Consider the following 72089-nt stretch of genomic DNA (forward strand, 5'->3'; position numbering starts at 1 on the left):
GGAGATCAGACAGCAGCAAAGCAAAACTGGAACAAGAATAAACAAGAGACAAGCAGCAGCCAGGTATAAATGATGAACTGCACAGAACACAGATTGAGGCAGGTACATGAAGCGGTGAGACAGATGCTGTACTAATCAGGTAAGGAGATTAACTCCTACGGGCAAGGTATAAAGTTCAGGGGCAAAACAGCAGCAACTCTGGTGGAATTGAGGTACTGCAGCCACATACAAAATACAGGCAGAGTCCTAACAATTATCTTCGTTTTGACCGATTCAATATGTATTCTGTCATGGTTTCTATTGATTTTTACATTTAACACTTGCTTTTTGTATGTTTTTTTGTGTATGAGTAAGGATTAGCAATTAACCCTATTTCTGCAGCTGTGTTGTATGTATTAAGTGTGGTACAGTCCAGCGCAGGATTTGTTCCCTTTTGTCTTTTCATGGTGATTTTGTGTCAGTTTTGCCTGGTGTACTTATTTCCTCCGCTTCCTATGATTCCGAGGGTACTCAAGAAGCTGAAGAGGGAACAGGTGATGGCCATCCTGGTGGCTTCGGATTGGCTTCACCGAGCATGATACACTGATCTCGCGATGGCAATAGAACCTCTGTTCAGATTACCTCTCAGCCTTGACTTACTTGTACAAGGCCCTCTTTGATGTCACTCATTAAGTCGACTGGCTTTGATGGTATGGCTACTGAAACCATGATTCTTCAGGTTCTGTGTTTTTCTGCTTTTGTTGTGAAAGCCATGATTAAGGCCAGGAAGCCTTCCTCCATTGCCAACTACTATCGAGTCTGGAATACTTATGTTCTTTGGTATGAGGAGATCCGTTCCCACACCTTACGTTTGAGCCTGTTCAGGTTGCTCGCCCTCCTTCAGGCAGGCTTTGACAATTGCTTGCAATTTCTCTTCCTTGAAGCTTCAGGTCTCAGCGCTGTCAGTTTTCTTCCATCGCAAGTTGGCCACCTTGCTGGAGGTCTACACCTTTTTACAAGGAGCGCTTCATGTTCTACCCCCGTTTATACATCCGGTTGAGCAATGGGACTTGCATTTGGTTCTTAAAGCTTTGGTCAAAGAGCCATTTGAATCTTTAGAATCTGTGGGTCTTCGGAATCTTACCTAGAAGGTAGCTTTCCTACTAGCGGTGTCTTCGGCAGGCTGAGTGTCCGAGTTGGGGGCATTGTCTTGTGTGCCTGTCTATCTACTTTATCATCCTGCTTTGCACCAAGCCCTCCTTTGTTCCAAAATTTGTTTCTCATTTTCATTTGAACCAGAAGATTGTGGTAGCTGACTTCTCTTCAAGTTCATGGTCTTTGGATCCGTCCTTGTTACTGCTGGACGAGGTCCAGGCCCTTCGGTGTTATGTGGACCGTACTGCGGGACTTCGCAAAACTACAGATTTGTTTGTGCTGTATGACACGCACAAGCATGGTTGACTGGCCTCTAAGGCATATTTAGCTTGTTGTATCACTTCCACTATCAAATTGGCCTACGTGCGGTTGGCTAGGGCAGTGCCAGGGGGCTTGTCAGCTCATACGACTTGTGAGTGCTAAGTGTGCTTAGGCACAATGCCTCCAACAGGAGAAAAAGCACAAGGTTTATGGGGGTACATGCGTCATACTATGGTTAACTGGAAGACCTTGCCTTAAGGAAATAATTTCACCATTTGTTCCATATGTTTTCTTTATAAAATATTTTAGTGAAATAAAGAGTTCATTATTATTATTTATGTTATGGGGTGACACTTATGAATGTATCGCGTACGTGTGATATTCCCGCAAGCGGTAATTCTTGTTTTTTTTAAATATCTTTGCTTTTGGTGTGCAGCGGAATTTTGGGAAGGGCTTAGGTGTGCCGAGGGTGAGAGAGGTTGCAGAGCACTGTCATAAATGCCATGTAAGCACTATTTATTTTAACGGTTATTGTGGGCAGAAGTTACTGTTACAATGATCTCCTGATCATTCAGAGCCAACAATACACTGGACATATTGCTGACAATACATATGATGCTCAAACACTCATTTGTTGACTCTTAACCCAATCTACTATTAATACTTGTAAATATTTATAGCTGCCAAGAAGATGAATAACTGCACACTTATATAGTAAAAAGTGAATATTAATTTTTTTTTACAGCTGCACAGTAAATGTAACATACATCTAGTTATATGTTGTCTATTTAGATAGTTTAAAGTGCAGATATGTGTCGGTGGCAGGTACTCTTTAAAACAATTTGCACTATGAGTTTGAGTAAAACATTTTTGATCCTAAAAAAACCTTACTTTGATCTTAAGAGGCGGGGCTGCCAAGAAGGACCTCTGCCCTGAGACAGCTGCTTTCTGTCCGCCACTCCATCCAACTGCATGAGCAGCCTTCAAGGGGGCAGATGGTAATTAGGAAATTGTTCTTACCCCCACCCATAATCTGGCTCAGATGGGGCACACCATAAAGCCCACAGCCCCCAAGCGAGGTCCGGGCAATCTATTTTTCACCACCACTATCACCCTCTTGGCACCCCTGCTAAGAGGAAAGATGATTGGTGTTCATCATGTTTTGGTTTTATAGATATTGTATGGAGTATAACCTACAGGAGAGTCAACATTTCACAACAGAAGAAAATAGCAAAAACGTGTTTTATATTAACTTTAATGGAGGTTGTATTTAAATCAAATTCCAACATTATCAGTAACCAAAATGAATGTCGAGAAATGTTTCAACAAATAGAGCTACTGTTTTATGTTAGAGGTTGTCATTGAATTCTGAATTTATATTAATTTCACTGACTCTAAGTGATAAGAAGACAACACAACCTCTGCAAAGTATAAACTTAAACATGGTATATTACTGCACATTTAATACACAATTACAATGTATTTGCTGAATTTATCAGGTGGAAAATAAATAAAACAATGCATGTGGCATGTGCAAACATATGGACACTGTCTGTCAGTATTTAGGAACACCTGCTTTGGCAGAAATCACAGATTCTAAATGTTCATTTTAGCTACTTACGTATCTTTCTATTCTTGCTTTAAGAATGTTTCCCACTCTTCCTTGCAGAACTCTTCTAACTCAAAAACATTCTTAGGTCACATACTGCATGTTTGTGAGCTCCAGACAGAAATTCTGGGAACTGTGTAGACTATTCCAAAATCATCATTTATAATTCCAATATTTCATGATGTATTTAGATATATTTTGGATTGTTGGCTTGCTGAAATATCCAACAGCTTTACAGCTTTTATTTTTGACTTTGGAGCATTAGCTTAAAAGATTTGTTAATATTTAGTTGAATCCATTCTTCCAGCCACCTGGAAAATAATTCCTGTGCCTCTGGCTAACACACAAACCAAACAGCATAATATATCCATCCCTATTTTTAATGGATGACAAGGTGTTCTTTCATCAAATGTGTATATTATGGTTGTAACCAAAAAGTTCAGTTACTGTTTCACCAATACACTCCTCTTTGTTCCAAAGAGGATCTGGCTTATCTAATTATTATTGTGCATAGCTTAGGTTTTGAGTTTTGGATAAGTTTATAGGTTGCCTGCTGACAACTCTTCCATGCAGATCAGGAATGTTCCATGCTATGTGTGACCCATTTTAATATTGTAATAACTGTCAGCCAATAAAAACGTATCTGGATATATTGATCATCTCATATAAACTGTTTTCTTTCAAATTAAAACCTCTATATTATATGGAATAATATATCCCCTTCTGTAAAAGAAAAATGTTAGAAGTGATGTATCGATGCAAAACCATGAGTTTGCCAGCTGAGGTCACTCCTTGATGGCTTCTGATATCCTCATATTTGACAGTAGAGTATATTATAGATATATAGGATATATAGAAATTCAAGAGATACTATTGATAGAGAGATGGTACCTGTGTGTGTTTTATGTTAAAGCACTTTAAATAAAATGTTCAGTAAATACTAAACCAAATATTAAAGAGTGTTTCAGTTCAAATGAATCTCGGCTTTATCTTCTGGCAGAATCATGTTTCTCATCTGTCTATTAATATCCTTTTTGCTTTCGATGTTAATGGCTGCAACCAAGCAAACAGCGTTACCCTGGAAACAAGTTTGTCAATTGGTAAGTACTTTGTTTTTGAAGGATTATGGTTTATAAGAGGTGTACTAGCGACATCAAGCAGAAACAAGCGTTTTTTAGCCCATGTTCATCTCAGAATAAAGAGTGAGGGACAAGGTGTATTTGATGTGGATCTCCACTTCTTGCATTTCACAGTGCACCTCCTCCTCTTCTGGAGCTGCACTGTATCTTGTGTAGAATTGAAAGCAGCAATGGGACAGACAACTCAACATTTTTAACAGAACATGCATCTAAAAGAGCATATATGGTAAGGCAAAACTACTATATTATTATTATGTATATTATGTAAAATGTAGCAGTAATAGTCATTATTCTCTTACCCAGCAGGGAAGTATAAGCCCACACATAAGGCACGCAATGGTGCATCAGATAGACTGGTAGTGGGGAGAAAGAGCTGTTAAAAGTCAGATTTAGCAGCAGCAGCTATTTATATAGCGCCACTAATTCTGCAGCACTATACAGAGAACTCATCGATCCCTGCCCCATTGGAGCTTACAGTCTTAATTTCCTAACATACATAAACACAGACAGAGAGAGACTAGGGTCAATTTAATAGCAGCCAATTAACCTACTTGTATCAGTGTTCTCCTCGGCACCTATTTACCGGTTGCTCTACTCGGCTGGTTTTACCTGCCACCCGGCTCTTGGAGCCCAGCAGAGTCCTATCATAATAAAATAAACCATTGTTTCTCCTGTTATAACAGGTAGTATGTGAGCACTACAGCCAGCAGTGTGTGTTAGACCACTGACCACCAATTTGACCAGTCCTGGCAGGTGTGGGCAATAACCTCCAACCTCAGTATTAATGCAACGTTGTGGGTTTTTTGCATTTATAATAATAATACAGTTTATTGTGTGCAACCCAATTTGCAATATATATATTATATATATTGTTATACATATTGTTTATTTGGGAATTGCTAGAAAAATACTATATAAATGATATGGACTATTTAACCTTTAAAATGGCTGGACATGTTAGGAAAGAAGATCCGTGATGTGTATGCTGATCCTTTGCACTGTTTTCAGCCAATTATTGGGCCAGTCACATGATAAACGAGTGATTGGCCCAATATCACAGTAGTGTGTACCCTGGAACAATGAACGACCATCGTTCCAAAGCACAGATCATCGTTTCAGATGATTGGTCGTACTCTTTAAAAAATGTCTTTCAGTTATAAACAATGTCTGTCCAATTCTGGAGTGTATATGCACTCTGCAGAAATGGAATGATAATCTAGCTATTTACCTGACGTTTGACAGCTGGTGTCCGGGGTCCTGAGGCTGTCCATGCTTTGTGAGGCGCAGGTAGGGTTAATGCTGCCCTGTGCAGCACTTTTCAGAGGGGGGGTGATCTAAGCTTGACTTTACTGCAGCACAAAGGTTCAGTCTGTCAGCAGAGAGGGAAGAGGGAGTGGGGAGATACATGTGCAGGGAAACCTCTCGCTGAAATATTGCCTGTCAGCCTTGAAGGAGAGTTGCTAACAAGAAAGGTGCACTAAAGTTAAAACGTGATAACGTGAATGCAGAAGCTTCCCTCCTCCGTCCGTACCTTTCCTCCAAATCTCTCTCCCCTGTGCAGCCTGTTTTACAACCTGTCATTCAAGACAGGAATTGCTGTCACCATTCAGACGATTGTTATGACAGAGGAAGAGCAGACATCTGGAGGTAATCGTGAATATTGTGTACACATAAATCGGCAGGCTGATCGGGATTTATTATTTTTATGTTGTTGTAAAATCGCTCATCGTTTATTTTTGCTGTAGTGTGTACCTAGCTTAATTAACTGCTCAAGTAACCTCTGATGACATAATTTTGTGAAAAGTTTATAAATTAGCCTGTAGCCCCTTCATGAGTCTCTCTCTCTGCCAAGAAATCATGGGTTTGTAGATTCTATGGAAACTATGCCATGCACTGTACTACTTGCTGTAACTGAAATTATAAACAGTAAACTTCTTTTTGCTACAACCTCTGCAGTTGATATGGACAATATTCATTTATTCTGATAAATTAATTTAACAGAAGTAATATAAGATTTGTTATCAGGGGACAGTAGTCAAACTGGGGGTGTATACGGTGGTATGCCATATAGCCACTTCTCCTACTGCCTTCATTGTAATACTATGAAATTTCCACTTAGACGACTGTCAGGGGGTATAATAACATAAAAAATACAATGATGCTGGGAAAGAAAGACATGCAGTATAGGTCAGACCTAGAGTCATACAGTAAGTCCACTATAGTTTTTGACAGTAAGGTTTATAAACCCACAGAAAGCGAGTCAGATAGACAAAGACTACTAGTAACCTATATTCTATTGAGAATAATGTATTCCTTACTGTAAAATAAAAGGATGTCAGAATTCAGAGAGGAGCTCTGCTATCATAGAATTGCATGAGGCTGCTCGCCAACTGCTTTTACACAGGGCATGGAACGCCTTTCTGTGTATCATAATTCAGTACTAGTCCTCAGGCTGCCTTTCATTCTGTGGACTCTGACACCCAATTGAATTTCATGGAAAAAAACATGGCCATAAAAGTGGCCAAAAACACATATAATAATATAATTCAGATCACTAATGGTTCCTGGTTTCCTGCATCCAAAAAGTGCAACTTGCAAAACTTTTACTGGAAAAATAAACAGCAGTTGTTTTGGTGTTGAGAACTGTCAGAAAGGTTGTGGCATAATGAAAAGATGATTAAATAACGTTGTCTCTTTTCCAGTATTCTTCTTTTGAGTTTCTAAGGGTGGAGATTTGGTTGCTGGCAATGTGGCACACGGACCTTGCGCCAGGCACATTGCCTGCAATTACAGAAGAGAAGTGTCTCCCGAACATTCCAGGGACACTATGCTGCTAATTGAATCTCCCCCTATAGTTCATACACACTGGTATGATTTTATTTATACGCATAAACATATTGTACCATTCGAGTAAAGACTAAAGCACCCTTTCTTTTTTTCTTTTTTTGGGGGGCAATTCTGGAAAACCACAAAACATGAAATCTGGAACAGGAACTGAATGGCTATATCAGAACTGCAGATTAACTACAACAATGTCATATCAACATCTCCAATCAATCTGTGATTTTTACTACTTATTTAATAAAGTAAGATTGTTTGTAATTTTCTTAACTTCTAAAGTACATTTGTGATATACTGTTACAAGTGATAATTGTTACCTCTATATTTTTCTATCTGCCAATTTTTCTTATCATGACATTAACAAGGAGGTGTAAATATAAGTTTGAAAAAAAAATATTGCAATCTTCCCTGCTTTAAACAAGTGTAGTTTAAATGAGCAGTATATTGTGAAGCGTCCATAGATCGATGTTAATATGAACGAATGCAGCGTACACCTTTGTACTTCTGTATGCATAAATGTGTGTGTGTATGTATATATATATATATGTGTATATATATATATATATATATATATATATATATATATATATATATATATATATATAGTATTACTGTATATAATTATGTGGCCACATTGTGGACTGTTTCAATGGACTCATTATCTCATTATATTTTATTTTTACATTGGAGCTATATAAATATTTCATAAATTTGACATCATGTGTATTAAAGTGAACCTGTAACCTACACACTGAGGTGCCATCAATTTTGTAAGCTGAACAGACAAAGCTACCTATCGATTAATTAGAAATTAGCATCACTGAGGCAATATGTCATCAATATCACAGTAGAACTCCACCTAAATAGAGCCACTCCCACTAGTACACAACAATGAGATAAAGTCCACATCATAGAATACTCACTGTTATCTTGTTGCCACCTGTGGTTATTGTACAATTAGTTGCTGCCTTCACTGAAACCTGGTCTTCAACAAATGTGCTTTATGATGGCTCTGTCAATTTGCACCTGGAGGACTCAACTATTATGCTGCAGAACTGAGGTAACATTGGGGGAAGGTAACAGTGGGCGACCTTGGAGAAGGGATTTGAATGGGTGAAGTTCTTGTCTATGGGCTTGATGAGGACCTGTGGCAAAGTAGGATGTTTAAAGTAGATCTGCATTAGTCTTTGCTGCTATATGTCTCAAAGCAAATAAAAGAAAGCATCTAAAACTGGTCATAAACTTAAATGGCAGAAGTGTAAAATAAAATATTTAGGGCTATTTAAATATGAATATCTTATATCAACAGATATTCCCTCAACTAATTGCTAGACTAAAAACTAAAAAAGTGGATCTGCAGTAACCAGAAGGAGAAAAATTAAGTTCTGTCCATTCAAACTCAAATAATTCACCAACATAAGGAGTTTTATTTACCAAAGGGCCCTAATGCTGGTGAAACTGTGTGTTGAGCTATTTGCTATATGTTTCATATCACTGATTTTGATTATAAGTTTTACAGTTATATTGATTTATGTGTGCATATTGACATTCTTCACATATAAAATATTCATAGGTGGCACAAGTGGTCTTCCACACCAGCAGAGGTAATATTACGTTGTTTTAAAAGACTTCTGTGGACACCAGCTTAAATGAAATGTTTCACAAATTAGCACTTTTTCTTCTTGTAGTCCTTTAGATTATCTCTTCCTACTGAATGAAATCTTGTTTTTACATTTGCATGCACAGACATATTTTTGCAGCTATTCCTCACTCCGCCCTGAGCCACTCATATCCTTCCAACTCCTCCCATTATAAAAAAAGAAACATTTGCTAGCCTTGCAATTGATGCCATCTTACCACACTAACTCAAGTGCGTGTTTGTTAAAATAGTCTCAGCTATGCCAAAATAAGTGCAAGAAGAAGAAACATCTGTGAATTGAAAATTAGGTACTGAAATCATTGTTTTGGTTTGTTAATTCCAAGCCTCTGTCTAAATGTTTGGCTGCAGCAAACAATGTCGCTGTGTAGAAAGATAGTGTAATTATAATTACATGCCATTCCAGGCGTCTCATTGGCACCATGAGGTTCTGGATCGACTTTCTTTTAGAGATGTGTTGGATCAGATGCCTATGAAGGAGAGTGACACAAGCAACATGGTGTACGTTAGCCTTCTATGGAGAAGACATTGTCGTGCAGTGTTATCACAGATGCCACCACAGATCCCTGAAGAGTGGATGGAGCTTGCTAAACTCTCTTTTCTGTTTTCGGAAAATATAAAGAAACAAGGTATCCAGTTATCATCTAGGTATGTTTTTGGGTATATTGCATGATTTGTAAATGAGGCTTTATTTTACAATGAAATATGCCTCTTTGTAATGCCGCCTAGGGGTCTATTAACGATATGGCAAATTGCCGATGAAAATAGGAGAGCTTGTTATTGCATCACCTTGTACGGCAAAGGAATCGCTGGATGTACTTTCCACATACCTCTACATGGAGAAGTCTATTTAAAAATTATAGACTTATGGTAGGATACTGTTTCGGCAGAAAAATCATTACAAAAGTGCTTTTTTTCTCGGCATTAAGCATTTTTAATGCAGTGCGGTTTACAATGTTTAACTATTGCGCATTCACACAACTACGGATCGCCCTAGTGAAAGGAGTAAGTTAACTGTTACCACTCTGGCCAGCTGCCTCTGTGATATTTTTTGATAAATGTAGATGATAAGTGATTATTTTACTTATTATCACAGTGGGGGTGATCATAATAATTAGTCCTAATAGTTTCTCCAACAACAGCTAAGCTTAAAGCTCCCATTACAAGACCATACACATTGCAATTGGGTTGTGCCTAAGTCATAGCCCTTTTCTCACAATTTTAGATTTTCCCAGGCAATGAGAAAGATGCATAATATGTCTTACAGTGAAGTGCCTTGTGAGCTCATCTCCGGACAATATTATATTGATATGTGCTATGTGGGATGGCATTGGGGCAAAATATTGGTAAAAATTACAAGGATTAGCTTCACAAAGAGAGGAGTCAGAACTAATCGTATAGATCTTTAATGATGTCAGATAGCATTTAATTAACATTTTGGACTCTTCTATATCCAGTACTCCCTAAGAAGTGTATAAATTGGGAATAGTGGTCAAGGATCCCTATTTTAGCATGTATTATACACTTACATGGAGTTATTATTACATGGAGACGCTTTTAACATTGGACATGCACTTTTTTCTGGGCAAGATATGCTTTCCATACCGTGAATGAGCACCAACAGTCCATACGCAAATGTCTGTATCTAGATTTTAGCATGACTTGTGTCCCCTTATGCCTGGAGAAGTGGAATGGGGATGGGCAATGACAATCTGAATATAAATTATAGGCGTGTTCAAATAATTGCAACACAATTATATTTGGATACACCCCTAGCTTCTTAGGAATAATATCTATTGCAGGTACTGGAACGCTGGTACAAAGGTACATGGTGATGATGATGACCAACTGCAGTATTTGCTAGCTGCTTCTATTCTGACTCAATAACCAGGCTGTAAGTGTAAGGCTCCTGAGACAGTTCCTCTGTTTATGTCTGTATTGAACCAGTACTTACACCAAGAAATGTTGTCAGACAGTGTCAATTCAACCAAAGAGGCACGAATGATGAATCCAGATAAAAGGTTTATTTCTAGCTGATATTCTTGTAATTATGCACAATTAGTAGGTGAAAAGATGATAATTTGCCAGAACTCAATAGGAAACAGCTGAAGACTAAAATGGCAGATACACAATTAACTAGAGATCAAAAGGAAGGGCTAACGACATCAGAACCTAGCTACAGGGAATCAGGAGGGACAAATTTAACAAGATGCAAGGCAATGTTAACATGACAGTAACTAAACAGCATATGAAACACATATATATAGCGTAGGACATGACACTCCCCGTCTGAAATCTTTAGATTTCACAATTAATCAAGCATTATAATAATGTCCTTAGATGAAGTTCGGAATTGATCTTAGGACCTGTAATCTATAACAGTAGAAAAATGTTAGCTCAAAATCCAAGTTATAAACCTATCTTCGGATTGGGGAAGTCGTAACTTGCAAACACTTCCACCAACCCACAGTATAATCCAAATAATCAAGTGTCGATGGTATATCATAGCTGGAAGTTTGTGGTAGAATACTTCCCATCATGAGCTGAATCTGGTAGCCAAGTCCTTTTTTACGTGATATCTTTCTTTGGAAGAAGAAACACTAGTTCAGTGATTGGACGGAAGAAAATTCAAGCAGAACCTCCTTTGGTCACTTTAACTTCCACCTTACGAGTCTTTCCATCATCACTGGGGACAACCTTGGTGATAAGTCCCATTAGCCATTCATTGCGATGGGCCTCCTTATCCTTCAAAAGAACAAGGTCACTGATCTGGAGGTTGAGTTTTGACATCTGCCACTTGTGACGACTTTGAAGCATGTGTAAATACTCTTTCGTCCAGCGATGCCAGAACACATTGGACAGGTGTTGAACCTAGTTCCACTGACGCCTGTAAATGTCGCTGTGGTCTAAGATTTCAGAAGGAATTGAAGCAGCTCCAATCTTCTGGGTGTGCTGGAGTAAAAATGGTTGGAGAATCAGGGTCTGAGGATACTGTGACAAGTGGTGTTGCATTGATTATGGCAGATACTTGGAATGCAAATATGTCTTGTTTGATGTCCCAGAGCAAACCTAGGCTGTGTTGTATGAGAGGAACATCAGGACCAAGATTAAGATCCTTCGAGTTGGTGGCATGATCATCAGAGGGAAATGCTTCCATTACCTTCTGGCTATTGGATATAATCTTGTGGAGCCTGAGGTTTGCTACAGAAAGCATTTCTTGTGTTCTGGTGAGGAGATCAATTGCCTCTACTTGTGGGTAGAGATTTAAGTCCGTCATCAACATAGAAGTTCTTCTCAACAAAATGATGAGTGTCAGATCCATAGACCTTCTCACCTTCCTGGGCTGTTCTCCTGAGTCTATAGATTGTTACTGCAGGAGAAGGACTGTTGCCAAATACATGTACCTTCATCCGGTAATCTATGACTTCATTGTTAACGTTGTTGGCCTTGTGCCACAGGAACCTCAGGTAGTTCCGATTGTCTTCCCTGACTATGAAGCAATGGAACATTTGTTGGATGTCAGCTACTACTGCAACAGGTTCTTGTCTAAAGCGAATTAGCACTGGAATAAACAAACACTCTAATTTGGTTGGGTTTCCGCGGGTGATACACACCAAAGGACGGAAGGTACCAGCATTCTCTCCTTCCTTCACTGGTGGTGAAGGTTCTGTGTGATCTCTGTCAAATAGGTTTTGCATGAAATCCACAAAATGTTTTTCCATCTCTAGTTTCCTCTTTAGGGTTCGTTTTAAAGAGAAAAATCTAGCACCTGCTTGTTGTAGGTTGTTTGGTAGTTTCACTCTTGGAAAACGGAAGGGTAAAGGTGCTACCCAGCTGTTTGAATCGTCCTGAGTGAAATCTTTGTCTATTACCTTGAGAAATTCTCTATCTTCTCTTGCAGATGCTAACTTTTTGTCATCACTTGTTGAATTGAATACTGTCAATCCAAGACTGTCATTCCAAAACAGGACCAAATTCATGTTATCTTGACGGTCATGCTGCAATTTACTACTGCCCAGCTTCTTTTTCACCCAGTAAGGATGTGGACATGGCTGAAAACGAGTGCTGCAACCATTTGGCAAGATGTTTGTCTTAAATGAGGAAATCTTGGTAGGCTTCTTCATCTTGTCTAAACAGACATTGCCTATGATAACCCAGCCTAGATCAAGGCGTTGGGCAAACAGAGCATCGTTTGGTCCATTGATCTGCTGACGTACTTTATGTACCCTGAGGATGTCTCTACTGAGCAGAAGTAAGATCTCTGCATTTTTGTCAAGGGTTGGTATGTCATTGGATATAGGCCTTAGGTGAGTGTGATGAAGAGCGACCTCTGGTGTAGGAATCTCCTCTTTATTTGATGGTATCTGGTTACACTCAAAAAGTGTGGGTAAGGGTATCTCAAGATTGTCTTTGAGAGAAGCTACAACCAGTCCACTGGCTCTTCTTCCAGGGACCTCTGTAATTCCACTACAAGATTTAAGGGTAAGCATCTCCTTTTAAGTTTAACAGATCAAAGAGTTCTGGTCTTGCGAGTGAACGGTTGCTTTGGTCGTCCTATACACTTTTAGAGTCCTTTCTGGTTGTCTTTTGGGGTATACATTGACTAGACATATCTTTGGACAAGACTTGCCGGAATGATCCTCCCCACAGACCTTAGTGCTTGAAGAAGATACAGTAGTAGAACTTGCTGTTTGGTCTGCATTCTCCCCGCCATGCCTTGGTGTAGAAGGGAAATGTGCAGGCGGTGTAGGATTGAGTTGAAATGGGTGAAGTGCCTGCACGTGGTCCTCACAGCCGCACTCTATGCACTTAATAGCGGTTTTACAATCCTTAGCAAAATGATCAGTAGAAGCACAACATCTGAAACATACCCCAAATTTCTTTAGAAGTTCCTTGCATCCTTGGAATGGTTTCTTTCTGAAACCAATGCATTTCTTGAAGGGATGTGGCTTCTTATGAATGGGACACAGGCGATTGGGGCTTTCAATTCTTTCACCTTGGTTGCTCTTGTCAGGATCTAATGTTGGTGTGGGAAGGATTTCAGTCTTTTTCACTGACACTGGACCTCTGTAGTTCTTGTAGTTAGGGCGAGGACTGTCATACTTGGGAGCAGGTGAACCAGGGTGGCTTTGGTCATTTTTAGATTCTGCGATGTCCCTGACAAACTCACAGAAGTAGTAAAAGGGAAGAAAGGAGACTCGATTTTCCCTTTTGTATCTTGACCCAAGTGTAGTCCACTTTTCTTGGATACCATATGGCAGCTTGGAAACTATTGGGTTTACCCCATGAGCTGTGTCCAGGTAACTGAGGCCAGGTGTTAGGACCCCTCCAGCCAGTACATCAAAACCCGGAGTCTACTCTGAAGTCTGGTTTTCGCTGGAGCCCCTAGTGGTGGGGACAGACTTGGCCGCAGACAGCTGAGGGTCGTGAGTTGTGCACTGACTGGGGAGAACCCAGCGATAGCGTATAGGAGCAAATAGCAGAGTGAAATCCAGGCAAGGGTCGATGGCCGGCAGCAGAGTATCCAGTAAACAAGCCGAGGTCAGAGGTCACAGGCAAAACGATCAAGGGGCACAGGCAATGAAACGTAGTCGGGTATCAGGCAAAGGTCGGCAACAATAATCAAATCCAATGGTAACAGGGAACAAAGAATACAGCAGGCTAGTATGCAGCAAAGCAGGAACTATAACCGGCAGGGAGACTTTGCCCCTTCCTGCCTTAAATATAAGCATGGCCCAATGAGAGTGTAGCAACACAGGCGAGAAATAATCAGCTGGCCCCTTTCTTAATTTGCACACGCGCCCGGCTGTCCTGGATGCCGTAGCACGGCGCTACACACAAAGATCGTCCCAACCATTGCCTTGGCAACGGCCGGGACAATGCGGAAGTGACGGCCCGGTCGTCATGACGACGGCCGGGACGTGGGGAGAGAGGAGGTAGCGAGTCGCGGCGGTGCCCGGAGCCGCCGCGGCTCGTGACACCAGGTAAGTGAGTATCAGTTTTGGCCAGCTGGAGCTCAAAGAGTAGGTCACTGAGCTTTTGGAATTTCTCATTGTCCTTACCAGATATTTTTGGAAAATCTTGCAGCCGTTTGAACAGAGCATTCTCTATGGCTTCAGGTCTTCCAAATCTTCGTTCTAACCTTTCCTAAGCAGCAATGAGGCCTGCCACAGGATTACCAGTGTGGACCGATCTGAGTCTCTTGACACCTTCTGCAGATTGTGGGCCGAGCCACGTGATCAGCAGATCTAGTTCTTCAGCAGCAGTAATGCCAAGGTCACTAATTGTGGTTCTGAAGGCACATTTCCAACCTCTGTAGTTCTCAGGCTGGTCATCAAATCTAGTGAGGCCTGTCTTTATAAGTTCACGGCGAACCATGCATCTTGCAAAGTCTGACATGTCTGTTTTCTCAGACTTTGGGCAAGGCATTGCTGGCTGAGTAGTGCTGTTCATATTATTTGTGGTGTTCTGGGTAAGAGACACGGGGAGATACGGGGTAGCATAGTCATTCTGCCTATTAGCTGATTTAAAGTCTATAGGTCTCGCTGCATGTGCAACTGTGTGGTTGCCAGGGATCTGGTGACTTACTGGCATATTGGTTTGCGACCAGTTGTTTGTATATTGAGCTTGTTGAGCTGTTGGGCCCTGGTGCACTGTGGTATGTGAAAATGGGTCAGGCTGGCAAAGTGGTTATACATTGAACTGACCTTGGAGGTGGTGTGTTGCATATGGATCTGAGTCTTTTTGTTCCGGAAAGATGTGCGCACTGTTAGGAATGTTTGCAGCAATCAGGGATTCACTGTTTTTGCTTAGGATGTAGTCGCATGTGCGCTTAAGAGGATCCGCATCCACTTCACTTGAACTGATGCTGTCTCTTTCACTTCCACTGGCAGCTTGTTCCAAAACCTTTAACCGTACCATTGCTGCGGCAAGCTTACATTGTTTCTCTAAAGCTTCTATTTCCACCTTTTTGTGTGCTGCTCTGGCTTCCATTTCTGTTTTTTTGCGTGCTGCTCTGGCTTGCATTTCTGCCTTGTTTTGTACAAAGTCGGCTTGTATTTTGGTAGTCTCTGCTTCTGCACGTGCCTTTAAAAGTTGCCCGTTGAGCATGGAATATTTTGAACATCGTGACTTAGATGATCGTTTTGAACGTCGGGTGGACAAAGAAATGTTTGATGATGTTTCCAATAACTGTGCGATTCTTAACGCTGTTCTAGACTAAACTTCACATAATAAACTGTCTCGATCCAAATTGAGATGATTAAAGCTTTGCAATTCTTCCAAAGAATCCTGAGTATTTAGTTTCTTCAGAATGCTTACATATTCCTGGCTTTTCACTGTATAAAGTTCATATACTGAAAAAAGCTGTCCAAGGGCTCCCTCTAGTGGTGACACATCAGAAACAGGCTGAGAGATGGTGGACATATAACTTAGCAATTTTTGCCACAAGTTTAGGACATTGGAAGAAAGTTCATGCTTCCTACCTTAAAGATTTTCTTTAACCTTCCACGTAGGTTTAGCAGAGCGTTTAGACTGCAGGTTGAGGTCCATAACTTCTCCTTGTTCTGATTGTAGGTATTGTTCATCTTGAACGGGCTGCACAGTGTTTCCTTCAGCCATGATAGCACACAGGTAGAATGGATCTAAATAATACTGGAGTGAGTTTGTAGCTTGCTAGAAGAATCTATGCTGTTATGATCTGTGCTGTAGCTGCACACACTGATGATTTCTTCTTACACTGTAAGCAAGCTTGTTATTGTCTTTGTATCTGGAAGTTATTTATCCACATCTTTTCACTATTCTGACTCAATAACCAGGCTGTAAGTGTAAGGCTCTTGAGACAGTTCCACTTTTTATGTCTGTATTGAACCAGTACTTACACCAAGAAATGCTGTCAACTCAACCAAAGAGGCACGTATGAAGAATCCAGATGAAAGGTTTATTTCTAGCTGATATTCTTGTAATTATGCACAATTAGTGGGTGAAAAGATGATAATTTGCCAGAAACAACAGGAAACAACTGAAGACTAAAATGGCAGATACACAATGAACTAGAGATAAAAATAAGGAAGGGCTAATTATATCAGAACCTAGCTACAGGTAATCAGGAGGGACAAATTTAACAAGATGCAAGGCTTTGCAATATTAACATGACAGTAACTTAACAGCATATGAAACACATATATATATCGTGGGACATGACAGCTTCTTATTGGCTGTTTGTATACTGACCTCTCCTGTTGATAGTACTTCATTCCAGAGCCGTAACTAGGCAGGTGCGGGCGGTGACGTCGCCCAGGGCGCAAGGCCAAGGGGGCGCAGCAGCCACCCGCTACCTACCTTCAGCCTTTTACTTTCAGCCTAAACCCGCTACCTACCTTCAGCCGTTTACTTTCGCAGTGGAACGCATGTCAGTGGAACGCATGTGCGTTCCACTGGCATGCGTCAGTGGAAAGTTCGGCAAACTTGCGTTCCAAATGCCGAACTTCCTGTTAGGGAGAGAGAGAGACAGATATCCACTATCTCCCTAAAACAACCATAGTGGGTTCATGCTAATACAAACCAGATATCATTTCTATTAACCTTATTTGATTCCTTTTATTCTGCCAACGTTATTTTTTTCACCATGAAAAGCCATTGTACAAAGCAGGATGTAACCAAATTGCTTGCTTATACTAGCAGAGGTTTTTTGTTCTACCATTAGTTGTATAAAAAAATTTAATATTTCAAAATAACCATTTCTAATTGAATTCACAAGGATTTTCAAACAACAAAAAGAGAGATGAGGTTCTATAATATCCAAGTTTCTTTATATATTTAAAAAACATTAACATTAAAAAGACGGGGGGAAAAGACAGTGGAAGTTCCCTTCACTAGTCCAATAAAAACAGGAATAAGATAAGCTTGACAAATACTAAAGTATTTCAGTATTTGGCTCTGAGAAACTATTTGCAAAAAACAACTTTCTAAGGGATGTCAATGTCTCTACGTGTTCCAACGATCTTATCTCTCTAGCACTTTCTTTCTCTTTCATGCTGTTTCCGTCGGTCATTTCCGGTTGGAAGTGGGGGTTGCTTATAAGTTTTTTTCAGCATAGATCTATTGTTCTTGAAGTCCTCTTGATTTTCTTTAGCCTCTCCCCAAGGTTTAAGTTTACCTGTGTGTGGCAGATATCCAAGTGGCCGCATCAAGCTCGCCTGAAGATCAAACTTCAACTTTTTGTTGGTGCTTGGCGCTCCCACTGTTTGAGCAGTAAATTTGAAAGGAGTAGTAACTGATTGATTATTTACTTCTGCATTAGTCTCTCTGATGCTTTCCCTGCTTATTGGTAAGCATCTATCCACATTCTTGCAAGGTGAAAATGGCAGAAAAGGTGAGTATTTTCTGGCCGGTGTCTTTGTTAAAGAGCGCTTATGTTCATTATCTTTTGTTGCTTCAGAAAACCTGACATTCATTTTTGATGAAGAACAATCTGTTGGCTTAAAGCCAGAATTATCAACCAGGATACTCCTACTGGTAGCACTAGAATGCCTTTGACTTCCTGGTGTTTTTGCTGGAGGGAGATCACTTTTCTGCGGTGCAAGACTTAGTGGGGAGAATCTACTGTGCAAAGACTTCTTCACTTCCTAAATTGTACTGATCACTGCATCTATATGGTTTTGTTTTCTCTCCATGTACATATCTGTTGATTCCATCTTCTTAAAGTGTGCCTCATGCAGCTTTTTAAAATTTGGTGTTGATGCTTTTGATCCAGACTTGGACAACTGACTGGTGTACCTTGGAATTTTCCCACCTGGTGGCGCAACAATAGGGATTTGGCTCTTTGTAGTTATTTCTGTAGTTGCTGATGTCTTATCAGGAATTTCAATTTCTGTCCTCTGTTGTTTCCTTTGCCTGCTTGCAGATCTGGCCTTGGCACTTTCTTGTGCATCTTTGACATTACTGGTTTCCTGAACATGCTCCTTTTCAGAATTCTGAATTTCATTATCGGTCTCTACATTGTTGGAAGTTAACTTCTCTTTAGTACTGGACTCTTTTTGTATAGCTGATGCTGTCTCTTTCACTTCCACTGGCAGCTTGTTCCAAAACCTTTAACCGTACCATTGTTGCCGCATGCTCACATTGTTTCTCTAAAGCTTCTATTTCCACCTTTTCGCGTGCTGCTCTGGCTTCCATTTCTGCCTTTTCGCGTGCTGCTCTGGCTTCCATTTCTGCCTTGTTTTGTACAAAGTTGGCTTGTATTTTGGTAGTCTCTCCTTCTGCACGTGCCTTTAAAAGTTGCCCGTTGAGCATGGAATATTTTGAACATCGTGACTTAGATGATCGTTTTGAACGTCGGGTGGACAAAGAAATGTTTGATGATGTTTCCAATAACTGTGCGATTCTTAACGCTGTTCTAGACTAAACTTCACATAATAAACTGTCTCGATCCAAATTGAGATGATTAAAGCTTTGCAATTCCTCCAAAGAATCCTGAGTATTTAGTTTCTTCAGAATGCTTACATATTCCTGGCTTTTCACTGTATAAAGTTCATATACTGAAAAAAGCTGTCCAAGGACTCCCTCTAGTGGTGACACATCAGAAACAGGCTGAGAGATGGTGGACATATAACTTAGCAATTTTTGCCACAAGTTTAGGACATTGGAAGAAAGTTCATGCTTCCTACCTTAAAGATTTTCTTTAACCTTCCACGTAGGTTTAGCAGAGCGTTTAGACTGCAGGTTGAGGTCCATAACTTCTCCTTGTTCTGATTGTAGGTATTGTTCATCTTGAACGGGCTGCACAGTGTTTCCTTCAGCCATGATAGCACACAGGTAGAATGGATCTAAATAATACTGGAGTGAGTTTGTAGCTTGCTAGAAGAATCTATGCTGTAATGATCTGTGCTGTAGCTGCACACACTGATGATTTCTTCTTACACTGTAAGCAAGCTTGTTATTGTCTTTGTATCTGGAAGTTATTTATCCACATCTTTTCACTATTCTGACTCAATAACCAGGCTGTAAGTGTAAGGCTCTTGAGGCAGTTCCACTTTTTATGTCTGTAGTGAACCAGTACTTACACCAAGAAATGCTGTCAACTAAACCAAAGAGGCACGTATGAAGAATCCAGATAAAAGGTTTATTTCTAGCTGATATTCTTATAATTATGCACAATTAGTGGGTGAAAAGATGATAATTTGCCAGAAACAACAGGAAACAACTGAAGACTAAAATGGCAGATACACAATGAACTAGAGATAAAAATAAGGAAGGGCTAATGACATCAGAACCTAGCTACAGGTAATCAGGAGGAACAAATTTAACAAGATGCAAGGCTTTGCAATATTAACATGACAGTAGCTTAACAGCATATGAAACACATATATATATATATATCGTGGGACATGACAGCTTCTGATTGGCTGTTTGTATACTGACCTCTCCTGTTGATAGTACTTCATTCCAGAGCCGTAACTAGGCAGGTGCTACCTACCTTCAGCCTTTTACTTTCAGCCTAAAACCGCTAACTACTATCAGCCTTTTTCTTTCAGCCTAAACCCGCTAACTACCTTCAGCCTTTTACTTTCGCAGTGGAACGCATGTCAGTGGAGCGCATGTGCGTTCCACTGGCATGCGTCAGTGGAAAGTTCGACAAACTTGCGTTCCAAATGCCGAACTTCCTGTTAGTGGATATCTGTCTCTCTCTCTCCCTCTCTCCCTAAAACAACCTTAGTGGGTTTATGCTAATACAAACCAGATATCATTTTTATTAACCTTATTTGATTCCTTTTATTCTGCCAACGTTATTTTTTCCACCATGAAAAGCCATTGTACAAAGCAGGATGTAACCAAATTGCTTGCTTATACTAGCAGAGGTTTTTTGTTCTACCATTAACTGCATAAAAAAAATTTAATATTTCAAAATAACCATTTCTAATTCAATTCAATTCACAAGGATTCTCAAACAACAAAAGAGAGATGAGGTTCTATATTATCCAAGTTTCTTTATATATTTAAAAAACATTAACATTAAAAAGACGGGGGGAAGAGACAGTGGAAGTTCCCTTCAATAGTCCAATAAAAACATGAATAAGATAAGCTTGACAAATACTAAAGTATTTCAGTATTTGGCTCTGAGAAACTATTTGCAAAAAACAACTTTCTAAGGGATGTCAATGCCTCTACGTGTTCCAACGATCTTATCTCTCTAGCACTTTCTCTCTCTTTCATGCTGTTTCCGTTGGTCATCTCTGGTTGGAAGTGGCGATTGCTTATAAGTTTTCTTCAGCATAGATCCATTGTTCTTGAAGTCCTCTTGATTTTCTTTAGCCTCTCTCCAAGGTTTAAGTTTACCTGTGTGTGGCAGATATCCAAGTGGCCGCATCAAGCTCGCCTAAAGATCAAACTTCAACTTTTTGTTGGTGCTTGGCGTTTCCACTGTTTGAGCAGTAAATTTGAAAGGAGTAGTAACTGATTGATTATTTGCTTCTGCATTAGTCTCTCTGATGCTTTTCCTGCTTGTTGGTAAGCATCTATCCACATTCTTGCAAGGTGAAAATGGCAAAAAGGGTGAGTATTTTCTGGCCGGTGTCTTTGTTAAAGAGCGCTTATGTTCATTATCTTTTGTTGCTTCAGAAAACCTGACATTCATTTTTGATGAAGAACAAGCTTTTGGCTTAAAGCCAGAATTATCAACCAGGATACTCCTACTGGTAGCACTAGAATGCCTTTAACTTCCTGGTGTTTTTGCTGGAAGGAGATCACTTTTCTGCGGTGCAAGACTTAGTGGAGAGAATCTACTGTGCAACGATTTCTTCACTTCTTGAATTGTACTGATCAATGCATCTATATGGTTTTGTTTTCTCTCCATGTACATATCTGTTGATTCCATCTTCTTGAAGTGTGCCTCATGCAGCTTTTTAAAATTTGGTGTTTATGCTTTTGATCCAGAATTGGACAACTGACTGGTGTACCTTGGAATTTTCCCACCTGGTGGCGCAACGATAGGGATTTGGCTCTTTGTAGTTATTTCTGTAGTTGTTGATGTCTTATCAGGAATTCCAATTTCTGTCCTCTGTTGTTTCCTTTGCCTGCTTGCAGATCTGGCCTTGGCACTTTCTTGTGCATCTTTGACATTACTGGTTTCCTGAACATGCTCCTTTTCAGAATTCAGAATTTCATTATCGGTCTCTACATTGTTGGAAGTTAACTTCTCTTTAGTACTGGACTCTTTTTGTATATTTCTACCCCTGCCACGTCGGTGAGTAACGGAACATAAAGAGATTTCTTTCTTCTCCTGTCTGCTCTGTAATTCATCTTTATCAATGGGGATACATCGTTCGACTGCTCTGTCTTGGCAGTTGGATAAAAATGTTTTTTCAAAGCCTTAAGTAGTTGATCAGCCTTAAGATTAGCCTTATATCCAGTTTCGTAGCTCCGAATACTTTAGAGCTTTAGAACATTATTGGAAATCCTCTGAGACCGCTCCTTTGTTTACCAAGTTAAGTACATTTTAAGCAAATTATTTTGGCTTTTTCAAAATTTCTCTCAGCAAACAAAATTATCTGCTATAATCAGCCACAGTCAGTCTGCTACTTAGACACAGGCTCACAAAAATATAGAATTTGACGTCAGATAAGAACTGCTTGGCCCATCTAGTCTGTCCAGTTTTTAACCTATGGTAACCTCAAACCTTATTTCATCCTTTATTCTTTGTAAGGATATCCTTATGTCTATCCCAAGCATGTCCAAATTGCTCTACTTTATTAGCCTCAACCACCTCTGATGGGAGGCAATTCCACTTATCCACAACCCTTTCTGTGAATTAGTTTTTCCTCCAATTTGCTCTGAACCTACTTCTCTACAGTTTCAGTGCATGTCCTCGTGTTCTATTATTTCTCTTTCTTAGAAGAATATTTCCCTCCTATACCTTGTTAAAACCCTTGACATATTTGAAAGTTTCTATAATGTGCCCCCGTTCCCTTCTCTGCTCCAAGCTTTCCATATTAAGATATTTTAGTCTTTCCGGGTAAGACTAAGAAGCTTGCTTTTTAAGAAGAGAGAGCGAGAAGAAAGCCATGAGAGAAAGAAATGAAGCAAGGAGTAGAGAAGAAAGACTAGATTATAGTAGGGTAGGGAAGAGAGGAAGAAGGAGAAAGGAAATGTTAATGGGAGGAGGACGGATTGAAGGAGGTGTTATGTCAAGTGAAAGAGGAATAAGCCTGAAAGAACGAGAGCCATGGGTTTGACACCTTGGTGAACGATCTTGATGACCTATTAATGATGCTAGTCATGTATTCCAAACGCTGTGCTTGCCATACTCTATTAATAATAGCCTGGAGTGATGGTGGAGACTGCTGCCACCAGTCTGCTGCGATTTGGCAGGTAGCTGCTGACAAAATATGTCTAGCCAGCTTATTCTGGAGTTGAGTCGCCGTGGGCGCCCCCAAAGGAAGGAGAAAAAAATTAGGTTCTAACGGTATAGTTATATGGAGTACTGATTGGATCAGCTGTTTAACCTCGGCCCAAAAATTCATCAATCTGGGACATGTCCACCATATGTGGATAAAGTTACCTTCGTGGGAGCATCCCCGCCAACAGCGATCAGAAGAGTCTGGAAGGATTTTATGAATCCGGGAGGAAACATAGTACCATCGTTACAACACCTTGTAAACATTCTCCTTTATTGTTACACAGATTAAACTGGAGGCAGCATTTTCATAGATCTCTGACCATTCTTCGGGCAAAAGAGCTTCGCCAAAATCACGCTCCCAGGCTAGTTCATGTAAATCTCTAAGGTCTGAAGTAGGCGGGGCAAGTTCGTAGTACAATGTGGAAATAAGACCTTTCGTAGAAGACTGGCGAAGACAGAGATTTTCAAATGTGGTGAGGGGGTGGAAAGAGAGGCGAGTTTTAGCTATGTGGTGAAAATGATGGAACTGGAGGAATTGATAGAAAAGTTTAGAGGGAATAGCCATTCGAGATTGAATATCAGCAAATGAGGGGAGATCATGTAAGAAACGGACCCCTCGTGAGGTCCATGGGGAGAACACTTTGGGGGAAAGGCCCGAGGCGATGTCAGAGTAGTTAAATAAAAGGTATAAGTGGAGAGGGATGAAGGGAGAGGCCAAATTTCTGAGAGGATGAGTCCCAAACCTCCAGGGAGTGTGAGATGACTGGATGAAGTAAGACACATTTTGGGCGATGAGCCATAGTAAGGTGGATAGAGATAGCATACTCAGACTTTCGGCCTCAATTTCGACCCAGACCCTAGAGGGTGCTGAACTACACCAGAGAACGCATTGAGCAAGCTGGGCGTAAAGGTAACAGCGTCGGAAATCAGGTATTCCCAGTCCCCCTCCCCGCGGGGACCTCTGTAGTAGCTTACAACGGACTCTGTGGCGCTTACCAGACCAAATAAATTTAGACACGTGGAAATGGAGGAACTTGTAAACATAGAGGGGACACGGATGGGGAGGGTTTGAAAAAGATAAAGGAGCCTAGGGAGTATATTCATCTTGACCGCATTAATACGGCCTATCCAAGAAATGTATAGTTGCGACCATGAATTAAGGTCCGACTTATCTTGAGCAAGAATGCAAGGAAAATTAGTCTGAAAAAGTTGGTGAAGATGTTTAGACAGGAATACCCCAAGGTACTTAATTTTTGGAAGACGCCAGTTGAATGGGAAGGAACCTTCAAGTAACACTTTGTCAGCAGGGGAAACGTAAAAGTCCAGGACTTCTGTCTCATCAGTGTTGACCTTGTATCCCGAGAAGTGGCCATAGAGATCAAGTTTGTCCAATAGCGGAGGAACAGAAGAAATCGGGTTTGCAATAGTCAACAGGACATCGTCTGCATATAATTCTATCTTATGAGAAGATCTACCCACCAGAATACCTGTTATCTCCTAGATTGTGGCTGCTAATGGCTCAATGATGAGGGCAAAAATTAATGGAAAGAGGGGGCAGCCCTGTCGCGTGCCATTGGCAATAGTAAAGGGTGCCGATGCCAGACCATTTGCGGAAATTGTGGCTGACGGGGAGCAGTACAGGGATGAGATACCAGTAATAAATTTACCAGACAAACCCATCGCTCCCAGCACCCCACCCATAAACGACCAGGAAATACGGTCAAACGCTTTCTCAGCATCGCGTGACATAAGTAGTGAGGAGAGCTTACCACTGTGGATAGTATGGATCAGATCAATTGTTCTCCTAGTATTGTCAGGGGCTTGGCGCCCTGGAATAAACCCCACCTGGTCGGGATGGACGAGGAAGGGGAGGAGGGGGTTCAGTCTGGAGGCCAAAATTTTTGCATATATTTTAAGGTCAACATTAAGTAGGGCTATTGGCCTGTAACTAGAGCAAAGGGAGGGGTTCTTTCCTGGCTTCGGTATAACTGAAATTGGCTCTAGTAGTAGCAGTGTCGAATCTGGCCCCCCTAAGATCTCATTGAAAAAAGATGTCAGGTGGGGGCCCAAAACCGCAGCAAACTTCTTATAATATTGTGGAGTAAAACCGTCAGGGCCTGGGGCTGAAGAGGTTTTCAGGGATTTAATGGCCGCCAATACCTCAGTCAAAGTAATGTCCGTATTCAGGGACTCTAGCTGGAGCGGAGTAATCCTGGGGAGAGGGGTGGTGGCTAAGCATTCATCTAATGTAGGCATTGGGGAGATGGCGGGGATAGGTTATAAAGAGAGGAGTAAAATTCCCGAAAAGTCTGAACTATCGCCGTGGGGTCATATGTGACAGCGCCCGTTTGTGAGCAATAGATTTTATCGATGTGAACTAGGGCCATCTTCTTACGGAGCTTTCTGGCTAAAACAGTCTGCTTTATCAGATTTATTGTAGTACCTTTGCTGGAGTTTTTGCATTGTTATAGCAGCCCTACAGGAAAGGAGGGTGTTAAGTTGGCCTTTCAGTGAGGTAATTTGAGTGACTAGGGCAGGGTCATGAAGGGACTGAAAGCGGAAAGAAGAGAGGCTATTTTATGTTCTAAACATGAATCCTCTTCTGTAGTTTTTCTTCTGGAGGCCGCAGTCAAGCTAATCGGATGACCTCGTATAGTGGCTTTATGTGCCTCCCAGATAATACCTGGGGAACATCTGTATTAGAGTTATCCTGAAATTAATTGGAGATTGAGTTCTTAAGATCTAAAAGGGTTGACTGATTGAGCAGGAGGGAGTCATCTAGGCGCCACTTGCCCAGAGGTGATGTTTTCAGAAGGTCTAGAGTGAGGAACACCTCCGGGTGATCAGTCCAGGAGAGTGGGGTAATGCCCGCCTGAGTCACATAAGGAGTAAGAGTGTGGGATACGTGTAACATATCTATGCAAGAGTAAAGATGGTGAGGGGCAGAGTAATGGGTATAATCCCTAGCATCGGAGTTGCAGAATCTCCAGGAATCATACATGCGGTGATGGGTAAGCAATGTGACTAGGGAGGTCGATTCTAAAGAAATAGGAGGGCCCCGCCGGGAGGAGTAAGGTGAAGATTTGTCCAGGGTGGGATCAAGAATCACATTAAAGTCGCCACCCACTATCACATGGACCCACGCCAGCCGCTCAATGCATTTAAAGAGTCTAGTAAAAAAAGGCTTCTGCTTAGGGGCATAGACCGAAACCAGAGTTACAGGGGCAGATCGAAGGGTACCTCCCACTAATATAAAATGACCCTGTGGGTTTACGTAAATATTGGAGTGCAAGAAGGGGACCTTGCTGTGGATCAAAATAGCCACTCCCCGCTTTTTGCAGTCCGCCGAGGCGAAGAAAGTCTGAGAAAACTGCTTACCCTGTAGCTGAGAGTGGACTCCAGTGAAGTGCGTCTCCTGAAGAAAGACAATGCAAAAATAATTATTAAGATGATCTGCTATTACCTTGTCTCCCTCAACAAGACTCTCACTCTCTGGGGTATATTTACTAAACTGTCTGTTTGAAAAGATGGAGATGCTGTGTCACAGTTGGCTTACAGGAAATTGATCCCTAGGCTCTGCTGAACATGGCTAAGCCCACCCACGGGCGCGGAGTCTAACAGACAGGTGGTTTTCACCAGGAACCCCCGCAAGGAGGTATGGTCTTAGCTGCACCAAGTCTGCAGGTCGCGGTCCCGTGAGTGAGTGTACAGCAGAACGATGTGGGGGAGCCAGGTGAAGTGGATGAAGACGATGGAGTCCACAGATGAGTGATATAAATACAGGCACAACAATAATATAGGCTGAAGGTCAGCAGCCAATGAGTCACTAGGAGAATAGGTGCTCTGTGATATACAACAAGAGTACAGAGGCTGTCACTATGAAGTACTCTGGAGATGGTAATGGAAGTACTGGAGCAGCAATAGTTCAACACAGCCAGAGGCTGAAGGCTGACTGGAGTGGTGGAGGTAACTTGTAGTAACAGCTGATGAGTCCCAGATGAAATAGCAGATCTGAACGGTAGTGATGAGAGAACTGAAGCTGTCACAATAGAGTACACTGGAGATGGTAATAGAGGTACTGGAACAGCGATAGTTCAACACGGCTGCAGAGTGAGAGCAAACTGGAGTTATGGAGGTAACTTGTAGTAACAGCTGATGAATCACAGAGAGTAGCGGCTCTGAGCGGTAGCGATGAGAGAACTGAAGCTGTCACAATGAAGTACACTGGAGATGGTAATAGAGGTACTGGAGCAGCAATAGTTCAACACGGCCAGAGACTGAAAGCAGACTGGAGTAGCGGAGGTAACTCGTGGAAGCAGCTGATGAGTCACAGGTATAGTAGCGGCTCTGTGTGGTAGCGATGAGAGAAGTGAAGCTGTCACGATAACGTACACTGGAGATGGTAAAAGAGGTACTGGAACAGCGATGGTACAGCACAGGCCACGAACTGAGAGCAGACTGGAACACAGGCAAACCTCGAGGAGAACAGGAACCAGAACCACAGGCTGCAGGAAGTGAGCTTGAAAAACAGGCATCAGACAGGTGAATCCAGGAGGTTTAAATAGTGCTCCAGAAGTGCTTAGCCAATGAAAAAGAGGGAGGAGGTCCTGAAGTGCAATAGGCTTGCACCTGCACAGATCTGAATATAGCTGAATGAATGAACTGAAGAATGTCTGATGCTGGGATATGGCATGAATGGAATGCAGGTAACGAGACAGGTACTATCTGCGGGACCGGAGCATTACAGACAGGTTCATTCACAAAATGCTTTTTCTCGAAACCTGTGAGAGGGACCTGAGTGGTACTCCCAGTCCAATCGCATGGTCAAAGGTCTTCAATATCACTCATGCATGTTCACTGAACACCTTGATATTTGAAACACAATACAAAATATTATCACTATTTCACCAACTATTTCCTCACATTGTTAGAAATTCAACATTGATCAGCATTCCATATTTTGTGGAGTCCCAAGATTACCCTTTATGAAATTAGATTATACACCTTTCCAAGGCTATATACTAGGTGACCCTGGCTTCTGGCTCCTGACATTCTTGAATGTCCCCATCATAGCTTACAAAAATATCACTCCTTAAACATCTCAATAATGTGGCGAAGGCACTGATCCTGGTCTACTGGAGGTCACCCTCTCCACCATCAGTGGTAGATGTATCGATTCATACATGTCTATGGATGACATTACTCTCTCTGTGACCGATAAATTCCAAGGGGTTCAAAGGTGTTCAATGATTTAAAACGGCAATTTGATTAAAGGCAAAACCTGCACACTCCTTCAGGACAAACCAGCCCTGTGCTGAAAGCACTAAGGCTATTCTTGAATCCTTGGGCAGTGGATGTGAGCTAATTATTAAACTTGTATAGTATCATATTTGCATGGTGCACTACTAGTCCCAGCATGCACTGGCTACCTTAAAGTGTGTGGGTTTGCTGACATTTGTAGTACTACAATTGCCAGCATACGCATGGCTGACAGGGAATGCTGACACTTGTACAGCTACAAGTGTAAGAATGCCCTGGCATACAGGGCCCGCTTTGACCTGTAGTGCACCTTGATTTTTTTTTTAAAAAAACAGACACTGTGCATAAAATTCTAACTGCTTTATTTTTACGCTGCAATTAAGAGCTGAGCTAGGGCATGCCTATTCCCAATATTACATTTATCCGCACTTTTTAAAATTTGCCCCCTGCAGTGCAACGTGGTATTGCCAAGGTACCAATGTGCCCTTTTTTTGCTCTTAACTCTAAATGAGGCCCTTTGTGTATATATGAATTACATCCACATTGATTTGTTTGTTTTATAATATTTCTTATTTTTGTATATTTGATGTATTGCTGGTACCTTCATTGTTACTGTGTGTTTTAGTGCAGTGTATTTATATATGACGTGGGACAGAGAGGTGGGTCAGCCTCTCATAAAACACCTGTATTGTCAAAAAAAAACACTTCTGCTTGTCTTCTGTCCATGCTCTGTGGTGTGAAATAAAACATGTTTTACCTTATATTGTCTGAGTGTGATGCCTCCTAATATGTAGTTTTCTTACTTTTAATAGATATATGTATTTCTACGACTCTTTATGCTGAGGAACGCATTGGTGCTTGTCATGTTTTGTTCTATAGCTATTGCTTGATTGCCTATTACACATGCTAATATTTTCATGGTAGTTCTCTATAGAAAACTAAAAATTACATTTTGTAAAGTATTTTATGTTGCCCTTATAAGCTAAGCTTGCATGCATAGAATAAATTATGTTAAAATGTTTTCCTGTACATTTATAATAAATGAAACTACTATTCAAAATTAAGAACAATGTTGCCAGTTGTCAAATTGTTATAAATTAATGAAGCATTGTTTCCACCTTTGCTTAAATATAATCTATGATTTCAGTGATGTTATAGCTATAAAAATGCTATCAACTCTTTACAGATGCCTCCTATTGTGGAATATTCTGACAAGCCATTCTGGACATGTTAATAGAAGTGACTTACAGCAAGTTATGTCTTGGAAACAAAATGTTACCCCTGCCTCTCCATTTCCTGGGTTAAATGTATCAGCTGAAATAGAGAATCATTTGCCTGAATCTTCATTAGATGTGAATCCATACCACTTCTCAACGGGGAGAAATAAAGCTCTATGTGAACTTAAAAATGTACAACATGCAAAGCTACAAACAGGGAAACTACTACCCGCCAAAGCTGAGTATTTCAATAGTGATACAACTGGCCATTCTATGTACGGTTTTATGAACCCATGGTTGAGCTTGCCGTTGACCAACTTTTCTAATAGACAACCTGTCAACATGGGGAGTAACGCAAGAGAGGATTTTTTTCATAAACCAGCTAAAAATGAATCTGACCACATATTTGCTTCAACAAATGTACATGCCAGTGTAGCGCTCAATTGTAGATCCAAAGGTGTTCAGGTCCCTGGTGCTAGGGCTGTAGCAACCCATAACTGTGAAGTTCTTACTGATGACCACCAGTTATTCAAAATATTTAAATCGAAGAAAAAATATAATCCAGAAAGAGATGTCACTGGTTATGCCATATCCAAAAATGAAGATGAAATGAATCCCAACACAAGCACTGTTTTTGATAATTGTAACTTTGAGCTCTTCAGAGGTCTAATGGATTATAGTCGGTGAGTCATCCTAGAAGTGAAAACATTTCAATAGAAGGGAATAAATGGAGGTTTATTATGCTTCTTTTAAGGTTTGCCTGATATGTCATAAGACCTACTTAATGTGAACAAATTGTGGGAATAGATGAATGCATGATGGAAAGATTTCAGCAAAGGACTCCAGGGGGTAAATGTATCAAGCTGAGAGTTTTTCGGCAGGTTTGAAAAGTGGAGATGTTGCCTATAGCAACCAATCAGATTCTATCTATCATTTTGTAGAATGTACTAAATAAATGATAGCTAGAATCTGATTGATTTTTCAAACCCGCCAGAAAACTCTCAGCTTGATACATTTACCCCCAGATATTAAGAGCCTGTCCTGGTGGAGCCAGGACAGGCAGCCGGCAGCATACTCTGCCTGACTGTCTCTGCCGACACGGACCTGCACACAGTGTGCGCCCACAGGCAGCCCACTACCACTACTGATAGAAGTGGAATAGGGGGTGGGGACTAAATCGCCTTTAACTTCCCCCTAAAAATTACAAATCTAGATCCGCCCCTGAGGTAGAGTGACTATTGTTGGGCCTCCTACAATATCCACAGTGCACCCACTATTATGTTAGCATTTGCCCCGTACTAATTGTACCTGAAGTATCAACCACCATATTAAATATGATGTGATCATTCTTATCAAGATATTGTCATATAGCGTCACCACAAACATGCCTCCCTGCACTTCTAGCTCAGTTTATTGAATCAGAGCCTGTGTAGCAGTGCTACCTTCCCCCAAACCTGTCTTATTCTAGAAAATCCTAGGAAGCAATATAAGTAATCCAGCCTTAACCAGTACCCATTTAAGTTGTTCATACGTCTACCTTCACCCATATGGTTATCATAATTACATTATAACAATATACTTGCCAACTTCTTCTAGTTGGCGGTCCGGGAGTTGCCGGGGGGAGGTGGGCATGCGGGGTGCAGAGATCCGAAAATCGCGTCATTTTGGACCCGCCCCCCGTGACGTAATGATGCCATTTTACAGCGGGGGCCAAATGTCGCGATTCCCGGAGTATCGCGGCAATTTGGAACTAATTCAGATGCGGGAGACTGCCATACACTCCCGGGAGTCCAGGAGACCCACCAGGAATCCGGGAGTCTCCCAGACATTCCGGGAAAGTTAGCAAGTATGTATAACAAACACATACTAGTTTTATTCATACAGTTATGCGTCACTTCTAACAACCATAAGATAGCATGTAATATAGATATCAGATATGCACTCTGGCCCGAGGATAGTTTAAAAAGAAGTGTAAAATAGATTATGATGTGGGGGCAGAGCTGGATTAAGGTTCTGGGGGGCCCGGGGCACTTAAGACAGGGGCCCCCCTATTGTGTAATATGGTCTTCATTTTAGGCAAATAAACAGGCAATGCTATGTGCACTACTGTTAGTTGCATGCAGCTCTGCCATCACAGCATAGCAGTGTGAAGTAGGACTTACCTCCCAACTGTCCTTGCAGTCAGACCAAATCCTGACTAAGTGAGACAGTCACCCACATTCTGGGCTGTCCCACTATATTGAGGACAGTTGGAAGATGGTCCTGCTCTCTCCTACCTTCTCTTGTCACTTTTCACCACCTGTGACTGCTGGTGTCTTAAGCTCAGTTGCTGCTTGTGTAGATTCTGGGATGTTGGGGCCCTATTTTGAAACAAAAAGGTACATAAACTTTAGGAGTCCCCAAACAGTCCTGTTAATAAATCAATAGCACCACCTTTAATAATTAGGCCTCCCTCCCTGCAACCAGCCCTAAATTTTAAATTAAATAAAATTAATACTATTCACATTTAATAATAGAACTATTTTCCCCAAGCAGACATTAAATTAATAGTGCACTCATTTAATAAATAAACTTATTTCCCTCCCCAACAAACAGCCTGGCAATAAATTAAATAGCATTTACGTTTAATATAACCATTTCCCACAACTATCACCGGCGTTAAATAATTCATATTTACAATTACAATTAATAAAAAGCCCTTCTTCCCAAAATCAGTCCCATATTCAATTAATAGCCCCAAACCACCTCATCTTAAATTAATAGGACTCAATATTAAATTAAATTGCCCCACCATCACCCCACAAATAAAATAGCACTCATTAAATAATTAGCCCCCACCTGCACTCCACCATTAAATAGCCTACCTCCCACACTATATTAAGAACCCCCTTCCCTTACATATATTAACATACTGCCCCCACACACACTATATTTATATAATGGCCCCCCACTCTCACATACTATAGTTTATATGCGGACCCTCCCACACACACACACAATATATACACTGCCCACACACACACAATATATACACTGCCCACCACCACACACAATATATACACTGCCCACACATACACACACATAATATATACACTGCCCACACACGCACACATAATATATACACTGCACACACAAACACAAAATATATACACTGCCCACACACACACACAATATATATATATGTATATATATATATATATATACACATACAAAATAAATAAATATATATATATATATATCTATACACACACACACACAAACATAATATATACACTGCCCACACACACAAAATATATACACTGCCCACACACAATATATACACTGCCCACACACACACACATACAATATATATATATATATAATATAAATGCTTAGTGGCGTGTGTTAGTCTGTCTGTGTGTGTGTGCGTGTGTGGGAAAAATAAAACCAAGCTGCAGCGCCACCTGCAGGGCGGAGTTATACACTGACCTACTAAATTCTTAGTGTGTGTGTAAAAAAAAATCAGAAAGGGCTGAAATTTGGTATACTAAGATGTTTTTAATTTGTTAATTTAATTTGTTAATTGTTAAAAGTGTTTATAAAGATTTAAAAAAATATATATATATATTTCTTGAAGGAGAAGTGACAGTTGGGAGTGGTTGGTGGTTGCCGGGGGTAACAGTGGGGAGTGGTTGCCGGGGGTGACAGAGTGAGAGGAGTGTGATACTCAGGACCGCTGAGAGAGATCCCTGTGTCTGGATAGACATCTGGATAGATGTGGCGATGAAAATGAAGGATGAGGTGATGGAGAAGAATGATGAGGTGGTGACATGTGGACAAAACCACATTAAAAAAGGGCGCTTACATCGGGAAGTAACGCTCTTCCCCTGAGGAGGCCTGGGCTATGGCCCAAATGCATGACAAGAACCTTTTTAACACCTTAAGTAGCTTGATTTGACTAGAATGCATGAGTATCATGCACGGGTTAACTTGTATAATATAAAAGCCTAGCGGCGTGTGTTAGTCTGTGTGTGAAAAAAAAAAAACAAGCTGCAGCGCCACCTGCTGGGCGGAGTTATACACTGACCTACTAAATTCTTAGCATTATCTAATATATAAAAGTAAAAGCTTAGCGGCGTATGTTAGTGTGTGTGTGTGTGGAAAAAACTATTTTCTCAGAAAGGGCTCATCCAATTGACCTGAAATTTGGTATACTGACATTATTTGACAAAAAAATTAGAATAGTGAAGTCAGTTAACTTTCATCATTCCCCCTGTGGGAGGGGTAGTAAAGGCTAAATTTACGAGTTGAGGGCTCAAACTCATTTTCGTGAGGGTAATTTTACCTCATGAACACACATGTGTAGCTGTGTGTGTTAGTGTGTGTGTGTAAAAAACTATTTTCTCAGAAAGGGCTCATCCAATTGACCTGAAATTTGGTATACTGACATTATTTGACAAAAAAAATAGAATAGTGAAGTCAGTTAACTTCCATCATCCCCCCTTCCCCCCGTGCGAGGGGTAGTAAAGGCTAAATTTACGAGTTGAGGGGTCAAACTCATTTTCGTGAGGTAATTTTACCTCATGAACACACATTAAAAAGGGAGCTTGCGTCGGGAAGTAACGCTCTTCCCCTGAGGAGGCCTGGGCTAGGCCCAAATGCATGACAAGAACCTTTTTAAGACCTTAAGTAGCTTGATTTGACTAGAATGCATGAGTATCATGCACGGGTTAACTTGTATGTATATATATATATATATATATATATATATATATATATATACACACACTACCCACCCACACACAATATATATACTGCCCAACCACACACATAATATATACACTGCACACACACACACACACATAATATGTACACTGCACACACACACTATATTTATATAATGTACTCATTCTCACAAACACTTGCCCCCCCCAGATCTTAACTTACCTTATGCCTGACAGGCAGGGCACCTCTTCTCTGCTCCTCCTCACTCTGTCATCTACACGGCAGCTACGGAAGCCCTGAAGACTCAAAAAAAAAAGCAAAAGCTTTATTTGTGCTGTTAGTGCCGACAGAGCACTTACATTCGGAACCCTGTGCTGCCCCCTGTATTCCGACATTTGGGGGCAGCAAAAAGAGCCACACCTGGCCCGGAGGGCCCCCTGAGAGAAGGGGGCCCGGGGCACTTGCCCCCTGTGCCCCCCCCCCTTAATCCGGCCCTGTGTGGGGGAGGTGGCATATTGTATTCAATTTCTCTGTGTCAAAGTTCACCAGTTCTTAGGTGAACACTGTGCAATTTAAGCATACTGTAGAATTGCAAACTCTGAGCATTTTACAAAAAAACACTACCAGAGAATAAGTTACTAATAAGTTCTATAAACACAAGAGGCGATTAAGTATTTATTGATTGATGTGGTCATGGAACTGATTAATGACTTTTAATATTCTTTTTCTATACCCTACATAAGAAAAGTTTTAAAACTCAGAATTTTTTTATATGCAACTATTGCTTATATTTCATTAGGACAACTGACTGGGTCTTGAAAGAACAAGAAACACTCTGCACTATTGAGGACCAGCTTTTAAGAACAGAAGCAATACTCAAGGTTTGGCATCCTCTAGACTTGCTTTCTATGGGGTATATTTACTAAACTGCAGGTTTGAAAAAGTGGAGATGTTGCCTATAGCAACCAGATTCTAGTTATCATTTATTTAGTACATTCTACAAAATGACAGATATAATATGATTGGTTGCTATAGCGCTATGTGTTAAATTATTCTTCACCATTGAATGTATGGGTATGAGCATGGGTTTGTGTGTCAAGATGGCATAATTACAGGAAGAGCAGAAAGGTGCACTTTATGGACAAGGGCAGATAAGAGGCATTCCATGATAAATGCAATCATACTGGTTCTGAAAGATTTTATTTTGCTGGACAACACATTATTATGAGCTTTATGGGGTGGAAGCTGTACAGTTAGTTTAATTAATTTGTGGGTGAAATATCCCTATTCGGTAACTCAAACTAAAATATATGGTAAGCTTAATTAAATAAATAAATAAAAGAGAAAACAACAAAATGCATATTGTTCATATATTTAATGTTGGTCATTCAGTAAAAAGAAAGCTCCACTGGTTTATTTACGTCTTCAGTGAGTTTCTCTAAGCTTTCTCCAGGAAGAAGGTATATGATTAAGCACGTCACCTATTAATGTGCTGAATTACATCTTATATGAAGAATAAAGGAAAATGTAATCGCAATTGAAAAATAATTTGTGTTGTGGGTAATTTATCCCTGACCAGTACTCACATATATTTATAATTACCTAACACAGATAGAAATGACTGTTGCTCTGAAGATGTACTATTAATGAAATGCATTACTTTCCTCATTGGGTGAATAGCCCTGCAGTCTTGCACTCTGATTTGTCCTAGGTTGTGAATGGGTTAATACAACAGTTACAAATATAACCAAAATGCTCTTATGTTATAAAGGAGGCAGAAAGTGCACAAAGAGAAGAGCAGGAATTTGAGGACTTGCTGCAGGATGGACAGAAGCCAGCTGAAGACCATGATGAAAATATGTGCCAAGAAAATGCTCCTATCAGCCTGGTTGTTAATGTCTCATTTATACTGACATATCTTCCTGTATAGCTGTGATCTCAGTATCAAACTACATACTTCATAGTTTTGAAATATGAAGTATACTCTGTGGCTATGAGTTCTAAAATACCAGCAGCAGTCTGTTAATAGTTACCTAATCATGCTGCATTACTGGATTAAACATGACCATCAAACAGATATCACTGACACACACCTTACTGTGCCGAATTTTACTGCCTAAGTAAACTTCAAATGATATAGGTGTCCTAGTTTTTATTCCAAAATGATAGAAGCCTGAGGTAAGGTATAATATTTCAGTAATAAATGTGGTAGGGCCGCAAAGGTGTGTATCTTCCAAAGGGAGAAACTGGGTTGATTGGGGATTTCTTTGATTAGTATGAGTTAGGCATGTAAATGTGCCTATTGATGCACCCACATGATAAAAATGAGATTTCATTTAGTGGGACATGAATATTTAAATGAAAACCTACTATATCATGTGTAAGCATAGTTCTGAGATTACTACGGAACCTTGCTGCTAATGGAATCGTCCCAAAGGAGTGGAGACCATCCATTTAGAAGATGTTTCCTGTTTAACAGAAGGGTGGTGTGGGGGCACAGGGCAATTCTCCTACCACCCATGCCAAAATTACTTATTTTTTTAGATCTCCCTGGATGTAGTGGATGTAACTGTATTTTTCATGGCAAGCCCTTTGCAAGTTCCATGTGCAATTTATAAGTGAGACTACATTTCTAGGCACATTTAGACCAATGTTATAAAAGTATTCAAACACACAAAAGTGCCACATGTAATAAAGACATTTCTGATGTTCCCTCATTCTTATGAGTAAATGAGGCACAATGGAGCAGTATTTCAAGATTAAATGGAAGGTCATATTAGGATGGACTCTGAAGTGACATTTTACTCTTACTATCATCTGCATTTTCCAGACAAACATGTATTTGTAGGTGCAGTTCCAAAATCCAGAATGAATCCTTGTTGTGAGGCACAAATAGAAATGTACTGCACCCCCGCTTATTCGGGGATTTTTAAATGAAGGTAACGAGATTTACATAAATATTTATTTCTACTTTTTTTGCATCTTTTTTTAGGGCTCTTATGTGGAATACAAGCATAATGATACTGGAGAAAACAAGACTTGTAAGAGATACAAGAACTTGGATTCACCTGCATCAGATTACTGTGGAAACAATGACATTCCAGATTCACGAATAAAAAAACAAAAGTACTCCATTAATTTATTCAGAGAATTAGAAGAAATGTATGCAATTGAAGAGTGTATATTTGAAGAGAACAAGAAGATTGAGGAATTCCGTGAAGTGGTGCAGTCTGCGGCTGTTGAAGAACAGGCAAATCTCTTTAACCAGTGCAAGGACAAACTTTTATTTTGGACTTTATTAGATAGAGAAAGAAACCATGTTGACAACCTGGAGAAAAGCTTGGCTAGAGAGGAAGCTACAAAGCAGAAACATTTAAGAAAAAAGATAGACATGGCTAAGATTAAAAAATATTGTCAAGATGTGATTAAAGAAAATATAAAGTTGCTTTCAGAGTATCACTGTCAACATTGTAAAGATGCAAAGTCTGAATCCCCTAAAAATACACTTACAAAGGAAGTTGGGAGTTTGTCACTTAATAACCATACGCAATTGCTCCCAGCTCAAAACCATGCTGTAATGGGGGAGGCAGGCACAGTTGTCATGCCTGAGAAAGACAGTGTGACTCTTGAATGACCAATCACATTGCTCAAGAGGCTGTGAAGCCCAGGGGACTGCTCCAGTAAACGCATCACATATAGGGCTAAACTTATGTGAAGAGAAAAAAACAATATAGATAGTAGGAGATACAGAAAGTAAAAGATACATAGAAGGGGAGGTCATGAACATAGAGTCACATGTTTAGTGAGTCATAGACTTTGCAGCTGTCATTGAGGACCAGTGGTGATAGGTGATGCAACCTGTCAGATGTGTAGTGGTGTCACATACAACCAGTTTATATGGAATGTGTGTATGGGGGAGAATAAACTGTCAACAGCAGTAGCACTATTACTACAGCACTTTATATTCACAGTCTCTTAACAGTGGCTTCAAATGTAATGAATAGATGAAAGTGGAAGCAGTTGCAAATAAACCTACGTTTTCCAAATGGATGTCTTTTTTGTTATCAGATCACCAAATCCAAACACAGAGTTCCAGGGACGACCCATGTCCTTCAATGTGTGTGGCACAGCCCTGCATATAATCTAATATAACATATACAATATATACTCTCTTAACACTAGACAGTTTTGGGTAGTTTTGTGGCATTGCTCATCTGTCTATTTCAAACCACTTAGCGCTTTAGTACCATCCCTTTCACTAAAATAAACTTTTTCGGTTTTTTTCTAAAATGCTGCATGGTTTATCTTCTTTCATGGTTTAAAATAATAATTGAGAGATTATAGAAACCCCTTATTACATGTGACAATTTTGTGTCTCTGTATATGAAGCTTTTTATCACATTGCTTTGAGTGCACCTAGAAATGCACTTCTCAGACAGAACTAGACAGATTAGCTGATCTTTTTTTCCCCAATGTGATATTGCACCCGCTCATCAACTTGTCTTGTCTGCATCCTGGACTCATGTCCCTGCTGTCCTCCAATAGGAACACCTTCGTATGCATCTACCCTTTTGTGTCCACCATCAATGCTTCATTCTGGGTGTTGCCCTATTCCAGGGCCGCCATCAGAAATCGTGGGGCCCAGTACAATGAAGCAGGCAGGGCCCCCCCCCATAACCCTGCCCGATGACCCCCTCCCCTCATGAACCAGGGCCATCTTTCCAACTGGGCACTATGGACAGATGCCTGGGGGCCCAGGGGGAAAGGGGGCCCAAGGCAATGAAAAAAAAAATCCTGTAGAAAAAACCCCCTAAAAAAAACACTTACCTTTTGTGGTCACAATCCAGCTCCCTCCCTGGTCCTCTCTCTTCCATGAAGGGGGTCAGACTTAGGCGATTGAAAGGTAAGTTAAGGGGGGCCCTAATATATATGTATCTATAATATAAAAGCCTAGCAGCGTGTGTTAGTCTGTGTGTGGAAAAAAAAACAACAAGCTGTAGCGCCACCTGCTGGGCGGAGTTATACACTGACCTACTAAATTCTTAGCATTATCTAATATATAAAAGTAAAAGCCTAGCGGCGTGTGTTAGTGTGTGTGTGTGTGTGTGTAAAAAACTATTTTCTCAGAAAGGACTCATCCAATTGACCTGAAATTTGGTATACTGACATTATTTGTCAAAAAAATTAGAATAGTGAAGTCAGTTAACTTCCATCATCCCCCCCTTCCCTCCGTGGGAGGGGTAGTAAAGGCTAAATTTACGAGTTGAGGGCTCAAACTCATTTTCGTGAGGTAATTTTACCTCATGAACACACATTAAAAAGGGCGCTTGCGTCGGGAAGTAACGCTCTTCCCCTGAGGAGGCCTGGGCTAGGCCCAAATGCATGACAAGAACCTTTTTAAGACCTTAAGTAGCTTGACTTGACTAGAATGCATGAGTATCATGCACGGGTTAACTTGTGTATATATATATATATATATATATATATATATATATATATATACATACACACACACACACATCTAATCACTTTTTTTTTTACATAAAATATATAATATATATATATATATATATATATATATATATATTATATTTTATGTAAAAGTGATTAAATTTGTTTATATATATCACTTTTTACACACACACACATTTTTTATATATATATATATATATATATATATATATATATATATATATATATATGACATATCGCGAGGCCGGCGGAAGTGATGTCTGCTGAGTTGTGGACGGAAGCCAGAGGATGGCGCCTACAAATGTAATTCTACTATGTTGTCTGGACTATAAAAGGAAGCAATGTATTATGGCTGATTACTACCTTTTGATAAAGTCTTTTTGACGAAACGCGTTAAGGTGAAGGAGGTGTCTGCTATTTCTCTGGATCGCTGTTTGGAATCTGTCCCCTGTCTTAAGAATTTTGCTCGGGGGTACTAGCACCGGAGAAACTGTTCAGATAAGCCTTTTATCAATTTGTTTGATGTACGGGAAATTCTTTACTTTTGGATATGTAATAAACTTTTAAATACTGCTATTTGGGCATATTACACTATATTGCTGTATTTCCTCGAGTTTTAGTGTGGATCTGCTATATCTACTGAGAAGGATCTGGAGACTAATTACAACAGATAAGCCTGATTTACTTGTTTTTTGGTACGCGGCCACTTTAGCACATGAATATATGTTATTAATATTATGGTATCACACTATGTGTGGCGCTTCTCCATATATATATATATATATATATATATATATATATATATATATATATATATATGTATTAGGAGGTATTAGGGGAGAGGGAGGGAGAGAGACACTTCAGACCTTAACTCCCGCAGTTCCACCAACAGGAAGTTCGGCATTTGGAACTTCCTGTTGATGGAACGCATATGCGTTCCACCAACAGGAAGTACGGCATTTGGGACTTCCTGTTGATGGAACATATATGCGTTCCACCAACAGGAGGTTCGGCATTTGGAACTTCCTGTTGATGGATGTGTTCCACTGCGGGAGTTAAGGCTGAAGGAAGTCATTCAGCCCTGACATCTTCGCTGCTGTCTTTAGTCTGGCTGTCACAGTGACAGCCAGGCTGAAGATAGCAGGCCCCCTGATAAGAGAGTGCCGCCGGACCCCTGGTGGGCCCGGTACACGGGTACCCCCCTGATTGCTGCCCTGCCCTATTTCCTTGGTGGGCTCTACAGGCTAGCATCTAGCCTCTTCTCTTTCAGCCTTTTATACCAGTCAGCTGGCTTCCTGTCACCTCTGTCACTTTTCTGCTCTGTCCTCCTTGCTCACACAGTCTCACTGGCTTTGCCTTGAATTACAGCTCTGACTAGCTTGCCACCTGCCTACATAACCAAAGCGAAGACCAGTCTTAAGCTGGGTACAAACTATACAATATTTCTCCTGATGCCATATCCTTAACGATTTTACCAACGATTAAAAAAAAATCCCAATCCGCATGCTGATTCATGTGTACACACTAAACATGTTTTACATGATTTACTTACAAATCTGTGCCTTTCATCTGTCATAACCATTAGCTGAAAAGATCGCGACTCTGGGCACTCCATGGAGATCTATGGACACTGCCGGTTGTGAGCGCATACACACTGCAGAACGACATCATTTAATCATTGAACAACATTTTTAGTCTGGTTTAAAAATCAAATAAACAATACAATGTGCTTTGGAACAATAATCAACGCAGCATGCACACTAATGCGATATTGGGCTGAACGGTCGTTTATCGTTTGATTGGCCCGATAATCGTCTGAAAACAATGTAGTGTGTACCCAGCCTAAAGCTTTCTCTAAATTTCCTTGTCTTCCTTAAATATTTCCCAGTTCTTCCTGACATTTCTATAAGTTTCTAATTGTCTACAAAAGTGTAAAGTAATTTAACCATCAAGCACTCACAAAAACTGTATCTCTCATAGCATATAAACATACACATGAACATAAAAGTTACATTAATACCACTTTCAGATTGCCGTCCCTGCAATCCGGATTTTTCAAGCTGGGTTTTTGCCGTGTCAAATAACATCCCAGCTCAAAGACCCAGTTCACACTGCACCTTGGACCCAGGAATTTCCCTGGTTGACCCCGTTCATACAGGACACGGGTCTGCCCTGGCAACATCATCCTCTTGTGATGATGATTTTTTTTTTTACTTTTCAATGGTGTTTGGAGAGACCTACGTTGAAAAACCCGGGTTGCACCATTCACACTGCAAGCGACCCATGACTGACATGGGAATAACCCTGCAAAATTCCCGGGTCTAATTCCTGGGTCATCAGACCCAGGATTTTGCACTGGCACCCTTTCACACTGAACCTCGACCCAGGTCATCGGAGCTCGACCCTGGAAAAACCCATGTTTTTTAGGCAGTGTGAATAGGGTATAAGAAAATAATTTGAAGAATGGCTTGGTACTTGACACTGTGATTATTACCGGTCCAGTCAGCCAGACAGACAAGATAAGCTCAATAAAATATGGATTTCTCTTTGTCTTCTCTTATTATTTAGCCTGATTTTACCACTGGACTTTTCCAGGGCTGTGTGAGAGTAGCAATCACCCAGGATGCAAAGCTCAAGGAGGGGAGAACATGCAAATTAATATTTTCCATTAATTTGGTTACAGTTAAGGGGTGTGCGTTTTCTTTCTTGCACCCATGTGTCTAGTTATGGCTCTGTTTCCACCTTAATAGAGGCACACAGCCACAGCAGAAACATATCTGCCAAAGAAAGCAATTTGTAGGTTTTACTTTCACATTTTCAAATCGCATTCACTTTAGGTCAAAGTAATTAGTTGTGGTGGAGACACCTATAACTTCAGTTATTTCATTAAGCTACAGACAATTATTGCAGACCCCACCTCAAAAGGACCCCTTATATCCGGTACAAAATGCCTCCTGAGCTTCCCCCTTCATTTATTATTGCAGCCGCCTGGGCTGGAATGGTTAATTCATTAAAAAACAAAACAAACAAACATAATTCAATTAATTCACCAATCAATCCAGCACTGGTAGCTGGAATAAGAAGTTATGCGGTAATGTCGGAGCAGAGCGTTTTATATCGGTTGGAAATAATGCTGTCAATGAAAAATAAATGTGAAACGCAAGAGAAGACAGACGTCTCGGGTTGTCAGGTAAACCATTAAATCACTGGTCTCCAATTAGTACCATTACCCTCCTCACCTCCCATCCAGCCGCAGCACCTGGATTTAGGTGCGGACCTGTGCTCACCAGTGACGTCACCCCCTCCTCTCCACCTATATCAGACAGACAGCGCAGGTTGTGCTAGACTCCAGGGGAAAATAGCTGTGTTGTGTATGACCGGTGAGCTGGCGCTATCTGGTTTGGTAACTAATTTATATATGATTTTATTCACGAATCTATATTAGCTATCGTATCTCTGATATTAGAATTATTTATGAGTTTAAACACGATTATCTTATTATTGCACATGGTCGTATAATCTCTCACATTGTATAGGAAACTATGGAACATCTAACAAAACTCGTGGAAACTTTGGGAAAGCGGATCGGGTGTTCATCAAATCAGCTCTTAAAGGTATAGTGTACTGTAATGGCTTGATTATTTGTACTTTGCCCTCATGTACATTTGTCTGTCAATTAGTAAGCATGCACTAATGGTTTACCAGCTTATTAGGTCCGATCGTATCCATTGTTTGCCTAGCCTACATATGTCTTTGTTCTAAATGCATGGATTGTCTATATCACTTGTTTGATTAGACTGTCATGCATACTGTGACATGGTTTGATGTCTGTAGTTATATATTATAATCTGTGTTTTATTTAAGCGCACAAATGGGTGGGAAGCAAAAACTGCCTATACCTAACTTAAGCTGTATTGTCATTTTACATGTTGGGCGGTCTGAACACCTTTTTGTTAAGTGCAAGACATTTTCTGCAAGTTGCCAACACAAAGTTAAAAAAAAATGGCAGAAACATGATATGATCTTTTATATTAAAATGCAGTTTTTATCATTGGAGGACATGCTGTATTATAAACCTGAGGAGCAGCAACTTGAGCTACTGTTGACATTGGATGTTGTGAAGGGTGTAGAGGAATTACTATGGTGGGATTCCTATAACATAGCTGGGACTGGTAGTGTGTGTGTATAATAGAGACTATTCCCACACCTTCATGTTTGTAATAGCAGACTAAGGCTGGTTTTGCATGGGTGAACACCAGTGATGAAGCATGTGGTAACTAGCACTTTTGATTGGGTGTGGGGTTATCTGTAGTTTGTTGTGTCCAGAAGACCGTACCACCCCTTACTGGAGGTGCAGGTGGGTATGAGGGTCACTGCACTCTGTAGATCCTATACCATTTTTACATTAATTTACAAGAAAACCCTGGCTTCCCTGAGTGGTGTGAGAAGGAAGGGGGGTGAGGAAATGGTCATGAAGTGGAGACCTCTGCCCCCAATCAGCAATATGGGGCCATAACTTGGAGCCACCTACTAGCTCTCTGTAACAATTTGTTAGAGGATACAAACTAGTCAGAAAATGGCATTTAATGATTCTTTCAGACTTCTCTCTCCCATGCTAATAGTCAAATGGTCACCAGCACATAAACATGACAAAATAACCTTGCTTTGTAACAGAAATTATTGCATGGTCTACTTTCTCATCCTTGTGCTGCAGAAATCAAAATGCTTTGTCCCCTTTTTGATCAAAGGACCTCTAATAGATATTTAAAGTCACCCCTGCTTCCTGATCCAAGCAATGGCAAATGGGGGGGGAAAAATAATCACCCACTTCAAAATATTCCAGGATATTATTGATATCTTTGTCTTCATAAAAGCTAAATCTCTTGCAAGCAGTTCTGAATTTTGTATTTGGTAGATAAGAAACAGACTATACAACTAGGTCTATAGTTAAAGACGGTTTTGGAGTGCTAGTTTGGTTTTATTACAAGTGGGCCCTACTGGCGTAGATGGCACTCCTGCAATGGATTGTTCCATAAAAAGCCTAAAGATTTAGTTGCGAAAAGCTCACTGATCAAACCAACTCTTTTTTTTTTTTTTTTTTTTTTTTAAATTGTCTTCACACAATATATGTGTTTTAAGATGGTCTGCAAGATGCATTGAATTCATTTAGTGTACCTGGAAACACTTCTTGATGATTCTGTTCTTTTTTTTTTCATAAATGCACTGACTGGTTAAAATAGAGACTAGTTGTCATATTGGTCCAATATTTGACCCCTGAAACCTGCACTAGTTAAATGGCTGCTGGGGAAACCTTAACTGAATAATGCGAATGGGCCTGGACATGAGCATTAGCAGCCTTCATCGAAGTTTTGTCTTGCTGGACAATTTAAATGTGAAGAAAATGTAACGGTAAAGGATAAGATCAACCTAAAGCTATTAAAAATTGGAGGTCCTATTGTCACCAATGCTGGCAATTTGCTACAACCAATGGTTTCTCGCTAACAATTATGCAAACAGTGCAGTTTTTAATGATGTCTGTGTTAAAAAGTAATTGCTCTACTCTGTATTTGGACTTGATTATCAATGTCTGGCGGAGCAGCACTAGAGCATTGGTGGAATGAAATCTCACTATAGGGGGTTCCTGGCGTGAAACCCTACAGTTCTGCAAGTTAGAGATTTGGGGATAAGTTTATCAAGCTGCGGGTTTGAAAAAGTGGAGATGTTGCCCATAGCAATGAGTTTCTTTTATTTTCACTTAGTTCATTCTACAAAATGACAGGTAGAATTAGGTAGCTATAGGCAGCATCTCCACTTCAAACCCACACAAAGGCACAATGGCAGAAAGTGTGAAAATGAAAAGAAAGGGATTCTGGGCTTAGTGGTTCCATTATCTCAACTATAAATGGCAAGATGGGTAACATAATGCCAAAGGTATAGTAAGCAAACTAAACAAAGGAGATACATTCAGAAGGCTTTCCTGTACCTCAAGTTGCCCATGTAGCCCTCGGCTGTTTTATTTTTATTAAAAGTGCATCCAGAATGTGGCTGTCAATAACCTCTTATTTTGGGAATGCCAGACATCTGTACAAAAATATAACATTGTTTACGAAGACTGTTTATTTTGTGAGACCATTGCACAAAGAACAATTCCCTTCTCCTTGATATTTTTTTTACAATCTTCATAACTGACAGTGCTGCGTACCAGCCCTCAATTGTTTCCAGAGTTCTACAGTTGTGCTCCCTGACAAATATGCAGTTAAATAATTACTTGGCATGAGGTTTAATGCTTTTTTTTTTTTTTTTTTACTTTATTCAGGCACTATCAATAGAACATCGCACCCACTGTAGACCATGTTTGTTACAATAATTACTAACTGACACCCCCATTTTAGCCATTGGTAATGCGACTGGATTGGGAAGGTATCTGTGTTTGTGAGGGGGGGGGGGGGAGGGTTGCTTTTGCTTATATATTTTTTTATTTTTTTGTTTAGTATACTTGATAATCCAGTATTACTTGGTCTGATACAAAGTCTTCTGCAATAGTAAATTAACTGCTCCTGAGTTTGCAACTTAACTGTGCTGATTTCACTAATTCATAAATGTTCTCATTATCTTTAACCATGATAACCATAGTAGTTAATTGTGTGGTACTTAGAGGAAGGGTCCTATTGAATCCTCTGGGCAACTTTAAAACTGAGCAGGAATTCTCTGTAGACCAGAGTGAAACCTGCAGGCTAAAGTGTAAATGTATATTGCTTTAAAATTGTTATATGGTGGCAAAAACCCTATGTGTATTAGTGATCAGCAAAATGGTCATTGAAGCTTTCAGACAGTAAGTGTGCACTGAATATGAAACTTATAAATAGTTCTTACAAAAGTAGGTTAGTAACACTATCTTGTCATAGACCATGACTCGCGTATGTTTTCAGTGATGTAAAACTGAGTTCTTGACTGACATCTGTGGCCAGAACCGTAACTTGTGGTCACAGACACTGATATGTGGTCTTATTTTCACTTAGTGTGTCCTGCTGAACACCGCTATTGAGCTCTTCAGTTACATCGATGCCCCCACCTATTCTGGTTCAGTATATCAATATCATGATTGGGTGAGTTTTAGTTGTGCTGGAGGGAACCTTTAGAATTGTGTAAGAATCTGATCTGGCTTATTTAATGGCATATAGCTAACAAACTGTAGAACTGTTTTATTAGTGATGTTAGGTTTTCAGTGTTGTACAAGGTGCTACACCCCCACTAGTAATGTGATTAATCCAGAGGTTTAATAATGTAAGAAATGATTACACATTTACAAATCTTACACAAAGATTGTGTTTTTCCCAGGTAGCAATAGCCAAATCAAAACTACATCTGCCATTTATCACCACTGTAATAGAAACCAGAACTGGACCTGGTATATTTTCACCCTTTTTATATAATACTTCATGAACAGTAATAGTGCTCCTATTATTCTCTATAGAGCCCTTGTGTGTATCTGGTGGCACATTTTTTAACTTGCGCCCCAGGCTGGCAGATGCTAATAAATCCCACTTTTGTGGGAATTCTATGCATAAATATTGAATTGTCTTACGCTGTGTATGTGTTACAAGAGAAAAAAAAAACCCTCTGCCTTCAGAGGTACTGTCTTCAGTCATGTGACATTGAAAACCACTTTGTTAGAAGCTGGTCATGACTATACCCAGAAAGCAGGGGGATCTTTATGACAGTGAGAGACTTTAGTCTATCCATATGTGGAGTGTAAAATGCTGCTTCATGTTTTCATTTTAGAATATGGAAGATTTTGATCATTTGTACACTGCACTTCCTGATACAGGACAACTTTTAAAGTGCCCTGAAGAATTGGTTGCATGCTTTCCTTCAGATGGGTATGTCTAAACAAAAAGTACTTGTGTTGTGGTTGTTACTTAATTTCTCTGTACTGGTAATTGTCTTGCAGTTTGCATATCTCTTGAAACATGTGACAATATTTATGTACCTAGTGGTCATTAGGATTGCACTGTAATTGTTCATTCTGCCGCCAAAATATAACCCCCCCCCCCCCCCCCCCCCCCAACCTCAATACATGTGGTCCAAAACATTTCTGGGTCATCTGTGGGCAATTAATCAATGACAAGCCACCAAGTGTTGCATGCATAATGCTGGTCTTACAAGATTTGTGTCCAACCTGTCTAGAGAAACTTCTTGTCTATTAGACAATAGAACACTCTGTGGTATACTACTAATCGGCCTATGATGTAATCCTCATTCCATGGTGAAGTCCTTTTTTTTTTTTTTTTTTATTTTTATTTAAATTCAAATTACTTAAGTAAACTCTAGGCAGAACCAAATGACCTGTATCTTGACTTAATCCTGCTAATAAAACTTTCCTGATGGAAGATGTATGGTCTGCCGTAGCTGATACTGTTATGGGGTTGATGTTTGCAATTGATCATTAGATGCATAGCAGTCTTGCATAGAGTATACATGCACAGGACTATAGTTTATATAAAAGTAATAATGTATGGATGACAATACTATTGTAAGCAATTAATATGGATAACCTTAAAAAAAAAAAAAAATAGTTACTCCAGCTCAATTACTGCAACCAGAAAGGTAGAAATCTAAAGATAAAGAAACAAATGGAGCTTGAGCGCTCATAGTGTAATATTGCCAGGTACCATATAATATAAAATTCTCAAATCGAAACTGTGCCCAATTAATAAATAGGGCTTATCTGTATAAAATCCCCACTTATCCCTCTTCAGTCTGCTTGAGTGATATTACTTAAACTCAATCCAATGTGGAAAGGAGAATAAAGCTAAGGAAAAACAATAACAAGCAGCCACATGTGTGGAATAGTTTAAAAAAAAAATTATTACACCCATGGATAAAAAAACCTTACAATAAAATAAGGTAATATCCCTTATCTGGTCCATAAATAGATGCTGAAGACAGTCTCCCTATGGAACACCACAACTGGTCTGGCCCAGCAGTGACATCAGAAGTTCAACAAGTATTCAGTCTATACACTGAATAGATAGTGTACTAGAGACCACCCTACAGAGGTGTGTGGTCTCTCACACTATGCACAATTTTTTAGATGAACTAATAAATTATAAACCACCTTGTCCTGACACCTAAATTGAACCACCAGTGTGTGGCTACAAAACAGCTCTCAATGATGACCTTGTCACCATCCTCCTATCAAATAGAATAATCACTCCAAAAATGATCATATCAAGTGACCTAGAACTAGATAACATGGGGACAAGCCACCAACAAAATGGCTAGTCCCATTACAGAATCACAAATTCCATAATATAACTTATAAAAATTCCCTTAATTCTGTCAAAAAATGTGCATACCCATTAAAGCCACCAAATTCAAATATAGCAACAACAAATATTTGAACATATTGGCAAGTACTTAACAAATTTTTTTTGGACAATTTAAATCCACCAACAAACCACTTCTATGAAAACCTTTATAGGGAAAAAGTGCCTTACTAAGATAGATATATCAGTATTACATAATCAATCACAATATTCCCATAACATCTATTGGCATTATATTTGCAATAAAAGACCTAATTATAAATGCCTTCTATCATAAAATACATGTAATACAGTGAATATAATCATCATTTTTATAGTGCCACTAATTCCGCAGTGCTGTACAGAGAACTTTCACAACAGTCCCTGCCCCATTGGAGCTTAGTCTAAATTCAACAATATTGACACACTCATACAGAGAGGGAGAGACTAGGGTGAATTTTGATAGCAGCCAATTAACCTACCAGTATGTTTTTGGAGTGTGGGAGGAAACCGGAGCACCCGGAGGAAACCCACGCAAACACAGGGAGTACATACAAACTCCATACACATAAGGCCATGATCGGGAATTGAACTCATGACCCCAGTGCTGTGAGGCAGAAGTGCTAACCATTTTTGATCAAACACTTTCTAAAGTGCTCATTGCTCTAAACACACCACATACAATATAAACTTGTGCCAAATTTCAAACCATAATTATCAAAAAAAAAGTTAATCTGTATAATGTACAATCTAATATTCTAAAAAACTATATACAAACCTCCGTTTTGGGACTAGTGAATCCATCTCATGTATTCAAAAGGATTCTCTCTTGGAGAGTTGGAGTTTTCTATTACCACCCTTTTATAATTAATGGGTACCTGTTTGATACCTTTTTTTAAAAATAAACATATCTGGATTATGAAACTTACAGAATCTATGAACGAAGACCTTTTTTATATTATGCAAATGTTCCTGTATCCTGGAGAGAGATATTATTTTTCTCCTCTGGTAGTGGTGCTATATGACCACTTTGTGTATTCTGAGTGGAACTAGCCACAGATCAGTGTGTGGGGACCTTCCACCAATCTAGTTAGCAGCAGCCATTTACTGTACCATAAACAATATATCTAAAATACTCAAGATATCTTGAGCCTTAGTCTCCCATCCACCAGACCCGCATACACACCAAGAGACACTAGGGTCCATTTAATAGCAGCCATACAAACTCTGCACAGTTGGGAATTGAGCTCATGACCCCAGTGCTGAGGTGGAAGTGCTAACCACTAAGCCACTGTTGCCTGAGAAGTAAGCAAAAGATGCTCTGATTACATTTAAACCAACTGAAGCAGCTGGGAGCATCCTCTGGTGAAGATTGTACTGGCATCGAGCAGATACACCCCCTACCCCCTCCCCATTGATTTAATTGTGATGAAATAGCCAAGTGCTGCTTCAGAATATGATATTGTGATATGCTAATACTCCTCTACTGATATGTAAATTGTAAGCTTCATTAATGCAAGAATTTGCTGAAATGATAAACTGTCTTGTTTACATTTTTCAGGGTGAATGAACAGGTTGATTTCCAACAACACTCTCCCATGTCTGAAAATACTGTTCGTTCATCAGGTACTCTGGAAACTACATATCTGCCTGTGAAAGAAACTGTATCTGCACAAAGTAAACAAGAATATGACAAGCCTCTAAAGACTGATGTGGACATGTCTGGAATGTATTTCTTTAGCCCTTGGAACATATTGTTAGAGGTTTCATTTTCTTGGAATGAGCAAGCAGCAAATTCTACAGAATATTTCTATTTCTGTCTTGCAACAGATTTTCAAGACATGCCAGACAGCACAATGCTAAACTACAGCACTATAGAAAACAATGTAGTCATTAATACCTGTGGTGTCCAAATGGAAGACCTAATCAAGATAAATGATGGCAAGACCTTGAATTTCTCAGACGAAGAGGTCTTTTGTTGCTCCTTCTACAATGAAGATGAAATGGACCCTAAAAGTATTTTCTGGGATAGTTATGACCTTCATGTGTCAAGAAGTCCACTCTATTGTGCACATGCAAATATGTGAGTACTTTAAAAAGGAAAACACAACACATGTAAAGTTACTACCAAAAAAATAAAATGCTCTCCCATCCAATTAGAGCTTGCAGGGGTTGTGCTAAGGTATGGTGTAAAACTGGTTTAAATGAGTTTCCCTTTAAACACAGTAGGGAAGTGTTTGGTCCCAACATTGTTGACTTCAGAACTGTTGGAACTAAACCTGTTACAGGCTACATCAGTGACTGCCAGAGTGAAATGTTTAAACTTCAACCAAAATATTTCAACAAAATTGGGAATCTTGCCTTGACAAACATGTTCTGTAAATGTGATATGTCAAGAGTGCTCACTTAATTGGCTTTGAAATGCAAATATTTAGTCCTCAACATTTATTAGAAGATGAAACTTTTTTTTGAGAACATATATGGTGTAGCCATGTACAAGAACCAGTAATAGGCCAAATACATTGTGGGTGTCTCCAATCAGGTGTTGAGGGAAGCTGTCACTAATTATATAATGTTTGTTCTGTAGTCTGAGATGAAAAAAGGTGTAGTACAATTTACAGTTTAATGGTGGTTGGAACAGGGGGATGGGGTTCTGGATGTGACATAGAACTACTATAATTTATTGTTATAATGAATAAATATTTCCTGTGCCTTTTTGGTTATATCTGCTTGAAGAGGTAGCCATAATTACCAGAAATAATTTATTCTACTGAAACTAGCACCACTTAGACACTTTATTTCTGAGTAGCTAGTATTAAAGCTTGGAAGAATGGCATCTAATACTAGAAATTGTTAGGGAAGAACTTGATCTAAGGTATGGAAGTCTGGCAAAGATTTGTGGAAAGGCTACATAAGCTTGGATCAGATTTGGTGTATGTATGGACTGAAACAAATATCCATCCAGTGCTGGGAGTAAGTTGAAGGCACACTAAAACAGGGGCCAAAAGTAAATCCAGCCTTAATGACAATAGAAAGCTCATTGTATTCTGACTTGTGACTCTTCGAAGATGCACATTCATGTTCCTTTTTAGTTAATGAATGCTGAAGTCTTGACATTGGATCAGTTTATACAGATGCCTGACACCATTTCACTAGAAAAGCTATTCCTCACCACTACCAGAAGGTTCGTAAAAATGTAATTATTGGGCTACAAAATGCCATTCTACCCACTGTACCCTTAACCACAGATAAGTGGACAAGTGGAACTGGGCAAACTAAAGATTGACTGACAGCTCACTGGGTTGGTGATTCGCCTTCACCAGCAGGAACAGCAGCATGTACCCAAGTATGTCACATTTGTCGGAGGCAGACTACTATATGTATCACCGGATTCACTAAGGCATGCAGCTGACAATCTGTTACAAAAACTAAGGGATGTCACTGCAACATGGCTTATCCCGCTTGGACTCTCCTCAGGATATGTCATTTCTGATAATGCCACCAATATTGTGAGCATTACAGCTGGGTGAATTCCATCACGTTCCCTGTTTTGCTCACACAATAAAGTTGGTGGTGCAGAGCTTTTTAAAAAATGACAGGGATCGTGCAGGAGATGCTTTCTGTGGCCCGTAAAATATCTGGACATTTCCGGCATTCGGCAAAAGCATGTAGGAGATTGCAGCAGATACAAGAGCAATTTAATTTGCCCTGCCACCAACTGAAGCAAGAGGTAGTGACCAGTTTGAATTCCACCCTGGATATGTTTTTGAGGATGGAGGAACAGAGAAAAGCCATCCACGCTTGCTTTACAAGCCATGACATTGGGAAAGGAGGGGGAATGTATTTTAGTCAAGCGCAGTGGAGAATACTTTCCGTGTTGTGCAAGGTGCTGAAACCTTTCAAAGTAGTCGCCTGTGAAGTGAGTTGAGACACTGCTAGCTTGTCAAGGGATTCCCTTAAATAGACTTTTGGAAAAGCAGCTTGAGAAACTGAAGGAGATCAAGCAAAGTAATTACGCTAAGTATGTCGGACTTGTAGATCAAGTACTTTATTCACTTCGCCAGGATCCAAGAGTTATCAAAATCTTGAAATCAGATCACTACATTTTGGCAACTGTGCTTGATTCTCGGTTTAAGAGCTATGTCTTCTTTGTTTATAACTGACCCAGATCTGAATAGATGCAAGAAGCTCCTGGAGAGCAAGATGACAGCTCAAGTGTTATGTGACAGGACGGTGTCTCTGCCTTCAGTTTCTCACTCAACTGCTGCTAGGAAAAAACTTGGCTTTCCCAGAGACCCAGGCATGATGCAGATGACTTGGCCCAACATTTTGACGTCTGGTCTAAAATAATTGACCAAAAAACGGGACACCTCTGCTGTAACTCCACCTGATCCTACTATAAACATCCAAATGATGGTGGAGGATTATTTTCATGACAGCATAGAAATGGACACATCAGACAGTCCCTTTGCATACTGGGAGGAACAAAAGGGGAATTTGGAGACCCATGTACCAACTCTTTGCACTGCCAAATCTGCCCACCCTCCAGTGTGTACTCTGAAAGCACTTTCAGCACAGCCGGAACCCTTGTCTTCAATCGGCCTAGGCTACTTCCTCGTGGAAATTGAAGTTCATTTTTATGAACATCTTTTCCACATTTTGAGGATGTATTTTTCTGCCAATTACATCAAATAGTGAGACTTCTGTAATGGTGGATTCCAGCGGTGATGAATTAATGTGTGAGGATGATTTACAAACGGGTGAGGATGAGGCTGAGGATGATGACGACAACACTTTGCCACAGTAGAGTGGAAATTCATTAACAGCACTGTTACCTTAGGTGCCTTAAGGCCATTGTTGGCTTGTTCTGTGGGGGCCCAAACACATCCGCCTCAAAAGTGTCACTCCTTGTTGCTGAAGTGATTGGTTTGTTAGTGTACATGTCCTTTTTAAGATCCAACATAAGGGTGGGTGGGAGGGCACAAGGACAATTCCATTTTTTTTTTTCCCTCTTTTTGTTTCAGTTACTGCTGTGTGCCAATGTTGCCTACATGTGCTATATACTGTTTGCTTTGCAAAAATCAAAGGCACCCATTGATGATGCAAATGACTCGGCACAACACTTTGCCATCTGGTCTTGTCTACTGTAAAAGAATTGACTAGAATTGGTGACACCTCTGCTGTAACTCCACCTGATCCTACTATCAACATCCAAAGAGTGGTGGAGAATTTTTTTTAATTGTTTGTTTTGAACGGTATAAAGACAAAGAGTTTTATTAACAAACAACGTTTCTTGCAGAAGTAATGTTAGCATGGATGTCTAAATAGACGTGTATATGTATTGCCTTCCACTTTGCTGCTGTTTCATCAGTATTGCACAAAGTGTTTAATCTGCACTTTACGTCAGTTACCTACCTATATTATAGATTTTGGGGAATTGGGGCTGATTTGAAGCTCAGTGATGAATTAGCTTTTTGCTGTGAATTACAATGGCTCTTTTTAGTGCATTGTCTGGCACCCTGGATTGGTCTTGGTCTGATAAAATCGCACATACTGGAGAAAAAAATCGGGTACCAAAACACGGGGGTAAGTGAACATTTCTAGTATAAGCATATCCAAACTGCATAAAACTGTTATTGCCTGATTGCTGCAACTACCTCAAAGTATGCTAACTGTGAGTAGCTGCATAAATTTTTCTGTTAATACCTTTTTAATAAACAGAAACCTTTTTAGTTCAGACATTGTGGCTTAACATCCACATTAACACTGACGCCTTTTAATATCTGAAGATATAACAAACATGCATATGGACATAGAGGTCAAAATGGGGGTGTAGACAATGGTATGTCATACCACTTCTATTATGGCCTTCATTGTGAAACGATCAAATTCCATTTGTGTAAATTTCCATTGCATTTTTTCATACTGCCATGTCTCTAAATATCCACTTTGACTGATGTGCGTACACTGTAATATAGATCACAATATATTCATGTTTATGCAGCATAAATTTGTACACTACACAACCTCTGCATGAGATTCAATTGGTGTTAATGGCCTATATGTATTTTTCTAGTTACTATGTCACTCTTTCCTTAGTTTTTTTTTTTTGTTTTTGTTTTTTTTCTTAGGTTTGATGGATGGGAGACTAAGGCTCAAGATATCACGAATATTGATGATATATTGCTTATGGTACAGTAAATGGCTGTTGCTGTTCATAATCTTTACCATATGGTTACATTCATTAATGCCTGGGTTCCGGCTTTCTTCCTTTATCTCATATCTACTCTCTTGATCACTCTCTACTGGGAGATTTAGCCTTTTTACCAGGGACTGGCTGGCAGACTTTAGCCCGGGGGGGCAAGTACATGGCATTAGCCCATAAGTAGCGGCCCATCCTTAAATGGTGGCTTTTGGTACAATATATATTTATATAAAGAGGCTAATTTAGTGTTGCTTAACCCAGCGATACTTTATTATAAATGATAAATCTTAAATAATGAAAACAAGTTATGCATACCTGGCAAACATACCTGGCTGACTATAATGGGGTATAAATTATACTTTAGCAATAGATTATATAATTTCAATTGCAGTACTGAATATATGGTAAGCACGGTGGCTCAGTGGTTAGCACTTCTGCCTCAGAGCGCTGGGGTCATGCGTTCAATTCCCGACCATGGCCTTATCTGTGAGGAGTTTGTGTGTTCTCCCCGTGTTTGTGTGGGCTTCCTCCGGGTGCTCCGGTTTCCTCCCACACTCCAAAAACATACTGGTAGGTTAATTGGCTGCTAACAAATTGACCCTAGTCTGTCTGTGTGTGTGTGTATATTAGGGAATTTAGATTGTAAGCTCCAATGGTACAGGGACTGATGTGAGTTCTATGTACAGCGCTGCAGAATTAGTGGCGCTATATAAATGGTGATGATGAATATGGGCTGATTTATCAAAATAAAGTCCTTTTGCTTTAAATACCTGACAAACCTGTTTTTGCTTCACACTTTATACGAATAGGGTTAACCTAAAACAAATATGAGGGGAGCTACTAGGAGGAGCAGAGCACTAGGTTTCTGACACTCTGGTCCAGATTTGAATTAAAGCTCTGGGGGTCCTAGGGCACTTTAAATAGAAGGGCCCTTATGTCTAAAATAATAGCTAGGTTACAAATACACAGGCAGTACTGTGTACACTACAGTTGGGTGCACACAGCTCTGCCTTCACGAGCAGTACAGTGTGAAGTAGGACATACCTCCCAACTGTCCTTGCTGTCAGACCAAATCCTGACTAAGTGGGACAGTCACCCAAATTGGGGTCTGCGCCAACAGATTCAGGACAGTTGGCAGATTGTCCTGCTCTCTCCTACCTGTTAAGTTCACCACCTGTGGCTCCTGTTTTGTTTTTTTTGTTGTTTTTTAGATCAGTTGCTGCTTGTATATGAAATTTAGAAAGCTCCAACCAGCCTCGACATTAAATCAATATAGCACCCACTTTTTATAGTTGGGCTTCCCTCCAGCCCCAAAATTAAAATGATATTCACATTTGATAAATAGATCTTTTCCCTCCAACTAGCCTAACATTAAATTAATAGCATACACATTTAATAAATAAACCTATTTTCCTCCCTTCAAAAAGCCCCAGCAATAAATTAAATGGCATTTACGTTTAATAAATATAACAATTTCCCACATGCATCCCAGGCATTAAATGGTTCATAATCACATTTAATAAATAGACCTCATTTTCCCCAAGCAGCCCCACGTTCAATTAATAGCTCCCAAACCACCCCAGCATTAGATTAAAGGTCTAATCACCCCATCCTAAATTCATAGGCCCCACTATTAAGTAAAATTGCCCTACCATCACCTCACAAATAAAATGGCACCCAATAATCCCCCACCTGCACTCCACTATTAATATAATGTGGGTGGTAGGCTATTCCCTCACACATTATATTAATATACTGGCCCCGTCGCATGCACAATATACTGGCCCACACACAATACGAATACACCCCCCTGCACTTACCTGGTTCCATCCACGCTGCGTGCTGTGTAGTCTTCACACATGGGACGGCACTTGCCGCGTGCTGCACGTCCCATGTGACACCAATAGGAGGCCACACAGTGGGAGGGGGACAGGCGGTGGCCAATAGGAGAAGGTGGCTGGTCCCAGAGGAGGGGCCAGCCACCAATAGACACTAGGGAGGGACTGGCCCAAAATAGTACACTTTTTTTTTTTTTTTTTGGTCCAGCCCACCACTGCTTATTGGGGAGAAGTTTCAGAATGATGTAGGCTGCTACTATCTGATGCGAAAGCTTAAATACATAATTGTACATTAATCTAGGGCTATCCAAAGAATTTTAGACAATTGATACAAATAAAACTGCATATCCCATGTTGCATTTGATGGCTTTAGTAAACTACTTTTGGATTCAGTCTCATCTTGTATTACTACTAGACTGCTTAATGTGGAAATGAGCCTTAATGCTTAGCTGAATGGCTATTTAGTTTGCCTTTGCAGGCACTCCTAGAAGTAAGTTGTTAGGTTTTTAATGTTGTAGATTACACTGTGGGTTCTATTGCTGTGACTGTAGTGGAGTGAGTAGCTTTGTTTTTGAGTGATTAGGCTTTCTATCACCACTTGTATCTTTTGTTAATCCGATGGGGAAACATCTTTTTTTCTGGATCTGCTTAGGTGGAAGAAATGGCTATGAAGGAAGAGCATGGATTGGACAATCTGCTATATGGTGAATTGTATTCTCTATGCGTTGTGACTGAAGAAACTGATTCCTGTTACAAGGTTAGTCTTGTTTGATTCTAGTAGGAGCTAATGCTGTCTTTTCTTGGGGTTCTCACTTCTGTCTTGTGCAAAATTATCCACTCTATGTAGCAAATGCTACAAATATTACATGGTGCCTATAGCCAGCATGTCCTGCTCAAGCAAAGTCTACAAATCATTGTTGTGCAAATAGAAAAAGTTCAAGCGCTTGTGCAGTGCCACAGCTGTTGGAAGCTCTATACTACAGTCTCTGCAGGGATTACAGGCAAGTGTGGCCTTCCAGACACCTGGTTCCCTCCTCCCCCGCCTACCTGCACTGGTACGCACCGCTTGCTAGTTCCTCCTCTGCATGCAGCTGTAGCATTCATTTGTAACTTATATATATTTTAAGACTCGCTGTAACAGGTAAGATATGTTTGGGGTATCTTCAATTATTCTGGTGTTTGTGACAATCTCCCCCCTTCTACTCGGTTTGGTCTGCAGTTTTTGAACCAGAACTGTAGTTAACACTTGGCTTGTACTGTAACTATTGCAATGTTTTTAAAAATTTAGCGTTGAATGCAGGGATGTAACTGGAAATTGTGAGCCCATGAGCAGAACTTGGAATGGGGCCCTAGGATTTCTACTGCAGAACACTGTCCTCCCAGGCCACTGCTACTCTGCACTTCCTACTAGGAGAAATGTAAAATCTGTACCTCCTTCTCCGGCGTGCTGTGCTCTCTTTACTGAGGAGATCTGTCTGAATAGAATTGTATTTGAGCCTTGGCAAGCAAGCTCACATGCACTGTGTTCTGTGGTTTCAAATGCCTTGTGTTTGTTACACAGAAAGGAGCTCTAAGTTCCTTGCTGACCACAAAATATGCTATTCTCATCTGAATGCAGGCCTCAGAAGGCAGTGGGACAGGGCATGGAGCAACTTCGGTGACAGCTGCAAAAATTAAGAAATGCTCTAAACTGAGACTGGATACAAGCTGAATGGTTGAAAACCAGCAATAGAATATCTAACACTTTCACAGCTGGGATTAGCCATCTAATAACGTCACATATGTACAATGGCACTCTACATTATTATAACTGCATTTGGGGTTTTTTATTCAGACTGTATAAAAGTGTAACTGCCTATATTCTGCTTCCATCTCCCCACTCAGGACACACGCAAGCATTCTGATACTGGAGAGCAACCAGTGTCTTCTACTCCATGCATGAAGCAAAGATCCAGAAAAGGCATTCGTTCGTCTGGAACAGCTTCCCCGATCAGATTCTTTCTAGGAAAACAGAACATACTTGATGGGAACCAGGATCAATGAAGCGAACATGCATAGATGCAAATTATGCAGGGTTCCTAGAGAGCAGCAAAAATAAGATTTTGTTTGTGTCCTTTTTATATTTGTCCACCCTCCACCCCCACCCCCCTCCCCTTATGTTGCTCTGGATTTCTTCAGTGACATGACAAGATACAGACTGATTATACAGCATGCTGTGTCTGAAACATCCTGTGATACTGTCCACGAAGTCTGGTTTTGTCTTCAAAATACTGTTACTCTAATGTTTGTTCATGCAAAACCATGAAATTGGGATGAAATCCATGTGAATGAGCCTAAATTTTTTTATTTTTTTTTTGCACTTTGAGATTTACCTATTTTATACCTCTTTATCCACTGGCTATGGGATATGTCGCACTTAATTACACACTTTGTGGTTTTTGTTTTAGTTTAGTATTTGTTTTTGTAACATGAGAGTTCGAATGCATGAATTACACGTTCAACTGGCACAATTGACTTTTATGAATCCTAATAGAATTTCCTGTTTAATATGCACAATAATCACTAAAACTGCTTAATGTCTTTACATGTAATGTATTTGTTTCTTGCTCATTCACATTATACTTCATCTTGTTCATGGCTTTTGCATGAATGAAAATGAGATGTAAGCATTGTGAAAATATAAACTGACTTTGCCATGCTTGCTGTTAATGGTCACATACAGTCTATTTTCTCTGGGAAGTATGGATTTTTTTTTTCTCTTTTTAATAAATGTTTTTATTTAAACTGTCAACGTGAGTGTCTTTAAATTGCTCACAGCTGGTGTCAGATTCAGAGCTATATTTGGGGTCTAGCCCAAAATGAGTGAGCATGATGGAAACCGGTGTCCAGTAATATTGCTGCAGCTTGGGTATTTGAGTGATGGGCACATATCTGGATACTTTAACATTGAAATAGTGAAGTTTTTGCCATCCTCTGAGATTCAATTGCAGATACACTTTTATAGAGTAGGAGTAGAAGGTCGGCGCATCAATAGTGACCCATACAAATCTTGCCATATAAACACCTTCAATAATTGCAAAATGAATACAGAATCTTGTGTATGATTTGTAATGTATGCTGTAAATGGATATCAACATGTGAGACAACAGCTTCTCCTGAATGCTTGTGATATGGTCAAACTAGGTAAAATTGATTATAGATCATCAAAATAGCTTCAGTTTGACCTCTATTTAACAATTTAGTAAACTTGTTAATTATCCTACTGTCCAATTGTAACAAGAGCTTTAGAAGACTCTTAATTGCTCAACAATGCATGCAGTAGTGTGTTGAATAACACTCCTCATCTGCCTGTCTAAGGCTAGGTACACACTGGAGCATTTTCGTCCAATAATCGAGCAAATCGTCCGACATACAACCATTCGGTCGGCTTAGTGTGTGTGAACAGCTTTCAACCATCGTGTCACTATACAGAGTGTCAATTGTCTGCTCATTTTGGTCATACTGTTATTTTCCAACCAACCAATCGCTCAACGATCATGTAGGTATGCACTCGTGCTCATGATCTCCATTATTAATCTTTATATGGCACCACAAGGTTTCCTCAGTGCCATACAAAAAAAAAAAACCAGTAGACCAAAACACAGGATAAACCCGTGCAAAACAAGTTGAACCACTGTTGGGGAGCCCTGAGGACTGGGTTTGGAAAACCCTGAGTTGAACTAAGACTCAAAGCTCCAAGCACAGAAAGTACAGTGACTTCTGAGAAGAAATAGAATTGAGACAGAAGGGAAGAGGGCCCTGGTTGTAAGACCTTACATGCTAAAGGGAGGGGAAACGGACAGCAGGCACGAGAGGAAACAGTGGAGGGGATCAGATGCAAGAAAGAGACAGCGAAGAGGGAGACGAGGAGAACAAGGCTGGAGAAGGTTAGGTGGATAAATGGTAAGCTTTAAGGAACAGATGGGTTTTGAGAGCCCATCTGAAAGTGCTTTGATTAGTGGGACAGACGGATGGAGCGTCACTCTCCGAAGACTAAAGGACCAGATGAACGATGAAATGAGGAGCACAGATCTGAAGGTAAATCGTGTCGGTGTGTATGCATGAATCGCTAGACTGAACAGACCTGTGTAAGCTTTTGATGAAAAGACAAACTTGACTGTGAACTGATTGGCAGAATTAATCTATTTTTATGAATCTTAGAAAACCACCTTTTTAAAGTTAATGTGAGACTATTGTCAGTCTATGAAAAGGTCAAATCTATTGGAAGAATTACTATGAGCAAAACATAGTGCTTTAATTGTACATGTTGTTATCGGAAGGGTTTGGAGGAAAGGTTGAAGATCATGCTTTTCCTACCCAAGTTTCTGCAATTAATCACAGCATCAAAACTCATCTCCAGTAATTTTAAGATAAGACTGACTTGTAACGCTGTACTTATTAAACTTAGTCCCTCACAATTCAGTGGATTGTGATCTCCTGTGCTCATCACTAGCCTTAACTAATATCTGTGATCCCTTTCAATTTGCATATTTCCATCAGTCAAGCATGTGGCTGCTATGCCTATTCAGCAACTGAATATTTATTACATGAAACTATAAAAAAAATTCTGATACAACTGGTCAAGAAGCCGAGAGAAACATTTCAGTTCATAACATGCGAGACTTGACTAGACAAACTTTCACAACTTATTTGCTGCAGCAGGTTTTCAGTCCAGCTAAGGTGGTCTATTTGATAACTGCTAAATCTAAATACCATTAAGCTTTCCTAATATCTATGCACATTTAACATTGTCAAGCATTCTAACGCAATATGTTGAAGGATACGGTGTTGTCAATGCCTACCCAAACACTCTCCTGGAAGAGCCAAGCAAGGTGATACTTGGCCATGGTAATTGAACATGTATGTCTGAGATGTGTGGAAGAGATACCAGGGGACTGCAGATAGGTTGAATATTTTTCGGTGGATGGTGTTGGCTGCTAAGAGTTGAGAAATGCATATTATATTTTGGCTATAAGTGGAAATTGTTAACAAGACATGGGTCAAACTGCAAGGTCTCCTACTTTGATTTACTAGCCTGTTCCTACAGCCTATCACTTTTCTACTAGATCAGTGTTTCCCAAATCCAGTGTTGTTGCTCAGGGGGTCCAGCAGGATTGCCTGGGTCTTTATTTCCGACAAAACATAAGGATGATGTTGCGGCTCCATCAGGCTTTGGGATTTCTTGCCCAGTCTTTCTATGTCAACCTCTAATCCCTCCTCCCCAAAACACAACAATGGTAGCTGCAAAGTAACGGATATACATGGGGACTCTTGAGTTGTTGACTGGTCCTCAGCTGAGATAGCCTCTCCAAACTTGCTGGCAATGCAGTTCTCCCCGGTCCCTGATGACTCCTGCGGTAATGAAATGCTAACCGGGGGCCTGATAACCAAACAAATCAGGTTCAGCTATTTAACAAGTGTGTGTTTGTATGTGTGTGTGTGTGTATTGTCGCTAACCAATAACGATTGTCGAACCTCGATTTGTGTTTCCAACGCACAAAGATGTATTCGCAAATAGTAGAATATGTTCAAGCGAAGGGATAATAAATACAGCCGTTACTTATCGCAGGCGCTCTGGATCCAGTGTGCAGTCATTCAATCCTGAAGTCTGAGGACAAGATGTCTGAACACTAGATGTGAAGCTGCTGCTTATATACACACAGAAATACAGTAATACAATGAAGATGGTATAGCTTGCATCTATTGGTCCAGGTCTCAGGAAGGTCCAAGGGGTTGTCAATCATTGGCTAGTTCATCCTAAGGAATCCAAAGGAGGGGGTCATCTGTCCAGGGGGTATGCTCGGCTCTTCCCGCCAAGATTCCTTAGTCTTAAGTAGTTCATAATTCCCTATCATTCATAACTTGTGTATGCACTCTGCGATTCCTTCGCAGAGTGAACCAAACGGTAGGAAATGTAAAGAGGTTTATTATGATGCCACTCATGTTATGATTCCTTCAACCTGTTCCGTATATTTCATTAATATGCATGTAACTTTAATATAACAGATAAATACTACTATATTTCGACATAACTGACTATGTGTTGCAACTACCATTAATGTGTACTATTTTATAAGTATGCGTGTTTGTGCGAATGTATGGTAAAAGACCAAATACTGTTGCTGCCACGTGTAGTAGCTGCGTACGCCCTTCCACACCGTAGCGTGCCCTTGTACGCCATAGCGTACCATACGCATCTTTTCAGACAAAGACAACCAAGTTTGCCCGATTTTAATTGAAATGACTTTATCCAATTTGCTGACTTCGACTATATATATCTATATCTATATCTATATCTATATATATATATATATATATATATATATATATATATATATATATATATATATATATATGCATGCGCCTCACATCAGAGGTGGTAGAGGTGAATAAACTAGAGCAATTTAAACATGCTTGGGAAGTACATAAGGATATCCTTACAAAGAACTGAGGGTCAAATAGGGTTTGAGGTTAATATGGGTTAAAATATGGGCAGACTAGATGGGTCAACTGGTTCTTATCTGCAAACAAATATGAGATAGATATAAATAATAACTAAATGCCAGAGGATTACTGTTCCCTAATGTTACATTATTTTGGTCACTGTGACCCTATCATCCATTACAGCCAGGATATACCAATAGGTCACCACCTCAAGGGTGCTGCTGGCTGCCTCTGTAATCCACTGGACCTTTCAGAGCCAAACTCCCGATAGTCACAAAAGCTATCTGGTTCCATTCATCCATGTGTTAAAGCTCAGTGACTTAAAATGATTGTGAGTTTATATGGTCCATACTACTATCTTCATGCCTCTACCAGCTTCGTAGGGACAAGGTTATATGTCATACCAGTTCTTAGGCGGGCACACAGATTCACCAAATCCACTGCGACTTTCCAGGAAAATAAGAGTTTACAGCAACAATCTGATCCGTTTGAACCCTGGAGCAGGGTTAAATACACATGACCTTGCGAAGTCAAAACTTCTAGCCAGTTCCAAACGCACTCCTTCAACTGCACTGGTATCTGTCTTGCATACAAATTTTGTTCCTCTCCTCCAGGGTTATGTCCATTCAATTACTGTAAATGAAATTATCCCAAAGCATTTCCCAGGACCCCAAAGCTAATCTCTGGTGATGGCATTATCCAGCCTACTAGCCTTGAATGAGATTATCCAGCAGCCATATTTTTCTGACAATAATAAACAATAAACACAATAGTCCCATGATAATAGAGAATACACTCTCCTCCTAAAGATTACATAACATAGTTATGCATAAATCCTATACTTAGTTGCATATTTGTAACAAACGCCATCTTGTTGCCTTACAGCCATTTTGTCCTTGTACAGATTAAAGACAGCTTAAATGCAGCTAGTTTGTAGAAGTTATTCATTATTATTTTTTTGTTTGCAAGAAGCTGTGCCCATGACCTTGGATATGGCAGACAGGAGATAAACCACCAGCTCCCTTGGGAGAATTCCTGTGAGAATGTAGCAAGGTCTGTGTAATGAAAACATGCACAATGAGTGGTTAAGACAAAGATAAGACAGTTAGGGGGCGTAGTTTGCTGACGTATGTGATTTTGTGTAACCAGAGTGCTATAAGTATGTGAATTTGTAAACAATAAAGGGAGAGCTAATTGCTCACACAGAACTTGCAGTGTCTTTTATTCTCTCCAGCTGATGAGCTCATAACCTGGTTAAACTGACGCTTACAGGTAAACTGACTGATTAGATCCAACAGCATTGGAGGTCCCACCAAGATTGCTGAGCTGAACCAAGAACAGACAACCTTGGAGGTCGCCCTGGATACAGGACTCTGACTATAACCCGGGTGAGTATTGTTTCTACTCGTCGGTCTCCTCTGTTTAGAGCTTCCTCATGTCCGTCTAAGGTATCAGGCACGCAGATCTGTAATATATCAGGGCACTGTTCACCACATACCAGCTGCCCTCCAAACTGTCAGTGATGAAGGTGAAGGCACACACCAGAGACACTACCCCCGAAGCTGAGGGAAATAGACTGGTAGTCCAGGCCGCATGAGAAGCTGCCATAGCCCCAGTACCACAAGGGGAGTCTATTTACATGTAACCCCTGACCCCAAGTTTGACTGTACCACACTGCAAATTATGCAGAAACAAGCAACAGATAATGATAAAAAGGCTTGGGCAAAACATGGAGCACTAGAAGTGCAAGGAGAGTGGTGTAAAGGTCAGCGTTTGTCTCTGCCAAAAGCACTTTATCCTATTAGGGCCAATATAGCACATGGGTAAGTGCCTCTGGGGAAAGATGCTATGATTGCACTCACTAGCAGGTTATGGATAGCACCAGGGTTCGCCCAAGCAGCACAGGCGTTAGTGACAGGATGCCTAATCTGTGCACAGAATGACCTCTGTAAGTCTGTACCAACTCCATGGAAAAGCACACCCCAGACACAGTATTTTTCTCAGAGGATACAAATAGACTTTATACAACTTCCCAAATTCTCGGGCTTTCAGAATGTGCTCATCTGTGTCGACATCTTCAGTCACTGGTTGGAGGCGTGGACATGTAGAAAAGCAAATGCTAAAACAGTAGCCAAGAAAATTATGAGTGAGGTAATCTGCAGAAATGGGGTACCAGAGGTCATTGAAAGTGACAGAGGGACACACTTTACGGGGCAAGGATTCCAAGAACTGTTAAAAGACATGAGAATCATATCTGCCCTTCACACCCCCTACAGACCTCAAAGTTCGGGATGTGTAGAGTGCCTTAATGGTGCTCTGAAATTGAATATGCAGAAAATAATGGCTAAAACAGGCCTGCCATGGATCTTATGTTTACCTATGGCCCTGCACTCAGTGAGAAACACTCCTAAGAAAGACACAGGTTTAACACCATGTGAGACTTTGTTTGGCACAGCACACAGAACAGGCTGTTATTTTCCACAGCAAATACAGCATGTACATGGTGATTTGTTGAACTATGTTGCCTTATTACAGAAACAACTAACTCAAATACATCGTCAAGTGTTCTCTTCCATTCCAGACCCTAATTTTGATACAGGTACCCACAGACTGCAGCAAGGGGACTGGGTGGTCGTGAGAAAGCACGTCAGGAGAAGTCTTCAACCCAGATACGAGGGTCCTTATCAAGTCCTGTTGATGACTCCTATGGCAGTGAAAGTACAGGGAAAAGACACCTGGATACACACATCACTCTGCAAAGTCTTCAAATAAGGGGAGTCTTGTTCTGATAAATATAAAATAAATGTACCATCGTATGGTATTGATACGTCTTGCCAGAATAGTTGTGACTGAAGTAGGGATCAAGACCTCACTAACCCAATGTTAAACAGACAATGAAGTGATAAATTGCCTATGCCACTCTGAAAAACAGAAGGGGAAGTAGTGCTCAACAATTTGCACTCATAGGGGAGTAAACTCCGAAAATGCCTTTGTGCAGATACATAACCTCATCCGCAAAGATATCGGAAATATTGGCATTAGTAGAAAGGGGTTTGGCACTCCTATTGATTGTATATGTGATAATAAAATTAATTATATGGCTGATTAAGAAGTTACTGACAGTTGACTGTTGTCTCTCCAAAAAGGAAACCACTGAAAATTCCAAACCTCTAATGATCACAGAAATTACCGCTGAATCCAGACCTAATAATGAGCGTCATGAATTATTCCCACTAGCAAAGCAAAAGAACTGCACAGTTTGTGACAAGAAACTACTAAAGACTGAACGAAGAACATGCAAAGCTTGCAGAACTACTATAAATTCAATGTCCACTTATTAAGAGATTTTTTTCCTAGATAAATGTTGACTGCAACTGCAGCTCCTCGCAAATCAGGACAGGAAATAGGGGTTCACAGGCTTGTCACATGTAGGGAATGAGTTGATAGTCCTTAAAGGGAACAACCCTACATATGTGACCTGCAGCAGGATAAATATATGACCTGCAGCAGGATACATATGTATAAGTACCTTCAGACTGACGATAACAATTTGATTTTGGGAATAGGCAGGATAGGTAGGAGGAGATGCAGCAGTAAAATGAATAAAAGATGGGAAATGTTAAATATAAGTTTCTGCTTGTCCTAGCATGGCTCATGTTCAGCCATTTTGTCTTGCATAAATATAGATGCTTAGCTGTCTTTTGTGATGTTATTAATTTTTCTGTTAAAATGCAGTTTTGACAAGCTATGCACCCACAGCCTTAAGGTTAAGCCGATATAGATATGAATAGTTGACATACGGGGGGGGCAAGATACGTGAGACAGTTAATTTGCAGCACATCCCATAGACTATTGTATGCTTATGATGTAGGGTTCACATATATTCAAAACACTATAAATACATGTAACTTTGAGATATTAAACAGAGAATATTTCTTGCATTCAGAACTTTGGTCTGTGTCTATTCTTTTCAGCTGATTGAAGCGCTTCCAGATATACTTGACTTCACAAGGTGAACTGAATCTACTTTGAGACTCCAGTTAAGATATAGATCTTTTAATCTCATTACCCCATTCTAGACCCAAACACAGATGCAAGGCTAACATTAGTAACAGGTAATACACCATTACTCCCCTTGTTAACTTTCTTGCAGTGAGATGCGTGGATCCAAGTATCTCGTCCAGCCATCTTGACAGAAGTTGGAGTAGTGAGGAGGATTTGATATGGCCTTTCTAAGTGGGAGTTTATGCATCTCATCAGATAGGTTGGGATCTGGTATAGAAGCATATACCCTGTGGTGTATTTGTGTTCTTGTTGCAATTATATTACATACTGAGTCAAATCTGCATGGTTATGCTGTAATTGTTGAGGAAAGTAACATCCTGTCCTTGCAGGGGCTTCAAAAAGGATCTCATATGGGGTTAAACCATGAACCATACTTTTTACTAGGACTATTACTTATTGAGAACAGAGCTAATGGAAGACATTCTAACCAGCATTTTTGCATTTCAGTCATTAATTTCTGTAACTTTAGTTTGTAGGGCCTGGGAGATGCTTACATCTGCCAATATGTGTCCCAATACTTCTCCAGTGAAATATGTTCCCCTATCACTTTCTATTACCTCTGGGACACCATACCTGCAAACTACTTCTGACATAAACTTCTTTCCTATGGTTCTGTAAATTGCTGTCCTGCAGGCCCAAGCTTCAGGCCAGCCGGAGAAAGAGGTCTACACACACCAGAACATACTCATACCCTGCAATTTTGGGTAGCTGTATAAAATGAATCTGTAGTCTTTGAAATGGATAATGGACAATGGTTTTAGTAGGCACTGGTTGTCACGACTGAGTATAGCGTACCTGCTATCATTGGCACTACTCAAAGGAATGTGCGGAGTCTAATGTACCCCTGGTTCACCAGGGACCCCCGCAAGGAGGTATGGACTCAGCTGCAGGGAACACGCAGGTCACGGTCCTTCCACGAGTCAGATAGCGAAGCACGAGAGAAATGTCAGACAGGCCGGTTCGGCAATGGTGCGGGCAATGTAGGTACACGAGGAGAATCCAAAGGGGTGGTGAGTCAAGCTGGGTCAGTAGCGTTCTGGCAGCGTGGTACAGAAGGGAGATCCAAAAGGGTAGTCAAGGCAATCCGGGTCACAAGGGTCACAGGCAAACGGCAGATAATCAGGAGGTAGGCAAAGGTCAGGAGACAAGTTATCACAGGTACACTTGAAACGCTGGAGGACAGGTAGACCTGAAACTCTGGCACTGGAGGTGGACCCAAGAGAGGCTTAAATCTATCCATTAGCCAATGAGGCTCAGTGCCGCAGCGCTTGTCATAATTTTAGCGCCATAGCGCTTCCGCAATACAGCGCCCCGTTGCCTAGCAATGGGGACGCTATTGAATCTGTAGCCGGGCGGCCGAGCGGGGCGGAAGTGACACGTCTGGTTGCCTAGCAACCAGACGCGCCGAGCGGCACAGCGGGACATCCGTCCCGATCTCTGCAGGCGGCGCCTGACAGTATGCCCTCCTCCTCCTCCTCCCCTTGATTGGAGAAATCTTTTGAGTAGCAGAGGAGCATGAAGGTTTGGTTTGTCCTCCCAAGATCTCTCTTCAGGACCAAATCCCTTCCAGTGAACAAGGAACTGTTGACGACCATAGCGGATACGGACATCCAGGATTCGGCTGATCTCAAACTCTGTTCCAGAGGAGGTTTGAACTGGAGGAGGTCGAGATGGAGGTACAAAGAACCTGTTAAGCACCAATGGTTGAAGTAGGGACACATGAAAGGTATTATGACATCGTAAGGAAGCAGGTAGCCTTAGCTTGACACACACAGAATTGATAACTTGTGAGATGGAGTAGGGACCAATAAAACGTGGAGCCATTTTCATAGATGGTACCTTCAGTTTCAAATCTTTAGTGGAAAGCCTTACCTGATCCCCTACCTTCAATAGAGGTGTAGCTCTACGGTGACGGTCCGCAAAAGACTTGTGGTACTGTGTTGCCCTTTGCAGGGCCGCCTTAGTTCTGGCCCAGATGAGGGAAAATTCTCGATAAAGGGCGTCCACCGCTGGAACTGAGGAGGAAGAATTCGGAAAAGGATCTGGAATAATAGGATGCGCAACGGACACAATAAAAAATGGAGAAAAGCCGGTGGATTTATGGACGTGATGATTGTGTGAGAACTCTGCCCAAGGAAGAAATTGTGACCATCTGCTTTGATTATCAGCAGTAAAGCAACGAAGAAAGGTCTCTAAGTCCTGGTTGATCCGCTCGGTCTGGCCATTGGTCTGGGGGTGGTACCCCGATGAGAATTTCAATTCTGTACCCAACTTCTTGCAGAAGGCCCTCCAGAAACGGGAGATGAATTGGACCCCTCTGTCAGAGATGATTTCTTTCGGACAACCATGTAGTCTGAAGATCTCTTTGATAAATGTGTCGGCTAAGCGACTGGCCGAAGGTAGACCAGAGAGAGGGATGAAGTGCACCATTTTGGAAAACCGATCAATGACGACCCAGATGGTATTGAATCCCGAAATGCAGGGAAGATCAGTGATAAAACCCATGGCTATACTTTCCCAAGGGGCATTAGGCATGGGCAAGGGGCGAAGCAATCCAGCAGGAACCTTCCTGGGCCACCAGAAACATCGACAGAGGAGGAATGTGGTCTTCTTTATCCAGCGTGACCCGCAATACGGGAGCAATGAGCCCATCGCAATACCTTGAGTCAAAGCTGTGGTTCCACAAATGATCGCCCTGTAGGGGGGACAACTTTAACAGTATTGGTAACTGCCACAATGTTAGAAGGATCGATGATGCATTGAGGAATCAATGGATTCAGGCGGTCCGTATCATCAAAAGAGCGGGATAGAGCATCTGTTCGCCCATTTTTGGCCCCTGGACAGAAGGTAAGAGTCATATTGAAGCGAGCAAAAAATGATGCACAGCGGGCCTGCCGAGGATTCAAACAGCGAGCTTCACGAATGAATGTTAAATTTCGATAGTCTGTGAATATGGTAACAGGATATAAAGCGCCTTCTAGTAGGTGTCGCCACTCCTCCAGAGCTGCTTTGATAGCGAGAAGCTCTTTATCTCCGATTCCATAGTTAATCTCATTAGGAAGGAATCGTCTAGAGAAGAACCCGCATGGAGAATGAGTACCCAAAGGTGTCTTTTGGAACAACACGGCTCCGATGCCAATAGAAGAGGCATCCACTTCCACAAAGAAAGGTCGCTGTTGATCCGGCTGGGAGAGAACAGAGGCCGAGGAGAAGGTTTTCTTAAGAGTAGCAAAGGCAGAAATAGCTTCAGGAGACCATATCTTCGGGTTGGCAGATCTCTTGGTTAACGCTGTGATTGGAGAGATAATGGAAGAAAAATCTTGGATGAACTGCCGATAATAGTTAGCGAACCCGATGAATCTTTGGATTGCTTTAAAGCCCTGAGGTTGAGGCCAGTCCAAGATGGCAGACACCTTGGTGGGATCCATCTGTAGTCCTGAACCAGATACGATAAACCCAAGGAAGGACACTTGGAGAACTTCGAAAACACATTTTTCCAACTTGCAATAAAGATGGTATTTGCGCAGTCTTCGTAAGACCTCCCTCACTTGTTCTTGATGAGAACTCAGGTCTTTAGAGAACACTAGAATGTCATCTAGATAAACATCTACAGAGGTGTACAACAAATCTTGAAAGATATCATTAACGAAAGTCTGAAAGATGGCAGGGGCATTGCAAAGACCGAAAGGCATTACCAGGTATTCAAAATGACCATCCCTGGTATTGAAGGCGGTCTTCCACTCGTCGCCCTTCTTTATACGAATGAGGTTGTAGGCCCCTCGTAGGTCTAGTTTGGTGAATACTTGAGCCCCGCTGATCCTGTCAAATAGATCGGAGATAAGAGGTAACGGGTACCGATTTTTGATAGTAATATGATTCAGAGGTCTATAGTCAATGCATGGGCGAAGGGACCTGTCTTTTTTCTTGACAAAGAAGAATCCAGCCCCAGCAGGAGAGGTAGACTTGCGAATGAACCCACGTTTGAGATTCTCTGTGATATATTGAGACATTGCCAAGGTCTCTGGGCGAGAAAGAGGATAAGTTCGCCCCTTGGGTATAGGTTGATTGGGAAGCAAAGTAATGGAGCAGTCCCAGGGACGGTGGGGAGGTAACGACTCGGCCTCAGTCTTACTGAATACATCCTGAAACTCGGTGTATGCTGCTGGAAGGACTGATTCCGTAACAGTGGACTGAGCAATAACTTGAGAACCGGAAGGCAGAACACTAGACAGACATCTATGATGATATCCTGTACCCCAACGGGTAACCTGAGCACGATCCCAATCCATCTGCGGAGAATGTTTCCGTAGCCAAGGTAGCCCCAAGATAAGGGGGTTAATGGATTTTGGCAACACCAAAAACTGAATCAGAGACCAGGAAACGCCACCTCCTAGGCGATAACAGAGAGATCAGTATAGGATCCCAGTCCTCTTCTCCCTGTCCACAGAAAGAACCTGAATTTCTCATGCCAATCACTCTTTTCTTCTCCGAGGGTCCTCAAT

General features: G+C 40.6%; 2 protein-coding genes and 2 pseudogenes across 7 annotated transcripts; 2 read left to right on the forward strand and 2 right to left on the reverse strand.

The window, feature by feature from the left end:
• Positions 1 to 4119: 4119 nt before the first annotated feature.
• Positions 4120 to 38262, forward strand: LOC142144191 (uncharacterized). Of its 5 annotated transcripts, XM_075202743.1 has the most exons (8): positions 4121 to 4369; positions 5705 to 5790; positions 7135 to 7229; positions 9048 to 9289; positions 29482 to 30195; positions 35016 to 35097; positions 35988 to 36104; positions 37209 to 38262. In XM_075202743.1, the coding sequence occupies exons 1-8, from the start codon at positions 4347 to 4349 to the stop codon at positions 37848 to 37850; spliced, it is 2001 nt and encodes a 666-aa protein (XP_075058844.1). In that variant the 5' UTR covers positions 4121 to 4346; the 3' UTR covers positions 37851 to 38262. The 5 variants fall into 5 exon arrangements, with proteins under 5 accessions (XP_075058845.1, XP_075058844.1, XP_075058847.1 ...); XM_075202744.1 differs by lacking the exon at positions 35988 to 36104 and having other exon boundaries at positions 4120 to 4369; XM_075202746.1 differs by lacking the exon at positions 5705 to 5790 and having other exon boundaries at positions 4123 to 4369.
• Positions 17317 to 19444, reverse strand: LOC142142520 (nucleolar and spindle-associated protein 1-B-like; annotated as a pseudogene).
• LOC142142521 (nucleolar and spindle-associated protein 1-B-like) lies at positions 20669 to 24785 on the reverse strand (annotated as a pseudogene).
• A 4743-nt stretch (positions 38263 to 43005) lies between the features above and the next one.
• Positions 43006 to 59830, forward strand: LOC142142812 (uncharacterized). 2 transcript variants are annotated; one of them, XM_075200623.1, is made up of 8 exons: positions 43006 to 43068; positions 43225 to 43302; positions 46708 to 46794; positions 47471 to 47568; positions 50558 to 51079; positions 55128 to 55188; positions 57692 to 57796; positions 58924 to 59830. In XM_075200623.1, the coding sequence occupies exons 2-8, from the start codon at positions 43231 to 43233 to the stop codon at positions 59080 to 59082; spliced, it is 1104 nt and encodes a 367-aa protein (XP_075056724.1). In that variant the 5' UTR covers positions 43006 to 43068; positions 43225 to 43230; the 3' UTR covers positions 59083 to 59830. The 2 variants fall into 2 exon arrangements, with proteins under 2 accessions (XP_075056724.1, XP_075056722.1); XM_075200621.1 differs by having other exon boundaries at positions 43048 to 43091.
• The last annotated feature ends 12259 nt before the right edge of the window (positions 59831 to 72089 follow it).

The sequence above is a fragment of the Mixophyes fleayi genome, chromosome 3 (assembly GCF_038048845.1).
Source record: "Mixophyes fleayi isolate aMixFle1 chromosome 3, aMixFle1.hap1, whole genome shotgun sequence".
Classification (NCBI taxonomy): Eukaryota; Metazoa; Chordata; class Amphibia; order Anura; family Limnodynastidae; genus Mixophyes; species Mixophyes fleayi.

Excerpts from the sequence above, each read along its gene's own strand:
- LOC142144191 (XM_075202743.1), top strand. The coding sequence starts at position 4,347 with ATGCATCTAAAAGAGCATATATG. Across the intron at positions 5,791-7,134 it reads GGAAGAGCAGACATCTGGAG|GAACTGAATGGCTATATCAG; the intron begins GTAATCGTGAAT and ends AATCTGGAACAG. Across the intron at positions 35,098-35,987 it reads GAACAGAAGCAATACTCAAG|GAGGCAGAAAGTGCACAAAG; the intron begins GTTTGGCATCCT and ends TATGTTATAAAG.
- LOC142142812 (XM_075200621.1), top strand. The coding sequence starts at position 43,062 with ATGACCGGTGAGCTGGCGCTATCTGGTTTG. Across the intron at positions 51,080-55,127 it reads TATTGTGCACATGCAAATAT|GTTTGATGGATGGGAGACTA; the intron begins GTGAGTACTTTA and ends TTTTTTTCTTAG. Across the intron at positions 57,797-58,923 it reads AAACTGATTCCTGTTACAAG|GACACACGCAAGCATTCTGA; the intron begins GTTAGTCTTGTT and ends CTCCCCACTCAG.